Raw genomic sequence first — 72089 nt, forward strand, 5'->3', positions numbered from 1 at the left:
TATGGAAACCCTATTATTTCCTTAATAATAATTTGTTTATAAATATAATTTTAATATAAAAGATTTTCATTCACTCGAGTAGTGTGATAAAATCTAATAGATATAGAATTGATTTCTCTATTTTATTTAAATACAAGTATTGCATAGAATTGGGTAGAAAAGTATAAATGAAAGCAAGACTCGATTGAGAAGCTGTTATTTCATTTTATCATTTCATATTAGTTGATAAAATCATATATACAATTCGAGTGTAAAGGGATATGATTATAAATTGGAAGGATATATTACATTATTACACAGATAAATATAATTCTAATGATTAAAATTAATTAAACTAAGTCTATGTACTTTTTATTAATTTATTTAAATTTGAAAATAATTAAAATTAAAACTACCCATAGTAATTGTTAAGTTTTTATCTCTACTAAATTTTGGTTTATTGAGTTAGAGTGACACTATGACTCGCTCTCATATATATACATTATAGATGATAGATTATATATATTATATATAACGCATTTGATTAAATTGGTGTCACGAGTTAATTAGACACTAATTCGATCGTAAAATAATTAAAATACCTTTACTTTAAAAATAACTAATATTATTTTAATATTAATATAAAGGTATTTTATCTTTTCATACTTTTATTTAATATTCAAATAAAACAACTTAAAAATATTATTTAAGAATCAAACACAAAACCAGTTGAAATATTTTTATAAATATACTTTTAATATAAAATATTTCCGTTTGTGATAAAGTCTAGTAGATATAGAGTTTCTCTATTTTATTTAATGAAATGAACTTTATAGCTTTTATTTCATTTTGTTTGTTTTATTTTGTCAATTCATTTAAATTTATAAAATTAAGAGTGAGTAAAACTCGATTCGATTCGAAAAGATTGAATTTTAAGTTAATTGAATCGATTTAAATTTTACAATTTGAATTTTATAAAAAATCACAATTAAAATTATATATAAGAAAGAAATGGCGTTCAATTATATAAAAAATCACAATTAAAATCACAATAAAATGATCACCCACAGGGCTGAAGCTCACGGGGTTTGGTATCCCATCAAGCTCTAAGAAGCCGAGCTGAGGTAGGTGGATCACTTTCTCTTCGTCCTTACTCACATTTCCCTCATCTCCTTCAAACACCTGCGAGAGTAATTGGGAACAAACATTTCAAGTTTTCACACCTCTTGATTGTAATCTGCTTCAAATTAGGGAAGCAAATAGGATGGAGATGATGTTGTGATGGAGTTCGATGCTTCTCAATTATTTGCTCCAATTCCTCACAGTTAAATATACCCAACCTGGATAACTGTAGCAAATTTCGAGCGATAGTAGGTGAGAAGATGTATCTTAACCTTCTGTAATCTTGAACCGTCAATTGACAGAGATTTTGAAAGTATTCAACTTGGATGGGAGCACTCCATATCACCCGCAGTTCAGTTAGTTCGGACAAGTTTAAGATCTTCAGACTTACATCTAAAATCAAATAACTCTTCAAAATTGGAAATTGTTGATGTTTCTCCTCTCATTTCTGGGACTAACTTTTTTGTCATCTCCGACAACTCCAATACCTATAAACATATCATCAATCATCAATTTCAAAGTATTCAAAGCGATTAACATCTCACCTATCATTTTATTAATTCATTTTCTTATGTAACTCCTATTTTAACCTTTTTTATAAAAGAATTAAGGTTTAATTTATTTTACTTATTAGATTCTTACAGTTTGAACACCAACCAAGATTTCTTTTCAAATCTTTTATAGTCAAAGAAATCAATTTTAAAAAAAAATGAAAATCACCAAAATAATGGTGCAAAAACACAACGTAAATAATATTATGTCATACTAGATTGAGTTTGCAATATAAGATTAAAATGTCTTAACGATGTATTCTATATAAATAATATATATATATATCTCATATAGATTATAAGAGTATTCAAATGAAATTTTATTTATGTTATTAATTGGTATTGTAATTAACTAAACTACTTAAAGGTTTATTTACATTAGTTTTAAACTAAAATTCTAAAATGAAAACTATCTTTTAAAGAGTTATACAAACATCTATTTATTTTAGACAATAAATTATGAAAAGGTGAAGATTTCAATAAATTATAAAATAAAATCTACTTTCTAAACAACTACTCAAACAACAAATTATTTAAAAAAACAAACAAACAAATAAATAATATAAACCAAAAAGAAAAATCTTACTTGTATCTTAATCGAAATAATAAAATGTGTCAATTGAAAACAATTGTACACTTTTAACTTTTGCAAAGACGATTGTGAGAGTATAATGTCGTTCAAATCCCTTCCTTTCAATTGAGGCAAATCAATCAACGAAACCTGAAATGAAAAGCATAATCAAATTTCCCAATCTTTGACCACAGGACAATAAGGAAAGTAGATGTCAAGTTCTTGCAATGAGATACACATACTTCCCTTAGACTTTAGAGTAGACATTTGTATGCCAATTGTGGATCTTGGATTATATTGCGAGCAACTCTTTTATCTTCAAATTATGCAATTACCCAAGGCTATTAGCAATAGACATTGGGAAGAGATACTTCAAATTATCACAGTTTTTAACTTCTATTTCCCTTAAACTTTGGAGGCTTATGCATGGCACTTGTGAGTCTTGGATTATGCCTTCCAAGCTCCGGCAACTCTTTATCTTCAAAGTATGCAATTGCTCAAGGCTATTAGCAACAGACAGTGAGAAGAGATACTTTAAATTATCGCATTTTGGAACTTCTATTTCCCTTAAACTTTAGAGGCTTATGTATGGCAGTTGTGAGTCTTGGATTATGCCTTCCAAGCTCCGACAACTTTTTATCTTCAAAGTATGCAATTGCTCAAGGCTATTAGCAACTAGGAAGATATATATCAAATTATTGCATCTCTCTATTTCAACAATCTTCAGACTTTGGAGGCATAAATGACGGCTGGGCCCTTATTGTTCTATGCTCTTCAATTCAGCAATCGGGAATAACACTTGCATCTTATCACAATTTGAAACTATAACCTCTTCAAGCTTCTGTAAAAAACCTTGCAGCTGGGGAACATTGCACATCTCTTCCAAATGAAACATATGACTTAATGATAACTTTCTCAAATTAGAGAATACAGTGATTGGCACCTGTTGCTTTGATGCATCAATTAGGTATTGCATAGAGTCGCACCAATCAAGATCTAAAGAAGTCAACTTACTAAATCCCAAGTCCAAGCTCGGAATAAGGTTTGGGTGACCCTCCACCTCATTCAATTCAAGAGATTCTACATCTTCAAATAGTTGCTTGCATGTTGTTGGTGATTAGAACTCGAACTTTGATGGTTGATTGAGAGATTTGAAGCAGAAAGAAGAGACAAGAAGTTTTAAGATAGAAAATAATTGAAGACTTGAATAATTGATTTGCACCTCAACTATTTAAATACAAAATTTCAAGACTAAAAATAGAAAAAAAGGTTCTAAAAATCTGCTAAAAACCTGGTAACAATACACCAAACAAATAAAAAACTAAGCTCCTAAAGTCAAGTAGAATTATTGAAACTTAGTAACAGAAAAAATTAAATGGCAGCAATCTTAAACACATAATCTCAACACTCCTCCTTGTTTAGATGCTGCAAACTCCAAGTTTCTTCCTGAAGCTTTCAAACTTGCTAAGTGGCAATGGTTTGGTGAAGATATCTACAATTTGATCTTCAGATTTGCAGTAACAAAGAGACACATCACCACTCTTTTGAACTTCTCGAACAAAAAATAACTTGATGTTGAAATTCTTAGTCTTCCCATGAAAGACTGGATTGTTAGAGATTGCAATGGCAGCTTGGTTATCAACTAGAATATCTGTGCTTTGCTTTTGCTTCATGTTTAGATCAACAAAAATCTTCCTTAACCAGAGAGCTTGGTTAACTGTTGTTGTTGCAGCCACAAATTCTGCCTCAGCAGTGGATTGAGCTACAGTTTCTTGCTTCTTCGAGCTCCAAGAGAACATGCCTGATCCAAGGCAAAAATAATAACCAGAGGTACTCTTCATATCATCAGTTGAGCCACCCCAATCACTGTCAGAGAAACCAATTAACTTCAATTCCCTGTGCTTTGAAAACTTCACTCTATAACTCCAAGTCCCCTTGATGTATCTGATAACTCTTTTTGCAGCTCTCATGTGAGTCTCATTAGGACAATGCATGAATCTGGAGAGAATACTCACAGCATTCAAGATGTCGGTCAGTTCTTTATTAAGTACATTAGACAACCTACCAAACTCCTAAACTCAGCTTCAATGACTTTGGCAGAACCATCATATTTGATTAGCTTCTCTTTTTGATTCATAGGAGTACTCATTGCTTTGCAATCTTCCATATGAAATTTTCTAAGTATCTCATTTGCATACTTTCTTTGACAGATGAACACTTCATTTTGGCTTTGTTTGATCTCAATGCCAAGGAAATAAAACATCAGACCAAGGTCTATCATTTCGAAGACCTTTTTCATTTCCAATTTGAACTGATTGACTTGATTGATATTGCTCCCTGTAATCAATAAGTCATCTACATAAAGAGAAATGACTAAAGTGTTTGTACCTTCATGCTTGACATACAGTGTGAGCTCAGATTGACTTTTCTGAAAACCAAGACCCACCAAATGATCATCAATTCTGCTATACCATGCTCGTGGAGCCTGTTTTAGGCCATACAGAGCCTTCTTCAACAAGTAAAGTTTGTCTTCATTGCCTTTGCTTACAAAACCTTCAGGTTGCTCGACAAATATTTTTTCTTGCAAGACTCCATTTAGGAATGTAGATTTAACATCTAACTGAAAAACTTTCCAGTTCTTTTGTGCAGCAAGAGCAAGCAGCAACCTTACAGTGTCAAGCCTGGCAACAGGTGCAAATGTTTCTGAATAATTGACTCCAAAGACTTGTGCATATCCCTTCACAACAAGTCTTACTTTGAATTTGTTAACTGACCCATCGGGATTTAGTTTCGTTCTGAACACCCATCTCACTCCAATTATCTTTCTGTCCAGAGATCGATCAACCAACTCTCAAGTTTTGTTTTTCTCGATCATCGAAAGCTCCTCCTTCATTGCAGCCATCCAATGTTGACTGTTTTTTGCATCATGATACCCTGCAGGCTCACAAATAGCCATGTTACATCTTTGGTAAATGTCGGAGAGCAGCCTTGTACCTCTGACATGTGCGTCATTAGCTAAAACATCTTGCCCTTCATCTTCAAGCTCTTCTAATGTGCTGTCAATGGTAAAACGATTTGGTGTACTATAAGTTTGGTTCGTCTTGGTCGAGTCTTCCCAATTCCATTGCTCATTTTCAACAAAATAAACATCTCTGCTCACAATAACACGTCCAGTGTGTGGTTGAAAGACTCTGTAAGCTTTAGATACAGTGCTATACCCAAAAAAAATGTCAGCTTCTGCCTTTTAGTCAAGCTTATCACTCTTGACCTGTGGAATATAAGTGAAACACAGGCAACCAAACACTCTAAGAAACTTTAAAGAAGGTTTGTAACCATACCAAGCTTCAAATGGCGTCTGATCCTTCATAGCTTTTGTTGAAATCCAATTTTGCAAGAACACAACAGTGTTTGCAGCTTCTCCCTAAAAGTTTTTTAGAAGATTCTTCTTGTGAAGCATACATCGAGTCATCTCCATTATGAATCTGTTCCTCTTTTCACTGACTCTATTTTGTTGTGGAGTGTATGGCACTGTCAACTGATGTTTAATTCTAGCCTCTTCACAAAATCTATTAAAGGCTTCTGAAGTGTACTCCTTGCCATTATCAGATCTTAAAATCTAAATCATGCATCCACTTTCATTCTCAACTCTAGCTTTGAATTTCCAGAACACACCGGCAACTTCTGATTTTTGCTTCAATAAAAAAATCCAACACATTCTTGTTAGATCATCGATAAAGGCTATGCAATAGAGGTTACCATTTAACGAAGGCATTCTTTGAGGACCACAAAGATCAGTATGAACAAGCTGTAACTTCTTCGAGGCTCTCCAGGCTTGTTTTGGAAAGGGTTGTCTATGTTGTTTCCCAAATTTACAAGCTCGACAATGAGGTAGATCATCATCAATGTCTGTAAGTCCTTCTACTAGCTTCTTTGACTGCATTTGAAGCAATCCTCGATGGTGAAAGTGCCCAAGTCTCTTGTGCCAAGTCTCAATAGCACTAACTCTGGATTTAAAATCCATTTGCTCTTTTTCCATTGGATTAAGAGCAAAACTTTTTCCCTTCATTTTGACATTAAACAAGTCTCTGCCATTAGCATCTTTGATCAAGCACTGCTTATTCTCAAATAGCACTTTATAGCCTTTATCTAGTAACTGACCAACACTTAAGAGATTTTGATCAATTTTAGGTACAAACAAAACATCTGAAACAAATTTTGTACCTTCATAGCTTGTAATAGCTACTGAGCCTTTTCCCTTGACTTCTAAGTACTCACCATTTCCAATCCTGACTCTTTTGACTTCACTGTTTCTCAATTCCTCGAAGAGCTCCTTGTCATACGTCATGTGATTTGTGCACCCACTATCAATCAACCAGCTCTCACTTGATTCTCCTCTTGAGAAACAAGTAACCACGAACAATTGATCTTCTTCTTCTTGATCAGCTACCTGTGCATCTACTTCTTGCACCTGGCCTTTGACCTTGCAAATCACTGCTTCATGTCCAAGTTGATTGCATTTGGAGCATTTGGCGTCAGGTCTTTTCCAACATTTGAATGGTGGATGACCTTTCTTCTCACAATGGTGACAAGGTGGGTAGGATTTCTTGACACATCCTCTTTTTCTCTTTTGAGAATTTCCTGATGAATTTTCTCCACTCGTCGACTGGTTTTTAAAATTTTTCTTCTTTTTATACCTGTTGTTGTCTTGATGCTTGACAAGTAAGGCATCTTCTATCACTCCCTCTTGCCTCATGGACCTTCTTTGCTCTTGTGCTTGTAAAGCATTCAAGAGCTCTGCAAGAGAGATCTTTGAGAGGTCCTTGGTGTTTTCCAGAGTAGTAATGGTGGCTTTAAACTTCTCTAGAACAGTTACTAGTAGCTTTTCTACAATTCTAGAGTCGTTCAACTCATAACCAAGCAATCTCACGTTGTTGGCAATACTGAGAAGTCTGTCAGAATATTCTTTCACTAACTCAAACTCCTTCATCTTCTACAACTCGAAATCCCTGATTAGATTCAGGACTTTCATTCCACGAATCCTCTCATCTCCTTCATATTTAGCCTTAAGGTAATCCCAGATTTCCTTTGCTGATTTCAGAGACATTATTCGTGAGAAAATCATTTGAGACACCGCAGCAAATAAGCAAGCTTTTGCCTTTGATTTCCTTGTCTTCTTTTCCTTTCGTGCTTTAATCTGTGACACAGTAGGATTTGCTGGAAGTAGTGGGACCTCGTAATCCTCTTCTACAGCTTCCCAAAGATCTAAAGCATCCAGGTAAGTCTCCATATGAACTGCCCACATCTGGTAATTGTCTCAATCGAAGACTGGTGGTGCAGCAACTGAAAAACTAGACCCTCCTTCCATCTTAACACGCAAATAACCTCACAGATCCCTTAAGAAAACAGCTCTGGTACCAATTTGTTGGTGATTAGAACTCAAACTTTGATGGTTGATCGAGAGATTTGAAGTAGAAAGAAGAGACAGGAAGTTTTAAGATAGAAAATAATTGAAGCCTTGAATAATTGATTTGCACCTCAACTATTTAAATACCAAAGTTCAAGACTAAAAATAGAAAAAAAAGGTTCTAAAAATATGCTAAAAATCTGGTAACATTATACCAAACAAATCAAAAACTAAGCTCCTAAAGTCAAGTAGAATTATTCAAACTTAGTAACAGAAAAAATTAAATGGCAGCAATCTTAAACACATAATCTCAACACATACATCTATAGAGTTATTGATTCTCAAAGATCTTGAGATTGGATAAGTTTTCCCCTTTTGGTACCACATTTCTCTTTCTATGCCAATGCAAAAATCAAAGCTCCATAATATGCAAAACACAAAGCCATCTGGAAGATGTTTAGAAGAAATATCCAATGATATTACAACCAACTTTGGCAATAAATCCAACTCCGACAGACTGGAATAGCTTTCTCTTTGAGTTGTGTTCTTAGTCGCCCATTTTAATGAACTACACCCATGCAAGTATAGTTCTTCTAAATTGGACAATCTTCGTATTAAATTAGGAGCGATTCTTCGTAGTTCATAGCAATGCGATAAATCCAACAGCCTTAGATTATCCAAATCACCAGCTTCAGTCGGTAATTCAGTGATATCAGATCGACTTAAAGAGAGATTATGAAGTGTCTTTAGCTTCCCAAGCATTGAGATGTCAGAGAGTTCACACAATCAATCAAACAAAAAGTTCGAATGTTCATATTAAACTTAAACGCATCTAGAGATATCAATTGATCTTCCAAAGCACAAACTTGTATTGCTTTCACACCCTCAAAGAATTCGCTTGAAATTTCAAGCGAAGTTTCCACGAAATAATCACCAACAAGTAAAAGAAATTTGAGATTTGGGAAAACCACTCCTTTAAGAAGTTCATACATTTGATCAGTTTCGAAGGATTTTGCTGTGTAATGCTTGAAACTTTCATCCATCGGTAGTGCGTCAACAGTCCCAAAAGAAATCTCATTTCTTGAAGATGTTATCCACAAAGCAAATTGGCGAACCACATCATGCATTTTGACATGCCATTCTCCACAATCTAGTAACAAACCGGGGTTCTTGAGGATCTCAATCGATGCAAGAACTTCGCTTCTAACGTCTTTAATTGAGTCGACGCCTTTATACAATTCTAGTCCCCAAGCATATCTTACCAAGTCCTCCACTTAAATCTCATAATCCTCGGGGAAATAGAGAGCACAACAAGAAACTTGTCTTGGTCTCCTTATACTTCAAGTAAACGAAGCTTGCCTCAAGACATTTATAGGCATTTCTTTCATTAACATCTTCTATTTTAGTCAATCTACGACCCTCGAGTCTCGGATATGCTGCTAGCCACTCATGATAACTTTTACCTTTCAAGGCACTTACCAGTGGAACTATAGCTATTGGCAAACCACTGCATTTTTTAACAATTTGATTTGCTAGGATTTTAATAGAATCATCAGAAAAGTCATCTAGACCTGCTTTATTTTCAAATAGAGTCCAAGCTTCATCATCATTCAAACAGCCAAGTTGTACCACGTTTTGACAATCCATAGCTCGACATACTTGTTAATGACGTGTTGTTAAAAGAACTTTGCAGCCTTTATGATCATCCCCAATTGGAATTCCTATCTCCTCCTTTAAGTTGATAGATTCCCAAATATCATCAAGGATGATAAGAATCCTTGGTTTATTCTTTAGCCTTAGCCATAATTCTTGCTCGGATCTTCTTCCTTGTTCATTCTTCATATCAAAGCCTATGTATTGTGCAATTTGATCTTGAATTCTCTCAAGATTTGGCTTTTGAGACACAGTCGTAATCATAACTTTGTCAAACAAATTCAGTTTTGGAGCTTGAAATCCTACTTCACGAGCCAGAGTGGTCTTGCCCACCCCTCCCATCCCCCACAACCCAATCATGATGATATTCTCATCTTTAAAGGCTTCAATGATTTGTTTGAAAGCAGCCTTCGAAGACTCCGAAACCATAGTTCCTTAGAACATAGGAAGTCTATAGTGGGAAGGGCAGTAGGATCACAGTAACCGACTGGTCCAAGTCGATCAAATTTTTCCAAAAGCTCAGAGATATCGTGAGTTTTCTTCATTGCTTTCTTACTTAAATGATATCTCCAAATCCAATTAGGACACCAATTGAGACACCTCTTATTCAGTTGAATTTCCCCTTCCAGAGTTCCCATATCCGATACTATTTCTCTTGCCTTTGATTGCAGGTTCTGTACATCCTTTTGAATTAGTAGAAGCTGCCTTTCAGCATCCTCAATCTCATGTTTCAGACGATCTCGTGCACTTTCAAGGTCACACTTTTTTTCTCGGAGCTTTTCAACATTGTCATGAAAGCGACAGACATAATCAAGTTGACATCCTACCGACTTCACCATACAGTCCATAGTCAGTGTTCCAACGGAGTTCGAAACAAATTAAAGGAGGATTCAAAGTCTGAGAATCAATAGGCTTTTCTTCCAACTTAGTCCAGTTGAAAACATAACACAAAATGCCAATATTATTAGAAACTTAATAAAAAAACATTACTTGAAAACTAGAGAATACCAATATTATACAGACATTCACATTGATGCAAGTATTGTATAGAATTGGGTAGAAAAATATAAAGGAAAGCAAGACTTAGATGAGAAGTTTCTATTTCATTTTATCAATTCATATTAGTTGATAAAATCATATATACAATTCAAGTGTAATGCTATATAATTACACGATAAATATAATCTAATGATTAAAATTAATTAAACTAAGTCTATGTACTTTTTATTAATTTATTTAAATTTGAAAAAGTTAAAACAAAAACTACCCAATAGTAATTGTTAAGATTTTATCTCTACTAGAGTTTGGTTTCTTGAGTTGAGAGTGATACCATGACTCTCATATATATAGATTTATAGATTATAGATTATAGATGATAGATTATATATATTATATATAAGGTGTTTGATTAAGTTGGTCTCACAAATTAATTAGATACAAATTCGGTAGTAAAATAATTAAAATACCCTTAAATTAATATTATTTTAATATTAATATAAAGGTATTTCATCGTTTCATACTTTTATTTAATATTTAAATAAAACAACTTAAAAATAGTATTTAAGAATCAAACACAAAACCAGTTGAAATATTTTTATAAATATATTTTAATATAAAATATTTCCATTTGTGATAAAGTCTAGTAGATATAGACCATATAGAATTGGTTTCTCTATTTTATTTAATGAAATGAACTTTATAGCTTTTATTTCATTTTGTTTGTTTTATTTTGTCAATTCATTTAAATATATAAAATTAAGAGTGAGCAAAACTCAATTCGATTTTAAAAATTGAATTTCAAGTTAATTGAATCGATTTGATAATTGAATAATAGATTGGTGCAAACACCTCTATAATCTCTAACAATTTTGAAAATGAGCAAATTGGGTTTTTCAACAAAATTACAAAATAATTTAAAACAATTTTAAAAATTAAAATATTTATAAAAATTCCATTTTTAATAATTTTAAAAATTTCCTAAAATAAGAATTTTGAAACCTAAATAAGTTAATTAATGATTGAAGTTTATTTATTTTTCTTTAATTTTTTTAAATATATATGGTTTCAAATTTAAGTGGTTTAATATGTAATTAGTTATACGGTAATAATATTTTAATTTGACATGTTTAAATTTTTTAATTTCACTCGATTCAATTTTATTTTACTTGACTCAATTCAAAAAATTTCAAATCGAACTAAGATATTAAAATAGGACTCATCAACTCGATTAATTTAAAATTTTAGGCTCGATTTGATCCAATGTTGATCCCTAAATAAAATCATATACATGTGTGTAATGTGATATAATTATAAATAAAAAAGACTGATAATTAGATATAACAACGATGGAAACATATACACTTACCACTTCCAAAAGAAGTTGTAACTCCAAGAATTTGATCGTCAAAATAAAAAAATCCAGACACTCTTTTAGCTCTGGTTTGCTTCAAGAAAAACATAAAAAGATGAGATGAGATGAGATCAAATATATAACAAATATATAAACACAAATATAAATAGATTTACCTCACTTGGGAACTTCAAAATCAAACTACACTTGGTGTTGAGAAGATTCTTAATCACTACTTCAAATCAATCAAAAGGGATTTAAAGATTGGGTTTTTCTTTTTAAGAGCAAAAGAACTTGAAGATATTTTTTATCTTTAAGGAAAGGGAAATAGAAAAACAAGAACAAAATAGAAATAGAAATCAAGGTTGAACTAAAATAAGGAGAAACCTTCACAAAGAAATTGAAGTTGATCTGCCTGGAAATTTCAACAAACAGGGTTTTCTTGATTTAGTAGCCAAAGAATTTGTGCTATGAGATTACTGCAATATTGGGATCTAAATTAATGAAGTCGGTACTGTTTGGTTTGCTAATGGCCCCATGCATTTATTTTGCAATTAAGACCAACAAAAACATGACAGGATAGTAGATAAGTTACAAAAAGGTGAGTCTTTGGGTCATATTTTTACCCTGGTTTGCTCTATTAGAAAAGAGTTAATTACATCAAGCATCCTTAAATTATGACTATCAATTTAAATTGGTCGCTAAACTTTAGATTATTCTAATTACATTCCCAATTAATCGGTGCTATATCAACCGAATCCTTTTGCTATTATAATCGTTAAATGGCATATCAAATCTTACATAGCTAAATTTAAAATGAAATTTTAAATAAATAGAATCATGTTACATAACTTTTAAAATTAAAAATAAAAAATTAAGTAAAACTTTTTTTTTAAAGTAAACATAAAACTTCCATAAAAACTTCGAAAACCTCAAAACTAAGGTTTTTAAAATAGTTATTTTTATAATACACGCAGATCCTAGGAGGATTCAAGTCGGGAGTAATCTGTTCTGATAGGGATGAAATGAGCAGATTTGGTCAACCGATCCACGATGACCCAAACTGAATCTTTCTTAGTAGGATTTAAAGGCAACCCATTAGCAAAATTTATCATTATACGCTCCCCCTTCCACAGAGGAATCTTAACTGGCTGAAGCAATCCTGAAGGCAACTGATGTTCGTCCTTAACCTTTTAACACATCAAACAACGCGATACAAAAGCAACCACTTCTCGTTTCAAACTAGGCTACCAATAAAGTTATCGGAGGTCCCGATACATTTTATTTCCACCAGGATGCATAGCATAAGGGCTACCATACGCCTCCCATAAAATCAATCGCCTCAAATCCTTGTCATTAGGCACACAAATCCGACCCCTGAAACACAAGACATTATCATTGTTCAAAATAAAATATAAATTTTTACTCAGATCGATCTGTTGCAATTGCTGAACTAGAGACTTATTGCTCGATTGTTTAACTCGAATATGTTCGACCCACGTAGATGTAACATGCAGTTCGCCTAGCAGCCCTCCGTCTTCAAATAAACTCAGACGAGAAAACATCACTCTCAATTTAGTAATCGATTTACGGCTAAGGACATCAGCTACTACATTAACCTTACTAGGATGATACTCTATTGTACAATCATAATCCTTAAGCAACTCAACACACCTACGCTGCATAAGATTTAACTCTTTTTGAGTTAACAGATACTTGAGGCTCTTGTGATCAGTGTAAATGATACACCTCTCACCATACAGATAATGCCTCCAAATTTTTAGAGCAAACAAGACTATAGCCAGTTCAAGGTTGTGCCCTAGTAGTTACCCTTGAGTGTCTTAAGCTGTCGCGATGCCTAAGCAACCACTTTATCATCTTGCATTTAAATAGATCCTAGCCCGACGTGCAATGCATCACTGAAAACCACAAACTTCCGACCTGATTCAGGTTGAACTAGAAAAGGAGCTTGCGTCAGAACATACTTGAGCTTATTGAAGCTAGACTGCTATGCCTCAGACCATACAAACGGAGCATTCTTACGTAGTAGCTTCACCAGAGGTGACGCAATCAGGGAAAATCCCTCAGCAAACCTTCGATGGTAACTTGCTAAACCCAGTAAACTATGAAGCTCAAACACATTTCTCAGTTGTTTCCACTCCACCATAGCTTTTATTTTCTTAGGATTGACTTGGATCCTTTTAGTAGTCACCACGTGCCCTAAAAAAGAATCCTCTTGCAACCAAAACTCTCACTTGCTAAACTTAGCATACAACTACTTTTCTCGGAGTGTCTAGAGAACAATACGAAGGTGGTCGTCATACTCAAACTCAGTTTTAGAATAAATCAGTATATCATCGATAAAGACTACCACAAATTGATCCAAATATGGTTGGAACACTCGGTTTACAAAATCCATGAATGATGCTGGAGCATTCGTCAACCCAAATGGCATCATTAGGAACTCATAATGCCCATAATGAGTCTTGAAAGCGATTTTGTACACATCAGTCTCTTTAACCTTGAGCTGATGGTAACCAGAACGAAGATCAATCTTGGAGAAAATAAATGCCCCTCGAAACTAGTCAAACAAATCGTCAATCATCGGTAGCAGATACTTATTCTTGATTGTCAATTTGTTCAGCTGTCGATAATCTATACATATCATTATCGATTTGTCCTTCTTAACAAACAATATTGGTGCCCCCCATAGAGACACACTCGGTCAAATGAACCTTCTATCGAGAAGCTCTTGGAGCTGAGCTTTTAGCTCTGCAATCTTCTTCAGTGCCATGCAGTAGGGTGCCATGGACACCGGAGCAATACCCGGTAACAAATCGATGCCGAACTCAACCACTCTATCTGGAGGTATTCTGGGACATTCCTAAGGAAAGAAATTTGAGAATTTCCTCACAATACGAATATCTCTTATAGAAAGCTTTGTAGAAAAAGAATCAATTATGAAGGCAAGGTCTGTCTCGCACCTTTTTTAGATTAGCTTATCAGCTACAAGGGAGGAGATTACATTCGAGAGGTAATCTCGACACTCACCAACCATAACAACCTCGCTATTCTCATCCATCCTCAGAGTAACCCTTTTAGCAGCACAATCTACATTGACTCGATGTTCTACAAGCCTATCCATTCCCAAAATCAAATCAAATTCACAAAAGGCAGTTTCATTAGATTAGCCGGAAACACAATCCCCTGAATCTCTAAGGTTACCTCTGTTTATATACTTTATCCATTCGAAACCTAACGATCGGTAAAAGAAAAAGAAAAGAAATATGAAAAATGAAGAAAAAAAAAAGAAAGAACTTCAAGAGAGGAAGAAGAGGAAACATTTTCTTTTAAAAATTTTGTTTTAACCACCAATAAGTTTTCCAACAGTGAGCAAAAATATTCCTAATGCATACGCTAAGACTCTAACACAGGACCAAACAGTATATAAAAGATTAACCAATGAACCAGCAGGCTCATTCTTGTTACAAATTTACACAGAATTAGATTTAAATCAATGATTCAAGAGCAGAGAATAGTTAAAAATTGAATTAACACACGACCTGAATTCCCAACCTCAAACACATAAGTAAAGCACAAAATCACAAATACAGGAACTTAATTACACCAAAACCCAACACCTAAATACTTAAATTTTTGGAGCGTTACATCTTATACATAGGGTGGTGAAAGACTGAGAATCAATGGGCTTTTCTTCCAACTCAATCTAGTTGAAAACACAACATAAAACGTAAATATTACGAAAAACTTAATAAACAAATATTACTTGAAAAACTAGGGAATAAGAATATTTGTAATGATATGATACCAAACTAAAAACAATACCATACCATAGAAATTGAAGTACAAATTTATAAGTATTGTATAGAATTGGACTTATAAATTGGTGAGAGAAGTAGAAAGACTTAGTTGAGAAGCTTTTATTTCATTTTATTTACTGTTTATCAATTCATATTTGTTTGTTTTATAGATATATATCGCTTCATATTAGTTGATAAAATCATATATACAAGTGTAATGCCACGTAATTATAAATTAGAAAGATATATTTAATTACACAGATAAATATAATTCTAAACTTTTTACTTTTACATGGTAATATGCAAACTACAGAAGTATTAAAATAAAGGACTCTTCCCAAAAGATTAAAAGAAAAGTAAACGACCTAAATAATTTTAAATTTTTAAAAATAAAAGTATCTTATTTAAATAGTTAGTTTAATTATTTTATTTAAACTTAAATTAATAAATATTTAAAATAAAATTTACAAAATTATCATTCACGATCTCAATAGTTTTATTCTTGAAATTGAGTAGCTGCCTCTTATTGCAATTGTATCTATTTTATAAAAATAAGTAAATTGAATAACTATAACTTAATATCAGTACAGAATATTTTTAAACTGAAAATTAATTTGATTGGAAACCAATACATGAATCCAGATGTAAAGGAAAACTTTCACTTTTTTCAATTTTAGAAATATAATATACATATATAAAAAGTGCATATATATATATATATATACACTAGAAATCTTATCACACATATATATACGTGAAAATCACATATTTAAAACCTATAGGCCTGTTTAAAAATAATAAGAAAATGTGATTTGGAACTAATTAATAGTAATACATGACTAATATATGGTATTAAAATAAATAAATTAGATTAAATTGTGAATAAAAATTTTAAACACAAAAGCAAATTAAGAATATAAAATGAATAAAATTGTTTATTATTGTTTTGTCATAAACCTTGAGTTGATGCCGAGTTAATTTGTGGCACTAACTTAGTCAATAACATTATTAATATGCACAAATATATAAAAAATTATATAACATATATATTTATTAAACTTTCATATAAAATCAAAGTTCAAATGGTAAATAAAATGTTTTATATGCATGTTGTATGTGGTTCAAATCTTAGTATGAATAATTTTCTATTGATTTATAAAAATATAAAAGACAAAAACATACTCTAATAATCATATAACTTGTTTTGAAAATAAAATGGATTTTTGGCGATTCCCAAAGTGAGTTAGAACCTGTCAATAAAAAGTTTAATAAATATTGTAGATAAATTACATCATTAGTCTCTCAACTATGAGTAAACTTTTGTTTTGATCGCTTAACTAAAAATATTACAATTTAATTATAGACATTTTCTTTTCTTTTCTTTTTCTTTTTGCTTTCCTCTACTTTTCTTGAGCTGAAAGATTAATGGTGATACTTTTTAAATTGGTATAATAGTAATTTTAAGCTGAATTTTAACCCTATGCTTTTATACTTTCTAAGCACAATTGATTTGCTTGAAACTATAGTTTATTTATTACATAATTATCCCATGGCCATTGCACAAAAGATATCCCAAGAAAGTCTTCATATTAAAGGAGGCTTATTTGACCCATAAGAATTGACTCAATTTGAAGAACAAGTAATGAAGTCTACAAAATATTTTGATTTTAATTTATAATTTAGTATTCCATTTTTTCAATTAAGTAGTTATATTTTATTTCCATTACACATCAACATTTGAAAATTAAAAATACATAAAATTTTCATAAAACAATATAGAGTAAACTACACTCAACTCAACTAATTATGGGTGATTATTTTTATCACCCAATTATGAATTTGTTTAATTTTTATCATCTAATTATAACTTTTTTAATTTGTTCACTCAATTAATTGAGATTTTTTTGTCCATTTTCATTAATTGCACTAACAAGAGGGTGTGAAAAGAAATATAATAATAAATTTAGCCCTCAAATTTTACATATTATATCGATTTAGTCACAATTTTTTTAAAAAAAACTTCAAAATTTACAAATAGTCTTAATTTGATTCTAATTTTTTAACATCAAAGGAATATATAGAAATACATAAATATTTTCAAAAATATAATAATAAATTTAAATTTGTATAATAATATTGATATTAAATAAAATAACTATATTAATATTAAATAAAAATACATAAATATTTCAACTTATTTAATACAGAATTTTGTATTTTTAAAATATTTTTATAAAGAATTAGGTTTAAATTGACAAAAATTTAAAAGTTGAGGACTGAAATTGTTATTATACTAACTACAAAAGTGTCGCTTTTAGCCATTGAATGGTTGGGTGAAGAAAAAAATAATTTGAAAATGTTAGTGGCCAAATTGTAACTTTTTTAATTAATTGAGACATCCTTTGTTTTTAAAGATATGGATTAATTCACATTTATTTGGGTTAATGTGTTATTATAAGATTAAAATCCAAATATCGTTTTTCTTCTTTTCATTCCCGCGACTGGTTCAGCTTTTATCCTCACGCATCTTTGGTTTTTTTCTTCTTTGCTTTTCCAGTGCTTTTCATTTGATCAGTACTTCTTCAAAAGCCAATAGCAATGCCGGAAGAATCGGACACATATCATTCACGTGTCCTTACCCAAGTTGTGTCGGAATTTTTTTTATATGTTGGAAAGATCATCACATGTATTTATGTTACATACGCATCACAATCGGCAAAGAGTTTAGTGGAGTATTAAGCTTGTTAATTAATGGTACTTCCAACATTGGGTTGAGGGAGGTGATTGTAATATACAGTTGGTGTCTTTATTTTTTATGTTTTAGAGTTGCGCTAAAATGATAAGATAGAAACTTAAGGGTTATGTATACAGAGTGTAATACTTTAATAACTTTTTTTAATATTAACCATTAGAATTCATCTAATAAGAAAGAAATGGCATTCAGTTGAAGTTCACAATGAAGAATGATTATGTCAGTCTATATGGCTACCCTTTTCTTTTCTACTACTTTTCATAAAGTTTATAGTTATTTCTAGACAAGCATATCTTATACATGTGCAGAGGATAAGTTATTAAACTAAAACTATTCTTTTTTAAACTCAAATTAATCAACAGAATTCATGTAAGTTCAACATATGCTTCACTTTGCTTTTTCCTTATAACTCACTAAAATTTGTCTTCTCTCAAGGAAAAGAAAAGTAGGTGGTATATACTAACGAATAAATGACATTCAATTTAAACACTCACAATGATGAATTTTCAAATGAACTCCTTAAATAGAAATGAATTCATTTATTGCTCCATTAATTTTCTGTTGAGTCTCGACTTGATTAAGTAATGAACAAATAAAAACAGTGAAAGAAATTGAGAAATTGGACACATAAATTTAAAGTGGAAAAACTCTTCCAAAGAGGATAAAAAAATCACAGACAAATATAATTTTACTATAATGGCAAAAAAACGAAGAATACAAAAGATGAAGATAAAAACTAAACCCCGAAACTCGAAAACAAAAAACCTTCAAAACGTAAATACAAAATTCTCCAAAACTGTTATGAGATCTAATCTTTTTGAGTGTATTTTCTAAGGTTGTAAAAGAACTTATTTATAGGCTAAATTCGTAACTCAAATAACAATAAAATAATCTACACTAATCAGAGTTCGAAACTGGGAGCCAATTGTTTTACAAACACAATGGCTATGGATGGATGGAAAGTTTATGGTTAAACTATTCTCTTTAAATTAACATTAATATAAAATAAAATGTAAATTAATTTAAAATTTTAAAATAATTTTATTATAATTTTTAAATCAAGCACTTTGATATGTTAAAATTAACTATAAAATAATTTAGGAATTTATTAACCACAAAAATAATTTAAAACTTGTGTCAACAAATGAAGAGTGCTTTTAATAAAGTTGATATTTATTTCTAAACAAATGAAGATTTCTTTTAATAAAGTTGATATTTAATAAAATTTTAGTTTTATTTTTAATCTTTTTAACCTTTGATTAATGAGCAGAATTCACATACTTTGTTTTTGCTTATACCTCAATAAATTTGTCTTCAATTTAACGAATAAATGGTACATAGTAACAAATAAATGGCATTCAATTTAAACATTCACAATGCTTAATTTTCCATTAGGCCACCATTCTATATCACTACCAATTGGCCATGCAGTTTCTTGAGCTGTAGCAGATTCTTCCACTATAATTTCATCATCTGATTGGCTTGCCTGCAAAGCAAATTAAACCTTCACTTATTACTGTTTGCTTTTGATGATTGATGATGAAGAAAGCAAAGCCAGTTTTCTAAAATTGGACAAAGGATGACATATTAAGAACAAGAACTGTGAATTGACAATAATAATGCAACAAGGATATCTAGAAAGAAATATTGACAGCCACTTGATGCAAACTGATTACAGTTAATGCAATTTCATTTAGTCATGTAAAGCATTAAAAAAAAAAAGAATTTCTCTCAGGCAGCCAAAATAAAATATTGCATCAATGCATAGAAATTAAAGCTTAATATTGGGAGAATACATAGAGAAAATAATTGAATGGATGAATTTCTGTTTTAAAGCTTATTGTTGAGTTTTGAAGAGTAGTGTACTTGAGTTTTGAAGAGTAGTGTACCTGCATTTTCGCATGCACTGATTTCTCTGAACCAACACTAAATCTTGTGGTCATGTTGGGACAACCTTTTACTTGTAAATACGTCAAAAATGGGAAAACAAATTGGTAACCCACAGGACTAAAGCTCACGAGGTTTGGTAGCTCAACAAGCTTTAAGAAGCGGAGCAGAGGTAGGCGTATCACTTTCTCTTCTTCCTCATTCAGATTTGTCTCATCTCCTTCAAACACCTGCTCTAATTTGGAGACCTGTCTAAGGCATAATCCACTTAGTTTTGGAAGGCCGCCATGAACAAGAGGAATCGGGAAGAGACATTTCAAGTTTTCACAGTTAATGATTGTAATCCACCAAAAATTAGGGAAGCAAATAGGTTGGAGATGATGTTGTGACGGAGTTTGATCCTTCTCAATTATTTGCTCCAATTCCTCACAGTCAGCTATATGCAACCACGACAATTGTGGCAAATTTCGAGCGATGGTAGGTGAGAAGATGTATCTTAACCTTCTGCAATTGCGGACTTGCAATCGAGTGAGATTTTGAAAGTGTTCAACTTGAATGGGACCACTCCATATCACCCGCAATTCAGTTAGTTTGGACAACGTTAGCTTCTCCAGACTTGAAAGATTATATCTAGGATATTCAAATAACTCTTCAAAATTGGAAATTGATGTTCCTCCTCTCCTTTCAGGGACTGTCACGTTGCTTATTTGCTTCTTTTCTATCATCTTCGAAAAGTACAATACCTATAAACATATCATCAATTTAAGAATAAGCACAAGATTTCTTTTCAATCTTTTCTAGTCAAAGAATTCAAATTTTTAAAAGTTTACTGTTCAACTCAAATACATATAATTAAGATCATACATTACCAAAAAAAATCACAAAAATAAAATCTCCAAAAATATGGTGCAAAAACACAACATAAATAATATTACGTAGTACTAGATAGTGGTTGCAATATATATATATATATATATATATATATAAGAAACTAAAATGTCTTAAATGTCTCATATAGATTATAAAAGTATTCAGTTGAAATGTTATTTATGTTACTAATTGGTATTGTAATTAACTAAACTACTTAACGGTTTATTTAGATTAGTTTTAGACCAAAATTCTACAATGAAAACTATTTTTTAAAGAGTTATACAAGCATTTATTTATTTTATACAGAAAAAATCAAAAGGTGAAAATTTGAATAAATAATATATATAAGGTGGTCTTACCTGTATATTAGTTGAAACGATAATAGGTGTCAATTGAGGACAATCTCTCACTTTTAACAAGTGTAAAGATGCCGATGTCAGCACAATGTAGTTTCTCTCCCTTCCTTTCAATTGAGGCAAATTAATCAACTCAACGTTTTTCAATCGTGCAAGACCTTGAGACATTGAGATTAACACTTCATCTGGTCCTTGGATTATTTCTTGTAATTGGGAACAACTCTCTATCGTCAGAGTTTGCAATTGCCCAAGACTATTAGCAACACACATTGGGAAGAGAAATTTCAACTTATTGCATTCTGTGACTCGTACTTCCCTTAGGCATTGGAAGCTTATGGTTGATACTTGTGAGTCTTGGATTATTTCTTCCATTCCAAAGCACCTCTCTATCATCAGAGTTTGCAATTGCCCAAGACTATTAGCAACACACATTGGGAAGAGAAATTTCAACTTATTGCATTTTGTGACTTGTACTTCCCTTAGGCATTGGAAGCTTATGGTTGATACTTGTGAATCTTGGATTATTTCTTCCATTCTAAAGCACCTCTCTATCCTCAGAGTTTGCAAATTGGGCGCGTTTAGTTGTTTAGAGCTACCTTGGGCAACAATAATTGGAAAGAGAGATTTCAAGCTTTTACATTGCAAGATATCAAGTAGAATCAGATTTGGAAAGCAAAGAGGTAGGGGATGATGTTGTGATGACGTTTGATATTGCTCCAATTCCTCATATTTACATGAATGCAAATTGCTCAATTGTGCATTTGTCATCTTCCCAATCACCAATTCCTATAAACATATCATCAATTTTCAATTTCAAAATGTTCAAAGATGTCAACAGCTAACTTAACATTTCATCAATTAATTTCCTTACAAAAAAATTATTTTACCTTAAATCAATATTATACTCCAAAATGTGGTACAAAAACAGTCATAAATAATATCACATAATCTGTACATATAAATTATTTGACAGGTGTAACAACGCAATTGGGAATTACTTCAACTCATTTTCATATATTAATACAAAAATTAAAAACCACCTGTGTAAAAGGCTATATTTAAAAAAAAATTAAATATATTTTTTTCTAGTTTATTTTTTAATACAAATTCTAAAATCATCCATAATTCCTTCCCACATTTAAATAGAAAGATACACGTGCTTGAGTGCACTCGAACCTACATCCTCCTATTCAGACAACAATATTGATACCAACCAAACTAAAACTTATATATAATTTTATATAGCTTACTTTTGTTTACCCACATAATAGGTATAATATAATTTAGTATTAGATAAATAGTTTGCAACATATCTAAAACATAAAGTTTGGATAATATTTTTTTGAAAATTTTATTAATCTTATTATATGGTATTATAATAAACTAATTTGTTTAAAAGGTTATTTAGATTAGTTTTAGACCAAAATTATAAAATAAAATCTATCTTTTAAACAACTATTCAAACAACAAATTATTAAAGAAAAATAAACAAATAAATAATAAACAAAAAATCTTACTTGTATCGTAGTCAAAATAATAAAATGTGTCAATTGAGGACAATTGTGCACTTTTTAACTTCTGCAAAGACGATTGCGTGAGCATAATGTCGTTCACGTCCCTTCCTTTCAATTGAGGCAAATCAATCAACGAAACCTAAAATGAAAAGCATAATCAAATTTCCCAATCTTTGACCATAGGACGATAAGGAAAAGAAAAGTTATTGCAGTGAGATACACATACTTCCCTTAGACTTTGGAGTAGACATTTGTATGCCACTTGTCGGTCTTGGATTATATCTTCCAATTGCGAGCAACTCTCTATCTTCAAAGTATGCAATTGCCCAAGGCTATTAGCAACTGACATTGGGAAGATATATTTCAAATTATTGCTTCTCCATATTTTAACAATCTTCAGACTTTGGAGGCTTAAATAACGACTGGGCCCTTCTTGTTCTATGCTCCTCAATTCAGCAATTGGGAATAACACTTGCATCTCACTACAACCTGAAACTATAACCTCTTCAAGCTTTTGTAAAAAACCTTGCGGCTGGGGAGCATTGCACATCTCTTCCAAATGAAACATACGACTTAATGATAACTTTCTCAAATTAGAGAGTGCAGTGATTGGCACTTGCTGCTTTGATGCATCAATTAAGCATTGCATAGACTGGCACCCTCGAAGATCTAGAGAAGTCAACTTTCTAAATCCCAAGTCCAAGCTCGGAATAAGGTTTGGGTGACCCTCCACATAACCCAATTCAAGAGATTCTACATCTTCAAGTAGTTGCTTGCATGCATCTACAGACTCATCGATTCTCAACATAAATCTTATCATCTTCAGGAAATAAAGAGCACAACAAGAAACATGTCTTTGTCTCCATATTCTTCAAGTAGTCGAAGCTCGCCTCAAGACATACATAGGCATTTTCTTCATTAACATCCTCAATTTCAGTCAATCTACGATCTTTGAGTCTCCGGTATGCAGCTTGCCACTCATAATGGGTTTTACCTTTCAAGGCACTTCCCAGGGGAACTATAGCTATAGGCAAACCCCCGCATTTTTTGCCAATTTGATTTGCTCGGATTTTAATAGAATCATCAGAAAAGTCATCTAGACCTGCTTTCTTTTCAAACAGAGTCCTAGCTTCATCATCATTCAAACAGCCAAGTTGTACCAGGTTTTGACAATCCATAGCTTGACATACTTGTTGACGGCGTGTTGTTAAAAGAACTTTGCAGCCTTTATGATCATCCCCAATTGGAATTCCAATCTTCTCCTTTAAGTTGATGGATTCCCAAATATCATCAAGGATGATAAGAATCCTCGGTTCATTCTTCAGCCTTAACCATAATTCTTGCTCGGATCTTCTTCCTTGTTCATTCTTCATATCAAAGCCTATGTATTGTGCAATTTCATCTTCAATTTTCTCAAAATTTGGCTTTTGAGACACAACCGTTATCACAACTTTGTCAAACAATTTCAGTTTTTGAGCTTGACTTCCAACTTCACGAGCCAGGGTGGTCTTGCCCACCCCTCCCATCCCCCACAACCCAATCATGTTGATATTCTCATCTTTTAAGGCTTCAATGATTTGATAAAATGCAGTCTCTGAAGATTTCGAAAACACAAATTCCTTAGAACATAGGAAATCTATGGTGGGAAGGGCAGTAGGTGCAGGGTAACCGACGGGTCCAAGTTGACCAAATTTGTCCAAAAGCTCAGAGATATCCTGGATTTTCTTCATTGCTTTCTTGCTTAATTGATATCTCCAACTCCAATTAGGACACCAGTTGAGACACCTCTTATTCAGTTGGATTTCCTCCTCCAGAGTTCCCATATCCGACAGTGTTTCGTCTGCCCTTGATTGCAAGTTCTGTACATCATTTTCAATTAGTAGAAGCCGATTTTTAGCATCCTCAATCTTATGTAGTAGACGAACTCGTGCATCTGCAAGTTCACGCTTTTTCTCTCGGAGCTTTTCAACATTGTCATGAAAGCAACGGACATAATCAAGTTGACGTCCTACCGGCTTCACCACACAGTCCACAACCAGTGTTCCAACTGTGTTAGAAAGAGCAGCCTCACAAAATCCGCAACCCATGCTTGACAACCTCAAATTGAAGAATATGATGTTCCAAGTTCAAACACTGTAGTGAATCATAAGTAATTACCATAAAAAAATTTAAAGAATCAAAAAGTGTTTTGAAGATTAAGACACTACTTCTTATACATACCAAGGATGGTGAAAGACAACTCAACCTATGAGAATCAATGTGCTGTTCTTTCAACTGAGTCCAGCTGAAAACACAATGAGAACTTTAATAAACAAATAAAATCATATACGAGTGTAATGTCATATAATTAAAACTAAAAAAGACAGCTAATTACTGATAAAAATAATAATTCAAAATATTTTAACCCTCACACTAATAATATTATAGATATAATGCTGAAAAATATAATAAACATATCCACTTACCATTTCAAAATCCAAACAGTCTTTTAGCTCTTACTTGCTTCAAGAAAAACATAAAAAGATGAGATGAGATAAAAAAAAATATAGAAAAACTTCAATTTATATATAAAAAACAGAAATGAAGCATATATAAATAGGTTTACCTCACTTGGGAACTTCTAAAATCAAACTACGCTTAGTGCTCAGAAGATTGTTACTTCAAAACAATCAAAAGGGAGGGATTTGAAGGTTGGTTTTTTTTTTTCTTTAGCAAAAGTAAGTAAAACTGAATACAAAAAGAAAGGAACTTGAAGAAAGGGAGGGAAAAAAGAAGAACATAAAAAGATCAGATGAGATCAAAAATATATAACACAAATATAAATAGATTTTTCTCACTTGGGAACTTCAAAATCAAACTACGTGTTGCGTGGAAGCGTGTAAAAGAGTAAAATTATTATACTAAAAAATCACACTAAGTTCAATTCCTAGGAAAGAGAGGTGGATCACGAGGATCGCTTAAGTACCAGGTCTTTCCTAGCAAGAATATCCCTCTATCGTAATTTAATAGCACAATAAATGACTACAATCACACTCGCAAAATATGCAAAATAAACAATAAAGAACACTAGAATTTTAACGAGGTTCAGCAAATTTTGCCTACGTCCTCGGGCATTACCAAATATATTTCACTCCAAAATACAAGTGAAAATTTATAAATAAGGAGCGAGAACAATGCCTTAAGTAGAGAATGGCATTTGTGGGATGTAGAAAATGAGAAATAGCTAGGCCTATTTATAGTTGAAGCTCAAGGATCAACTTGTAAAGTCCTTATACAATTAGAGACCAAAATTGCAATTATCACAAGCCAAATTTCAACCCAAAAATCTATGCCTTAAATGCTTAGATTTTTCGGTGCCAAATTTCTGACACCATTCATCTTTGAAAAGTCAAGATGGTTGCTAATAATCTCTACCTTGAAGATTTGATTAGGATAATCTTATCTTCACACATTTCTTTCTGCCTTTGACAACAATACTTGATAGTGCCTTCTTCATCTGTTAAACTTGTAGGATATTGATCAAGTTCAAACAATGTTCGAACTTGATTGTTGTTACCACCTTGGTCATCATATCTGTGGGATTTCTACAGTCTTAATCTTCTGAAGAGAAATTTTCCCCTCATCAATAATTTCCCGCACAAAATGGAATCGTACATCGATATGCTTTGTACGTGCATGATAGACTTGATTCTTTGCTAGATGAATAGCACTTTGACTATCACAAAACACGTTAATATGCTCCTGAACCAATCCCAAGGTTTTAGCCATACCTTGTAACCAAATAGCTTCCTTTACAGCCTCTTTTACAGCCATGTATTCGGCTTCTGTGGTTGACAACGCAACTGTAGACTGCAGTGTAGACTTCTAACTTATTGGTCCTCCAGCAAGTGTAAACACATAACCAGTGGTTGATCTTCGTTTGCCCAAATCATCGGCATAGTCAGAATCAACGTACTCGATAACACCTTTACCAAGTGTAGTATCCTGCTTGAATAGTAATCCAACATCCACGGTCTTCAGAATATACCGTAGAATCCATTTCACAGCTTGCCAATGTCCTTTTCCAGGATTATGCATATACCTGCTCACTATACTAACTGCCTGTGAAATGTCGGGTCTTGTACACACCATTGCATACATCAAGCTACCCACTGTATTAGAATACGGAACTTGTAACATGTATTCTCGTTCCGTATTCGTCGAAGGAGATAGTTGTGCAGAAAGCTTGAAATGAGAAGCCAACGGGGTACTTATAGGTTTTGTCTGCTCATTCATGCCAAACTGCTGTAGTACTTTCTTCAAAAACTGCTTCTGAGACAAACTAACTCTTCCATGAGCTCTATCTCTACATATTTCCATGCCAAGAATCTTCTTAGCTTCACCTAGATCTTTCATCTCAAATTCAAGATTGAGTTGAGTCTTCAATTTCTCAATCTCAACTTTGCTCTCAGATACTATTAGCATATCATCAACATATAAGAGCAAGTATATGAAAGTTCCTACTTGTAGCTTTTGAAAATACACGCAATGATCAAATTTACTTCTTGTGTACCTTTGCCCTTTCATGAACTGATCAAATCGCTTGTACCACTGCCTCGGAGATTGTTTCAATCCATAAAGTGACTTCGTCAGTTTGCAAACCCAATTTTCTTTATCAACAACCTTGAATCCATCAGGCTGAGTCATATAGATTTTCTCTTCCAAATCTCCGTGTAAAAAAGTCATCTTCACATCAAGCTGAACTAGTTCAAGGTCATATTGCGCAACAAGGCTAGCAAAATCTGAATAGACGAATGCTTCACAACTGGAGAAAACACTTCATTGTAGTCTATTCCTTCTTTTTGAGCGTAACCCTTTGCTACCAATCTAGCCTTGTATCGAATTTCATTTTTACCAGGAAATCCTTCCTTCTTTGCATATACCCATTTGCATTAAATTGCCTTCTTTCCCTTGGGCAGTGTCACCAACTCCCAAGTCCTATTTTTATAAAGAGACTGCATTTCTTCATTCATAGCTTGCTTCCACTTTACACCATCAAGGTTACATATTGCTTCTGTGTAAGAAGAAGGAACATCATCATCTGCAATTGGAAGTGCATAGGCCACTATATCATCAAAGCGATCAGGCTTACGAATCTCTCTTCTTGGCCTCCTATATGCAATTGAATCTTGTTGCTGTAGAAGTTCTTGGGTCAAAACTTCTTCATCATTTGTTCCTTCAATATTAGCTGGATCATTATTAACCTTTTGAAGCTCCACCTGCTGCAAAGTGCCACTGGTTTTATCATCCTTTTGTGAATCCTTGTTCTTCATCATGGTTGATTCATCAAAAGTCACATCTCTAATGAAAATAATCTTCCTTGTATCAAGACACCAGAGATGGTATCCTTTTACTCCACCAGTTATACCCATGAATAATGCTTTCTTTGCTCTTGGGTCTAACTTAGATTCTTTTACATGATAATATGCAGTGGAACCAAAAACATGTAAAGAATCATAATCAGTAGTAGGTTTACCAGTCCACATCTCCATAGGAGTTTTTCCATTTATTGCAGCTGATGGCAACCGGTTAATCAGATGGCACGCATATGTAACTGCCTCAGCCCAAAATTCCTTGCCCAATCCAGCATTGGATATCATACATCGAACTTTCTCCAGTATAGTCTAATCCATACATTCTGTCACCCCATTCTGTTGTGGTGTATCCCGAACAGTGAAGTGTCGCACAATGCCCTTATCTTGACATACTTGTAGAAATGGATCATTTTTGTACTCAGTACCATTATCTAATCGAAGTCGTTTGACCTTTCGACCAGTCTGAGACTCCACCATCTTCTTCCATTTCAGAAATGCATCTAAAACTTCACTTTTTATTTTCATTAGATACACTCATACTTTTCTTGAATAATCATCAACAAAAGTAACAAAATAGTGCATACCTCCCAAAGAAGCCACTTTTGTAGGTCATCACACGTCACTGTGAACATAGTCCAAAATTCCTTCCGTATTGTGAATTGATGAACCAAATTTTACCCTCGTCTGCTTGCCCAGAACACAATGTTCACAGAACTCCAATTTGTAAGAATTTACACCTTTCAACAAGTCTTGCTTCGCCAAAGTCTGCAAAGTTTTTTCACCAGCATGTCCCAATCGCATATGCCATAACCTGGTAGCCTCTGAATCTGCATCTTTCACAGAAACTGTTGATGTTGATCCAATAACTGTACTTCCATTTAAATAGTACAAGTTATTTCTTCTAGTGCCTTTTATCACTGTCAATACCCCAGCTACTACCTTTAGTAATCCATCTCTCAAAGTGATTGTGAGCCCTTTAGATTCTAGGGCCCCTAATGAGATGAGATTTTTCTTCAAGCTAGGTATATAGCGAACATCCGTCAAGACTTGGATTGAGCCCTCGTGATTCTTTAATTTGATTGTACCTACTCCCATTGTCTTATAAGCACTGTCATTGCCCATAAAAACAACTCCACCTTCTAGTTCTTCAAGACTAGAAAACCAGTCCTTATTGGACACATATGGTAAGTACATCCCGAATCCAAGATCCACTCATCCGTATGACATGTCATTACCATGCCAACCAAGCTAAAGTCTGACTCCTCATCATACTCCATTACACATGCATCAGAAATAGCCTTGCCCTTTTGTAACTTAGGACAATTCTTTTTCCAATGCCCTTTCTCATGACAAAAAGCACATTCATCTTTGGCGGGTCTCCCTTTAGACTTGCCCCTTCTACCAGGTTTGTTGCTGTGTGAACGACCTCTTACTGTTAAGACTTCTGCAATTGTATCTCTATGATCTCTTTTATCTTTCGTTTGAGTCTCAGATCTGTACAACGCACTGCAGACTGCATCAAATGTGATTGTATCCTTTCCATGAAGCAATGTAGTGGTAATATGATCATATTCATCAGGAAGAGAATTCAAAAACAATAATGCCTTGTCTTCATCTTCAAATTTCTCATCCAAATTTAGTAAGTCTGCTAAAATTTTATTGAATGAGTTCACATGGTCATTCATCGACATACCAGGTGCATAAGTGAATCGAAAAAGTTTCTTTTTCATATAAAGCCTATTTTCAAGACTTTTTGTTAGAAACTTTTCTTCCAGTGTATCCCACAACTTCTTCGCTGATGTCTCCCTCATGACAGAGTACTTCTGCTCTTTGGCCAAACATAGGCGGACTGTACCATACGCCTGTCTATTGATCTTGGTCCACTCCTTGTCATCCATCTTGTTAGGTTTTTCTTCAAGGGCTATATCCAACTCTTGCTGACATAAGACATCCAAGATCTCACATTGCCACATACCAAAATTATTGGTATCATCAAATTTCTCTACTTCAAATTTTGCATTGGTCACGGTAGTCTTTGTTGATGACGATGTCTCTGCCATTTTTCTCCTCGATCCCAACTACTGTATATGTGAATAGTACCATCTATATGAATAGTACCGTGGATGAACAATACTGTATACGTAAATAGTATCGTAAACAGTAGTATTCCCCAAGTACGAATCTAGCTCTGATACCAATTGTTGCACGGAAGCGTGTAAAAGAGTAAAATTATTGTACTAAAAAATCACACTAAGTTCAATTCCCAGGAAAGAGAGGTGGATCACGAGGATCGCTTAAGTACCAGGTCTTTCCTAGCCAGAATATCCCTCTATCGTAATTTAATAGCACAATAAATCACTACAATCACACTCGCAAAATATGCAAAATAAACCATAAAGAACACTAGAATTTTAACGAGGTTCAGCAAATTTTGCCTACGTCCTTGGGCATTACCAAATATATTTCACTCCAAAATACAAGTGAAAATTTACAAATAAGGAGAGAGAACAATGCCTTAAGTAGAGAATGGCATTTGTGGGATGTAGAAAATGAGAAATAGCTAGGCCTATTTATAGTTGAAGCTCAAGGATCAACTTGTAAAGTCCCTATAAAATTAGGGACCAAAATTGTAATTATCCCAAGCCAAATTTCAACCCAAAAATCTATGCCTTAAATGCTTAGATTTTCGGTGTCAAATTTCTGACACCATTCATCTTTGAAAAGTCAAGATGGTTGCTAATACTACACTTAGTGTTGGGAAGATTCTTACTACTTCAATACAATCAAAAGGGATTTGAAGGTTGGGTTTTTTTTTAGCAAAAGTAAGTAAAACTGAATACAAAAAGAAAGGAACTTGAAAGAAGGGGCAACAAAGTAGAAATCAAGGTTGAACTAAAAAAAAAAAGAGAAACTTTCAGAAAGAAATTGAAATTGATCTGCCTGGAAAAGTCAACCACTTGGAAAGCATAAACTCTAACACAACTGGGTTTTCTTGGTTTAGTAGCCAAAGGATCTGTGTTATGAGATTAGTGCAGTATTGGATTTAAATTATGAGGATTTTTTTCTGATTGGTACTGATTGGTTTGCCACATGACATGAAATGGTAGAGGATGACTTAGAAAAAAGTGAAGTCTTTGTGTTAATTATTTATATGATTTTCAATACATTTAAAATATCTACTTTTCTGCAGTTTCTTTTTCTTAATTTTCATTTGTTATTAGAAATGAAAATGATTTTTCTTTATTCATTTGTATACATTTAATGTGTATTTTCTATTATTTATTTGTTTGCAAATTTTAGAGACAAACGTAAGTATACTTGTTAACATTTATTTATTTTTATTATATAGAAAACTCTTTTCCTCAAAATTAACTATAAATAACAATATAGAGTTTTTGAAATTTCGAACTCATACGAGAGACTTTCAAAAATTCCAATGTTAAAATTATGAATTTGGATTAAATTATTTAAAAATGTCGAAAAACAAAATTACCAGAATAGGCAATCTTTTGTAAAAATTATAGAAGTAGGTCAATTTTACAAAAACAGTCCTAGTTATAAACTTTTTTGGCTAATTTGCAGAAAAACACTTCCAGTTTGAAGCATTTTCAATATGTTGCCAAAAAAATGCTTCTAGCTGAAAGCGCTTTCTACCAAATCAGCCAAAAGCATTTTCCTCCAACGATAACTCCAATGACTACTTTCTCCAACGATTATTTAATTAGCCATTGGACCCTCCACCCACTCTCTACGGTCCCATTTTATTATATAACCCTTCCCCATTTCATTTTTCTTCCAATTCAATCTCAAATCTCTCTCAAATTTCTCTAAATTCCCTTTTAAATCCCACTCAAAATTTATTTCTCTCTCAACTTTATTTTTTTATTAAAATTATCTCAACATTTTCATAAATTATTTTTCCTATTACAAATTATTCGGTGTTTTTCAAAATTAGCAATGACAAAATCTCTAACTCGTTTTGATGACAACCACATTTCCGTTGACCAATTGCAAATGGTAGGAATATTTTTTATTATATTTCAATGTTGTTTAATTTTACTATTTCCTTGTTATATTTGAATTTAATCTTTTGTATATTTTTACCTAAATAGGAACAATTTCAAATTTTTGAGACGTATATTCGTAATCTATCCACTCCACCATCACCCTTGATCGAACCCTACATGAGAGATGTCGATTTTCCCATGTGGCCCTTGTAGGTAAGGGGTGTAAGTTGGACCCGACACTCGTAAGCGCGTTAGTGAAAAAGTGGAGACTCAAGACACACACATTTCATTTTCCATGCGGCGTGTGTACTATCACTTTGGAGGACATGCAACTATAGCTTAGGTTACCGGTGGATGGACTGGAAGTGACTGGGTCAGTTCAAGCAACCGATTGGAAAACTTTTAAAGAAGGTTCCAGAGATGATTTTTGGAGCCCAGATAGATATGAGTTTGTTAAGAAGAAATTTTGGTGGGCTTGAGAAGGATTCAACTGAAGTCTAAAAAAAACAACACGCTTGGGTTGTAACACTCCAAAACTCGGCCTAGAAGTTATGACTAGATACTAAGTGATTAAATCAACTCATTCAAAGCTTCGGTTCAAATCAAACTCAATGCATGCTTCGAAAACATAAAATTTTGGCAAAACACCCATTGATGGTTAGAAAAGCCGAGTTCGAAAACACTTACTTAAAATCCATAATTCACATTCAAAATCACGCGTTTTGAAAGTACTAATGTGAGCAGATCATTTCTAGTATTAAAACAATCATTCGTTACAAACCATATATTTTATTTTCAAAAAATACTTAAATGATTATTTAATCTTGTAGCGAAAAATTTTCAAAGTTTGTTTTAGTCTGAAAAGCGAAATCTAACTTATTAGCTCGTGTGATTTGCAGTTTAATGCTCAAAAATATTAAATGTTAACAAATATAACAAAAACCAAAACTAGGACCAAAAACATATTACAGTCCAAAAATAATTAAATTGTAAACCCATAAATATTTTATCTGGTAACCAATCTAAGCTCCCACATGTCGTCCGGTCCTAAGTTAGAAGTTAACCTAAAACATATTAAACAAACAAATGAGCTAGGAGCTCAGTGTGTATCTCAACCAACAAGCATAATTTTTATTTAACAAGCACATGTGTAAATGTGATCACAAAATTTTACTTTAATGTATCAATAACATATCAGAATGTTATATTACTAGAAACATATGTATTTCAGATCATAATATCATATAGCCGAAACATATTTCGATTGTGGAATATCATAATTTCATGTACAAATATATCATACCAGAATGTCATGTTTTTAGAAGTACATATGCCATACCAGACCAGAACAAATGAAGATACAAATCCTACATTCATCTGCTACACACCACCTCCGTCCAACGAATCACACCAATTAGGACTTCAAGAGTCCATCCATCCAAATCACACCGGGTCGTGGTGGCATGCCACTCATAATAGTGCACCTCAGTTGCCAAACATATATCATAGTTTAACCGCCGAAAATGCAGTAATGCTACTGTTGACACCATTTTGTGGATAAAACGAGGTCGACTTGGGTTTTGAAAAACAAAAATGAAAACTGGAGTCTCCACCAATCCTTTTTGATAAGGTGTGATCGGATCACCTTAAAAAGTGATTGTTTTTAATAAACAATTTAATTTTATTAAAACAACGATTTTGGTCCACGAAATTCAAAAAAAAGGGTTCGGGAGTCGGTTACGTACGAGGAAGGATTAGCACCCTCGTAATGCCCAAAAATTGGTACCTAGTTGATTAGTTAATGTCTTAATGTCGAAAATTAAAAACTTTAAAGAGATTTAAAATACGACCCTATATTTTAAAACTTATATGGAACGAGATACTCGTTAAGATCTTCTCATTTCGGAAAGGAAAATGTTACACCCAATGAGTTAGGACACGATATTTCGTCTCTTCGAAAATGAGCTTATCTAAGAGCTCGCACAATAAAAGTTAAAAGGATATTCAATTGTTTAAGTCGTATAAAAATTGCAACCCAATACGTTAGGGCACAATTTCTCAAAATACAAAACATTGAATATTGCCTTTATTTATTATTTAGGAAAATCCTCATCTCGAGAAAACAACGTGTCATATCCAATACGTTAGGACACAATGTGTTGAATTCCCGATGATGAGCTTTTTATTTATTTATTTTTATTAAAAGTGTTGACGCCATTTTTTGATAAAAACGGGGTCGACTTGGGTTTTGAAAAATGAAAACGGGAGTCGCCACCAATCTTTTTTTATGAGGTGTGATTGGATCACCTCGAAAAGTGGTTGTTTTTAATAAACCATTTGATTTTATTAAAACAACGGTTTTGGTCCACGAAATTTAGAAAAATAGGTTCGGGAGTCGGTTACGCACAAGGAAGGATTAGCACCCTCGATACGCCCAAAATTGGTACCTAGTTGATTACTTAATATCTTTAGTGTCGAAAATTTAAAACCTTGAAGAATTTCAAAAATACGATCCTTATTTTGAAAGAAAAGTTATAAAAAAGGATCTGCTCATTAAGACTTTAGCATTTCAGAAAGAGAAAATGTCACACCCAATACGTTAGGGTGCGATATCTTACCTCTTCAGAAATGAGCCAGTCTAAACTCGCATAGGAAAATTTAAAAGAATGTTTGATTGTTTAAGTCATAAAAAAATTGCAACCCAATCATGTTAAGATACAATTTCTTCAAATGTTAAACATTAAATATTACATTTATTTCGAAAAATTCTCGTCTCGAGGAATCAACGTATCATGTCCAATGCATTAGGACACGACGTACTGAATTCTCGATAATGAGTTTTATTTATGTCTTTTTTTAAAAAAAAAAAGTAACCTCGATTATTTAGATTCAACGAAGAAAATCAGAACCTAATACGTTAGGGCTCGATTCTTTCGAGGATCTCAAATACCGATTGTTACTTTTATTTTTGAATTTTCCGTTTTTTGATAAATCCAAGTAGAAGTAGGTGTAAAATAACAATAATAATGCAACATAAAAAATAATACAAATGAAATAAGAAAAGATAAATAAATAAGATGGCAAACATATAATAAAAAGAAATCAATAAATAGTAAATACAATTAAATGTAAAGAGATATATATAAGCATAAGTTAAAATATGTGTGTATATGTACATGTATTTACAAAGGTTAAAATGCATACATATATATATATTATAAGAAAGGTATACATAAATATTACAAAACATAAGAATATATGTATATAGATGAAAATATATGCATATGTGGAAAATAAAATAAAATAAAATGACATAATATATATAAACAATATACATATTTTAATATATATAAAAAAACATATATATACATATGCATATAAAATTGAGTAAGTATATTAAATAGGTTAGAAAAGAAAATAAATAAATACATTAGAAAAGAAAATAAATAAATACATATATATATACACACGTATATGTATACGAAAACGATTGTATAATAGTAATATATTAAAACAAATATATCTAAGAATTTCATAAGTGAATATAAGAAAACATAATACTAATAATAATGTTAATGAATATAATAATAATAATAGTAAAGATAATAATAATAATAACTGAATAATAAAATTGCTAAAATATGGACTGAATCGAAATAAAAACTAAAGTATTGGGCGAAATCGAAATAAAAACCGAAAAAAGGATTAAATTGTGACGCGCGCCGAAAGAGGGAGGACCACAATGGTAAATACTCCAAAGTCCCAAAACGCTGCGCTTCGATGGGACTAAAATAAATCAAAAATAAAATTTTAGGGCTAAATCAAAAAGAGTGAAAACAACGAAATAGGACCAGATTGTAATGTTCTGTAAAATAGGAGGGACTACGTGCATAAATAACTCATTAGGTGAAAACACGCGGATCCTCCCCTCGGGTCGGGTCACCGCGCGGGTCAGGGCCAAAACGACGTCGTTTTGGGGCTTAAGGACGCCGACCAAAACGGCGTTGTTTTTCTGAACTATAAAAGCAGCATTTTCAGGAAAAAAAATTCATTTCAAACATTTTGTAAAGAAAAAAAGAGGAGGGGGCCTTATATTCTCTGGGCAAAGTCCAGATACCGGCCAAAGGGCCGCCGTGTCTCCATCGCACCTCCGCCGGTAGCCGGCGCCATCGCCGCCATATGCGGCGGCCGGAGAGTTAAAAAAATTCCCTTCTTCGGCCGATCTAAAAGCAGGTATTTTTTTCCTTTCTTTTTTACTCTATTTGTATATATATATATATGTATATGCCGTGTATAAAAAAACTTGTAAATAGGTTAGTGTTTTCGAAATATAAAAGAAGGAAACCTTGGATCTGCTTCTGCTTTCGCTTTTTCTGCTTGAATCTATCTCTTTTTCTTTGTATTTCTAAGTGACGTTTTACAAAGGAAAATCGGGGAAGCAGAACCCCTAAAACCGATATCCAAATTCGGCTTTTATACATTTATTTGCTAGTACTGTCGTTTCTTCTTAATTGTTTGCAGGCACTCGATGGCGCCAGTGGAGAGGCGGTGGTGGCAGAGGACGTGACAGAGGCGGTGGGTTGGTGGCAGCAGTCAAGTGGAGGCCCCAGTCAAGTGGGGCACTAGGGTTTCAGAGACTGAAACCCTAGTCTGACTCCTTGTTGGGTCTGGGGAATTGGGCTTCTTGGGCCTTTTATTTGTAATGGGCCCGGGTTAAAATGGGCCTGTAACAAAAAGCGTTTTCGATTATTTAGATCCAAAGAAATTGGAACCAAATGCGTTAAGGATCAATTTTCTCGAATCTAAACATAAAATTTTACTTGTTTGAAAGTCGAAACTTATGCGTCGAGATAAATTAATCTAACTTGAAATAGTAGAAATGAAACACGAGGTTAATATGCGTACAAAGCAATACTGAATACGATAGCATAAAAGTAATACAAGTAATAAAATGAACGAATAAAAGGGACAATTTAATAACATGTAAAATAGCAAGCATAAGCAAATAAAATTAAAATGTTCTTTTAAAATAAAAATAAATAAATAAAAGATATGAATAAAATTTATAGAAATATAAAGTATATATATAGGTATCAAAATTATGAAGTACAAAATATGTATGTGGATATATATATATATATATATATACGTTTTAAAATTATACAATATAACAAAAATATGTGTATATATGTAAATTATAAAATATATGTACATATATGTATTATAAAATGTATAGATGTATGCATATATTTTAAGACTATAAAATATATGGAAGAATATATGTATGTATACGTAGTTTTAAGTTACAAAATATATGTAAGAAAAATGTAGGTGTGTATGAATTATAATATATATATGTGTATTATATTAGATTTACATAGAAAACACATAAGAAGATTTATGATGAAATTAAATATTAATATATGAAGAAACTTAATATAATAATGCATAATAAATTTATAATGCTGATAATAATACCTTATGATTTTAAAACAGAATAATAATAATATTTTGAAAATATAAATGGGTATAAATAAATAATGAAATGATATTATAAGATAATAATATTAAAATCCACATAAGTAAACAAATACCAATGCAAACGTAATTAATGTAACAATGAATAAAAGAATAATGACAGTTAATAAGCTAAGGTTTTATAATTATAAATGAAATAGATAATAAAATAAAATATATTAAAGTATTTAAATGTATGAGTAAAAGATGCAATAGAAGTGATGTAAAATTGATTAATTAGCAATGTGGAAACAATAATAAAAGGGTACAATAATAAAGATAGCAAGAATAATATGAAATCAATTAATTTAACAATAAAATAACTAAAATAACAAAAAGAAGGATTAAATTGAACTTAAGGATGAAATTTCGGGGCAAATTAGTAATAATAAATAAAAGGAAGGACTACCCTGAACGCGCGAATAACATGGAGGGACTGAAAGGGAAATTTTCCCTTCTCCTCCAAAACGACGTCGTTCGAATAGCGACTGAACTGAAATCGCAGAAAATTATGGGGTAAATTTAAAGAAATATAAAACTTGATTAAAAAATGTTAACAAAGCGGAAGGACTAGGGTAGTAATTATACCCTAGTCACAAAACACGCGGATCCTCCTGGTAATGGGTTGGGTCACGCAAAACGGTGCCATTTTGGCGCTGAGACCCCTAGGTGAAACGGTGCCGTTTTAAATGCTATAAAAACTAAAAAAAACTTAAATTTCATTCTAATCAGCTTCAAAAATAAATAAATAAAAATAGACAAACACTCTCTGCCTTTCCCCTCAGCCAATCGAATTCGACCTAGGGTTCCGCCCTCCGTCCACCGTGCAACTGCCATGGTTGCGGCCGACGAGGAAAAGAAATGGGCTTTTGGCCCTTATCTCGCAGTGCCGTTTGAGGGTCAAACCCTCTAGACGGCCAAAACAGAGGAGAACCCCGGCCTCCTTTCAAATCCGATCCTAACGGCGATGGAGACTCCCCTCTCTTCGATGATGTGATCACGAAAGTTCACCGGTGAGTCCCCTTTGCCTTTGTTATTTTCTATTTAATATAAAAAAATAAAACGAAAAAGAAACGCGAATCTGAGATAAAAAAATCACCTATTTGTTTTTTATTACTCAATCTCGTGAAAAAGAAAAGGGCCCCCCTTTTACAGTGTATTTGGCTTTTGCCGAAAGAAAAGAAGAAAAAACCTAAAAGAAAAATCCCCCCTATTTTTACAATGTATTTCAGCTTTTGTAGCCCTTGTTCTTGCTGTTGGTACTGATCTTGACTTGTTTGCAGGTGTAAGTTGCGGTGATTGAAGCAAGTAGCAAAGTTGGTGGCTGCCAGAGGAGTGATGTGATGGAAGCGTGTGAGGCGTGCGGCGCAAGGGCGGTGGCAGAAACTAGGGTTCTGAAACCCTAGTTTTCATTGGGTTTGGGCCATGTTTGGGCCTATTTTTGTAAATGGGTTTTGGGTTTATTTAATTTTTTGTAAAATGGACTGTTTAGGTTGGTTGCCAGGCCCGGGTAAAATTGGGCTTACACAGCTACTAGAAAACACTTCCTCCAGCAAATCAGAACCACCCCAATGCATATGCTAAATCACATTGACATACATATTTATCACATAAGTTGTATGCATGCATACATAAACAGATATTATACGGACCGTAACTTACACATAATTTATATATATCATAGCATATCATATTCATGGTCGAATCGGATAGCTTATCAGAACAGATAACAAAATATGTATAACACATGGTTTACAAAATAGTCATGCTTAACTCACGTACCTACTTATAGCAAATAATATTGCATTATTATATTTATCATAATTTATTTAACATACTTCCTACACTTACCCATGTTTGTTTTACTAAAATTTATGCTTTCTAGGCCTACCTAATGCCATCGGACCTAAATTCTGAGTCCTTTAATCGACCCTTAATTGGCCCAAAAGACCTACTCAGCCCAAAAAGCTAGTCGTGTGGTCCATATGGTCTATCCACACGATCAACATGGTCTCACACAGCAGTGTGTGGGAACATAGCCTGCATGACAAACCACATGGGTTGTAAAAATACACATGGTCGTGTGCCCTACATGGGCTACAAAATCACACACGGTCCTGTGTCCCTCACGGCCTATCACACGATTATGTGTCACTGGGCAGTTTTAGAAAACAACTTTGTTTTACATATTTTTTGAATTTTCGATGAGTTTTTTGAGTTAAATCACACGCTTGGTTGTTGATTTTGATGTAGATTCGCGAAAGAACACACAAGAACCTAAAATCAATATTCCAAACGTATTAGTAACAAAATGCAACACGAAATCAAGATTGACTCACTAACATAACATTAAAGAACCAACCACAAAGAAAACAACAACAATATCTAAGTCGTCGAAGGAATGCCCAACACCTATTGTTCTTTTCTTAAAAACGCTTCGAACTCGTTAAGTACAAAAAATACATATTAATACAATACTACTAAAGCTCTGAAACCCTAAACGCCCAATAAAGTAATTTTAATACATGGCTGAAAAAATAAAGGATGAAGCAACCTTACCCTTAATGACAAACTTATAGCACAAAGGACGGATGATACACAAATTAACAAAAGAATAAAAAAGAAGAAGAGAGAAAAAAAGCATGAAAAATTGGAAAACCTACCATAAAGAAAAAAACTAACGAGAAAATGAAGGGGGAGGGAGAGAGTGAGGGGATGGTAATAATAAAAAGAAAATTTGGAAGAAAATCTCTCTTCACTACTTTTAAAACTACCCAACTAACTCCTAGTCGTATCCACATAAGATTTTTCCCAAAGTTAATAATTTTTTTCCACTTTGCATATGTAAGGATTTGAACATAAGACCAAAGGGTAAGTTGATACCTTACCATCAAACCAACAGGCTCATTCTTGTCAATAAATGCACTCAAATATTTCTTAAACCAAATGCCAAAAACTAGGGATTTAGACAAAATTTGCAAAAACAGAAGCGAAAGGATTCGAACCTAAAACCTTTCTCACACAAGCACAACCCTTAACCACTTAACTAGAACAAATTACTTAACATAATTTCAAAATCTTAACTAAAAAAATCACAATATGACCTCTCTAGGTTTCACTAACCCACTTTTTGCATTTTTCCTTTTTATTTTTCAACAATTAAGGATGAAAACTAAGTTAGTATAATAAATAAATGTGGTAGGAAATAATTAAGAAATGTGTAATAGACCAATCACCAAGCATCACCCCATTCTCCTTATAGTCTTAAGTTCTATCCATGACAATACCCTTCCTTTAGTTTTAAATCTCAACAAGAAGGTTTATTTGCCAAAACAACCCCAAAATTTGCACAACTTGGCCTTTTAACTCATTTCCTAGTTATATTAGGATTTTGGTTATTTTTTCAAACCTAATTAGAATTCATTTCTCCCTCTTTTTTTAATACATTTTTTTTATTACTTCTCTTTTTCATAAAAATGTTCATCATCTTTTGTTGAAAATGTTATATTCAAATCTCGTACCCAACATCAACCTCGTTCAATCTATTCTTCATAATGATTTAGCGTAATGTCGTCAAAATCTGTTTCTAATGTGCCAATATCGGTAAGAATTCCTTTTTTTAATTTTGTAGAACTCTAAAAATCTAGTATAATATCGTTCTTGATAATTTTTCTAAAATTAATTCTAAATATTTAATGGGTTTTCATGAAATCTTGTTAAAACTTGATAAATCTTAAACATCAATAGTAATTATTACATTTTCATCGATTAAAAGACCTATTGTAAGTATCCCAGATCAATTTTGGACATAAGGATCATCATACGAGACCCCATAAGTTATATGTGTGTTCTTTTGCTAGAAAATTTAGGCAAAATCGAACCCAACCCAGACCACACGACCATGTGGCCCACATGGCCTAGACCCTCCCACATGATTGTGTGTCCCTATAACACAGACTTTACAATTTTAACCTAAAATTTTAGAAACTACACAAATTAGTCCCTAATTGGTTCCCAAATTCTAGTGTTTGGATGAATCATGTAAAATATTTTTGTTGTTTGATAGATTTCCTGAAAATATTTTCCAGAAAAATTGTTTTTACATATATTAATATATTTATATATATATTAAATTGTTTTTACATATATTGTAATGATTTATTTATAAATAAATAAATCTAATTAAATCTATAATAATACTTAATTATTAAGTTAGAATATTAACCATCATAAATTGAAAACAACCAAAGTCAAATAAATTATTTGTAATATTTGTGCTAAAATATTTAGACAGATAATTTTGGAAGAGTGAAAAATATTTGAAAATATATATAAAATTATACAAATTAAACTAAGTTTAACCATCAAAACTCCGATGTTTTGAGTTTAAAATTCATTATTTTAGATTTAAATTACTTTATTAAAAAGATTTATCATGTTGCAATTGAAACCCATCTACCTCTGGCTGCAATTTTTTAAGGATTAAAGACTTAACTATTTGATTAGTAGGGTGGTTAGGAATTTGATATATGATATATGACAGATAGAATAGAAGACAATGACACATTCAGTAATCTTAAAGCATGGTGTTGATGAATACAAAGGAATTTTAATGAATATGAAATCTCAGCATTGGTGCGTGTAGCCTACGACTATGGAACAATTTCATCATTTACTGTGTTCAAATCAAAATGCAAGGGATCATTATTTCCAATTTCAACTCAATAAACCTGATTTTTCATTGTTAAAACCAGCTTTGAACCTAAGCTTTACCATCCCTTGCCTATGAGCCATAACCAGTCAAGTGTGACCCTTGCAAAGATACCTCCTAGGAGAAACAAAACAAGCAAATTCCCTAGGAGAAACAATTGTCGAGATAATAATGGAGGGCTGATTTGAGGGCTTTGGAATGTTTGGCTGAAATTGGTGGATTTTTAAGGGGTAATTAAGAAATGGCCCTAATTTGTCATTTTGGTACAACCGCAAGGGACTCTTTGCAGTTATAGCTGCAGTTTTTCTTTCACCACCTGCAAGAATTTGCTGAATGTTATATTTTTAATAAACTGTATGAACTAGATAAATGAATCATTGAATCGTAAATTGACAGCAAACTTTATTCAAAAACATTGAAATTCAATTTTATCGTTCAAGATTTTGATGTTTGTATATAATACTGTCAATGTACACTTCTTAATTTGAACATCTATGGAACTGTCAGGATCTGCCTGCTGAACTTTTTGTGTATGAAGAAAGGGTTGGAACTTGGAAGTTGCGAGTCGCTACAAAGATGGAAGGAGCCAAAGATTGAAGAGAGTTGAAGCAAAGGATAGAAACCACGACATGAAAGCCATAGCTGCAGACAACTGATATCTACTGCATATCTTTGACGAGCAATATGTCGAGCTGACATTGACCAAGAGACTTGTCACACTAGCAGTTGAGCAAGCCATGGCTAGTGAGAGAAATGACAAGGCCTGCAATCAGATAAAACACATGTTTTTACATCAAATTATGATAAGGGATAACACCATGGTGATGATATGCATAATAAGCCTCGTAACATACCCAGTCTCCAACAATGACAACTAACAGTACCCTTGGTTGTCGTGGTAAGCCTTTAACGAACACGAAATATGCATCAACCAATGCTAATGACACACTCCATGGAGTCACTAAACCCATGACTGTCACCAAGTAGCTACGAAAAAATTTAAAGGAAAATTGGAGATTGATTTATCACCCAACAATTGGTGAGCAACAATGAAAACACAAACATTATCTTCTATATCATTATATCTAATGAGCAATTGAAAATTATAGTTTGTACCTGCAATTGATCGAACAACACCATAGACAAGGCAAGTTTAGACAATAGAAGACCTTATCCTATGGCAATTTTTTATCATTCAATAGCTTCTGTTACTAGTGAAAGGGCTTTGAAATTGCAAGAACAGATAAGGTAAGACGGCCATGCCAGTCATAGCAGATTGGTACTTATGGTCTTATGTCCTAAGCACATAGCATCTCCATCGAAGAAAATTGGAGATAAGAAGTTTCAAATAACAATTTTTCTGAAGTACAGAATAAAGTGGTTATATTCATTGTCTTAAGATTGATCCAGATGGTTTGTGCTAATCTATAGAAGTTAGATAGCAGATACAGACAGTGCCTCATTATCTAGTTTCATCTTTCCAGAAACATGCAAAACAGGAGGACCCAAGTCAAGGAATAAAGTTCAAATGCAAAAGCCATACAAGACCACTATCTACTTTTACAATTCACCTTGTTAACTATCTTGATTCCCTTGACATCTAGCTTAATCATCCTTGATATTAGCACTTGATGAGCTACTTGACTCTGGCCATTTTGTTAATTGCTTAAATTAAGGCCTTTTACTTGTACAAATGCTCCCAACATTGTGCATTTTATACACAAAAAAAGACGCATTTTTTCCATTTCCATTCACCTGGTGAAAACTTTTAACAGAGGAAGAAAAATAACAAATAATTTCAATCTGAACAGAATCGAAAATAAGAAGTCTGGAAATCCAGCCTTGGATAACAAATATCATCAGCAAATAAGTTATATTCTATGGTCTAGTTCAACAACTAGCCAAGTAACAGGTCATGTACATTGAGAATGGTTTTGATAACTCTAATTGTTGAAAGTCCAAATTCAGTCATCCATAAAAAAAAAAAAAAAAAGCAATTGATCTTTGCATATCCCTGAATCAAAATAGACTCTCAGATAACTTTACCCTTTCAATCATTAAATGGCAGCTTTCCCTGCAGTCATCCGTAAGCAAGAAGCAAGATTTCCTAAAAATGGCTTTTTTTTAAAACCTTAAATCCTTTTGTTTTCATAAAAAAAATTCACCTAATTCACTTTCTGCCCAAGCCCAAAGCCCATCCCTTCAAACAATTTCCATGAAGATACCAGTAGGAACCAGAATTACTTTTGCTCTCTCCAACATGGTAAAGCTGCTATTTTACATGGCAAAAAGACACACGAAGCATCCAATTCCTTAAAAACCAATCACTAAAATGATCACGATTGTGATAGTTTTTCCCTGGAGGTTCCCAAAGAAACATCAGAACCAGCTTTTAAAAGTTGACAACGAATTGAATTCCGAGCAAATATCAGAAACAAAGAGGCATGGGTATTGAAGATTAAAAGCCAAAGAGAGGAAGAAAGATAAAATATGACCAAATAAATGGAAGAATCTTAAAACGTTTTCAGTTACCTGAAAGAAGTATAGCTATAGAATTCAACATCCAAACACATAAAGAGAAGTGAAGCAGCGGAGAAAACAGTTTGTCCCAAACGAAGAGCCAAGCTGGCGCTTGTTCCCAACGCCCCTGGCACTGCTTCCATCGTCCCTCATGTCATCTTATCTTTCTGTTTCTTCTTCTTTAGTGTATTCCCCTAAAACCCAATAAAAAAGCAGAGGCCAAACACTAGGAGAAGGGATTGAAACAATAGAATTCATGGCAGATTTGCCTGAGAAAGAGAGAAAGAGAGGAAACGAAACAGAATATGCTGAGAAGAGAAGATATACGACGAACTTTTACCTGGAAGAGAAGATGAAGAACGGAAGAAGGAAAATGAACGAAGAACGGAAGAACGAGAAAGAACCTTACCTGAATGAAGGAGGAACCGGAAAATGTCTTACAGAAATGAAATCCATAAGACATTTTCCCCTAAAACCCATTTATTTTACTCGTGTCTTGGAAAATCTGGAAAACATTTTGCTGCAAACAAACAGACCCTTAATTTAAAAACTCGCAATGATGAATTTTGAAATCAACTCTTTAAATAGAAATGACTTCATTTATTGCTCTATTCATTTTCTGTTGGGGATCAACTCAATTAAGGGCTTATTTAGTATTACTTAAAAAAAGTATTTTTGATTCTAAAAGTATTTTTGAAAAAAAACTGTGCTAAACAAATTGTTTATGGTTGAAATTTGTGTTGCATAGTCATCGACAATACTTTGCTGCATCGTTTTTCATTCTGTTTCTCTTCGCTTCGCTTTCTCCAGTAAAACCACCTGCCATTTAGTTTCTCATCATTCCTCTCTTTCTTCTTCTTCCTTCTTCCTTCTTTTTTTTTTTTTTTTGCATACATAAATTTATCCCTGCGCCAGACTGCTCTATTATGCTGCAACTGCTTTGACGTCTTTGCCTTGTACAATATAGTTTAAGTTTGATCTTGTTTCTATTTTTATCTCTTCCTTTTCATGTTCTTTGTACTTGTAATAACCATTTACCCTAGATTCAAAAAAAAAAACTTTGCTTATTTTCTTTTATATATGTGGGCTAGAAGACTTCATTAATTGAAGGAAGAGGGAGACTCCATTTGAGATTGAGGTGAGTTTTCTTGGCTTTTTTCGAAGCGTTCTGTCTTAGAAACTAATGGAGCTGCAGTTGGCTTTAAAGGGTTTGGAATTTGCCCAGAAGAAGAAGAAATGGGTTGCTTTAATGGCGGCTTTTGGTTTAAGCAGTTATAAACCAGTTATGGTTTCTATAGATTTTATCACTTTCCTATTATAGCTCAAAAGCGAAACAGAGTTTTAAAGCTTTTACGAGCTTTGGTTTCCATTACTGAAGCCGTCTCTGATCGTCCTAAAGCAATAAGAGTTGTTTCTAGTGATTTGAATGGTTTTCTCCAATCAGAATTAGACCAAATTCCTAATAGTTTGAAACAGGTTTCGAAAATCACCAGGTCCAATGAGTTTTCACAGTCCATAGCAATGTAAAGAACTGCAACCTGAAGGAGTTTTGAAGCCAAATTCGACTCCGAGCTGGCTGAATTGGGTGTGTGGTGATGAGTTTAGGGAGCTGATTGGTGATTGTATTCTAGTTTCTGTAGTAAAATTTTAAAGAAGAATCAATATGTTGAATTCTGAATCTAAGGGTTTTAACTTTGGATTTGAACTCCATAAATCTCACTGTTTTTAATCTCAATTATAAAAGTGAGTACTTTTGGATTGGGCTGTACTTAGCACAGAACTTGTGCTCCTTATACTTCAATTCCTTGATTTCGAGGAGAAATTTAAAGATACTGTTTATATTTAGGGTAAACTATCAAAATAGTCACTTTTGTTTGCCTTAGGTTACATTTTAGTCACTTATGTTTGAAATGTTACGTTTTAGTCACTTACGTTATCGTTTTGTAACATTTTAGTCACTAAGCCATTAATTTCCGTTAACAATGTAACAGTAAGCTGATGTGGCACATTAAATCATCATTTCAAATAAAAATTTTAGGTTAAATTATAAAATTGGTCCCTATATTTTTTCATTTTGAGCAATTTAATTCTTTTCTTTTATATTCTTTTAACTTTTTTTTCCTTTTTTTTTTCCATTCTTTTCTACTTCTCCTTTTGTTTTCCTCGCTTCTCCATTTCTTTTAATGTAGTTTTTTATATTTTCTATTTGTTAAAACTAGTCCCTATACTTTTATTTTTTTGAACAATTTAAATTTTTTATTTCTTTATTTGTTAAAGAAAATTATCTTTGATTAGACACTCATCTTTGATTACATACTCTGTGTGTAAACCCAAAGACCATTTTTGATCATTGCAAGATGAATAAAATCGATTTTATTGAATTAATCAACATCGATTCTTCTTCAATATATAATAGAACACCTAGCTCAATTCTACCAAAGAAATTAATTTGTTTACCAAATTGGTGCCAAAAACTAGAAATCAAGTTAACTCTAATGGGATCAGAAGGGTTAACCAGTATCATGAGAATCTTCATTGAAAACTCAGGTCCAAGCAATTCTATAAAATCACCATAACAATCCATTTTTGGATCCTTTGTATAGCATCGACAATAAGTGTAAAATATCAAAAACCCCAATTCACAGTTGTTTACAATAAGCAAAAAAATTTTAAAAATCTTTATTCTGAGTTTTCATTGAAGATCAATACAAAATTGTTACCCTAAGTTCAAAAATATTAAAACTAATCAAAAGGAAGATTAAACAGAACGCATAGAAATACCCAATACCAAAATAAAAGTATAGAGACTAGTTTTAACAAACGAAAAATATAGAAAAACTATGTTAAAACAAACAGAGAAGGGAGGAAAACATAGGGAGAAAGAAGAGAATGGAAAATAAAGAAAAAAAAGGAAAGTTAAAAATTTTGTATTGATCTTCAATGAAAACACAGAATAAAGATTTTTTAATTTTTGCTTATTATAGACAATTGTGAATAAAAATAAAAGGAAAAATTAAATTGTTCAAAAAAATAAAAGTATAGGGACTAGTTTTAACAAATGAAAAACATAAAAAAGTTACGTTGAAAAAATGGAAAAGGGAGGAAAATAGAGGGAGAAACAAAAGAGAACGGAAAATAAGGAAGAAAAAAAAAGTTTAAAAACATAAAAGAAAAAATTAAAGTGCTCAAAATGAAAAAAATATAGGGATCAATTGTATAATTTAACCTAAAATTTTCATTTAAAATGATGATTTAACATGCCACGTCAGCTTACTGTTATCCTGTTAACAACAATTAACGGCTCAGTGACTAAAATGTAACCTGAGGTAAACAAAAGTGACTATTTTAGTAGTTTACCCTCATATTTATGCTCTTATCTCTGTACTCTTTGTTTTTGTTGTTTTCTTTTATTCTATCTTTTAATAAATGCATTTTTTGCGTATTTATTGATTAATATATTTAAATTTAATAGATTGGAGCAAGAGGTGGGGTTCTAATTCTAAATATCTCACCTAGAGGAGGACTACAAGTAGCTCAGTTTCATTTTGGTATTCATTCTCCTACAAAGCATTTTTAACTAATTAAATTTTCATATACAGATTAATTCTCATTGTAGACCCTGTACAAGGTATAGTTTTGTGTTGAGGTTAAATTTAAAATAGGATCATGGTTGATTAGATTTATGGGTGTTTAAGTTGATTTAATGTAACTAGTCAAGGCATAGTTTTTGTGTCGAGGAGTTGGTATTGGCAAATGATGAACACTTGTGCTGGTCTTCTTAGGAAATTTGTTTAAGATCTGATGGCCTTCCTTATTAAGTATTGTTTTTCTTTGGCGAGGGGGCCTTCTCTAAAGTTACAAATCAATATTGTTCCATTAGTACGTAAATCTCGTTTTATTGGGAGACTAATGCTTCCATATATAAAGTGCTTCCAGAAATCATTCTTCTATTTTCACAAATTTTGAGATTTGTTTCCGTAATTGGAAAAAAAATAAAGGTTAAATACTTTTTTTAAAATTATTATTTTATCAAAATTTGTTAAATATTTTGTTTGTCCGAAAAATTGCTTAATATATACCATATGTTTATTAAACTTATAATAATTTGCTTCTAAAATAGAGATGGTTGAGGTTTAATTAGTATTAACGATGGAATGAAGTATTAATATAATAAGTATAACCATTTATATCTTTTAAGTATAAAATTAAAATCCCTAAAGTATGAACCTTTTAATGCATTTTTTATTTATTAATATTACATAATCTCATGACAATGTATAACCTTTGAATAAAAGAAATCAAGGAATACAAATTAACTATTACATAATCACACAATGGCACTGTATTCAAAGTGTTTCTCAAACTAACCATCTCAACTTTTAATATAATATCAGATTTAATTATTTATATTTATATTCTCTTATCAATTTCACCTTTCTTTTTAAAAACTAAATTTAGCTATTAATTTAAAAAAAGACTTAAATTATTTTTAAGCTCCATGTATACTTTATGTTAATATGACAATATTTATTTTATATATCACGTCAATAAATAATTTAAAATTTTAAAAATAACATAAAATGCACGTAGATAAATACAATAATTTATCTTATCATTTATTTATTATGTTTTTTTATTGAAATAGTAAAATGGATCCCTACAAAAGAAGTATTCGATAGGCTCATTTGAATTGTTACTCAAACAACTCCATTTTAAGCTCTCCTTAATTGCATTTGTATTACTTACATGTTTTAATTTAATACAACATTTTTTTGAGATAAAATTCATGTTAGTGATTTGAATTAAGGCATAATATCTGACATATCTCATTGTGATATTACTATTTTAGGTTAAATGTATTCATTTAATTATATAAGTAACATGTTTCTTATTTCTTTAAGATATAAATAAACATATATAAATAGCAATAAACAGATTATAAATAAATAAAAGAAACACATAAACAATAATAGTATTAATTATATAATTAAACAATAGTTTATTTTAATTGATTTACTAAACCAGTTTTAAACTAGCATGAAGGTAATTAGTTTGGATATGTTTCATTTATATTCGGTTAATTTAATAAATAAATTTTAAATCTTTATTAATGTTGATTTTTTAACTTAACGAACGAATATAATAAACAAAGATCCAACTCATAAACTATTTAGTTACAGCTTTAAACTTGACTTATATTTATTTAGAATACTTAAGTAAAGGTAATTTATTGTCAACTTTAGACTTCAAGAACTACTGAAATAGATAAGAGTTGGATGGATTTGTCAACGGTAAGCAACGAATATTAAAATAGAGTACAAACTTTTCTAAATTAGTTTGCATTTAAATTCTTATATTTAAATAATTTATTTGAAGTGATTGATCTACAAGTTAACTCATGCATTAACTTATATTTATACTTTATCTGAGAATATTTTAATTTTTATAATTAATAAATTTTAATTTACAATTAATTTTTACATTAACTAACTAAACTTTTATAAAGAAAATTAGAAACCCCATCGGTTAAAAACTAGCTATTTTTCCTTTTAAAAATCTAGTTATTTTTTTAAAAAAAAGTAATGTTTTATTATTTTATATATTTAATATAAAATTATATAAATATTTTATTTTATTTTCCGTTATTCTCTACATCCGTTTTATGTTCATGTTCGGTTTATTAAACTAATATTAAAATATGCATTTTAATATTTATATTAATATATTAATTTAAAATAAAAACATATATTTTAATTTTTTATTTATATACATTAATATATAAATATTTTATTTTATTATTTTAAAAATTAATAATATTAATATATTTTTAAAAAAATTTTATTTTATTTTAATATTTTATAAAAATTAAATGTTATAATATTTTTATTTTGTTATTTTATTATATTTTAATGTAAATACTTTGTAATTAATAATATTTTATATTTTATTTTAAACTATATAAAAAAAGATGTTAAGGGTAAGATGATAAATTAATAAATAACACTTATGTTTTAACTCATAGAAAATACATGATAGGAAGATTAACTGTTTGGCACATGTGTAAGCCGTGTTACCCTATCCCCTGCCCCTAATATTGTATCGAAAAACGGTTGGTAAGAAGAGTGATATATATCCAATTTTCAACAACCAAACAATTTGATGTAGTAGCGTCTATCTTTTATCCATCATTTGAAAGTTGAGTGTTATTTAACATAACACTCCTCTTTTACATCAAGCCTACCAAATGTGACCAGACTATCAATTTGGCTATGATTCTATATAAAACGATAAAAAAATTGAGTTTTTTTTTAAATTAGAAAATCTTGAAATTACATAAATTTGAAAATTAAATAAAATAGATAAAATTTAAAAAAATATATAGATAAGTGAGAGAAAATTAGGGAAAATTATTTTTCATTATGAGAAAAGAATGAGAAAAAAAGATTAGATTTGTTTTTTTCAGTTTGGATTTTGAATAATGTTGAAAATTTTGAAGTTGTCGTAGGGTGTTATGGGAATTGCCCACTACCCCAACCACTATGACAAAACAACTTGCCATATTTGGAAGATTGGCAATTTATTGGTCTGTATCTTTGGGTTGAGCTGATATTGTAGAGTGAATCAAGCTCATCAATAAAGATCATATCACTTGGAGAAACTTATTTAGAAGATTGGATCGGGTTGGATTGGATTGCTTATATCAAATCCTACGGATAAAGGAAGTTGAATCGGATCGAAAAAGTGAAGAGTTAGCTGCCAATTGTCAATGTTTATTGTGGTTGTTAATATTATATTGTATTTAGCTATTTTAGTTGTTGTTTAGTAAGGATTGTGATAGATCTTCATTATGTTAGCAAGTCTCGAAATCTCTATGTAATTAAGAGACTTGTATAGGTTGATGCACAAATTATTAAGAGCATTTATATGTTCAAGTGAGGAACATTACTTTGCAAGAGTGCATTTGTGATTGTAAAATTCTGTATTGTGTTGTGCATTTGTGAGGAACATTATTTGTGATTGTATTATTTAGTGGTGAGTGATCTAGTCTTCAAAGGTATAAGAGTGAGGAATCATCATTGAGGTGTGGTACATTTAGGTTCACTAGTTGTAATTGTTTAAATATAGTGATTCTTCTCATTGACCAAGGCTTCACAAATGTATGGAAACTGAACTACATAAACAAACTTTAATGTTTCCTATTTTGTTTTTGCTTATCACGGTGCTTGCAGAAGTACACACTTTTGTAGTCACTACTGCTCATACATTGCTTGTTACTTAGCAACTATTTTAGATCAACAAAAAAATCATTTAAATGAATTAAATTTTATTAATGGAGTTTGAAAAAGAATATTTTCTTGTATATTTTGTATTTTATTTTATTTTACTAAAGAATGGGATCAAATTCAATTTCACAATTCTTAGTGAGATTAGTTTGAAAGAAGTTCTTCAATAGCATGGAACTTGACTGGAAGGTGTTACTAAATTTGTCCTATTTTGTTTTAAATTTGTTATTTGATTCTATTGAATAATCTTTTTCTTTCTTATGTCTCAGTATTGAACAATCTAGAGCTTTATTGCAATATAATATTAAGTTTTCTTTTATGAACATTAGTTTCTAATCACATTTAAGCTTTGTGCAAAATGAATATTATATTAAGATATTGAAATTGATCTATTTCTTTTATCCATTTTCATGATTTATGGCAATGTTGAATATTTTGGTGTTGCAGAAATCATTATTTTATATAGAATTTTCTATTTTTAAAAATAATATTGAGTTTTTAAAATTAATTTTATATAGAATTAGGGTTAAATGGAGAGAAAGTATAAAAGTTAAGGGTTAAAATTGTCATTATACTAATTAAAAAGTGTGGTTGTTAGCTATTTAATAGTTGGGTAAAAATAATTTCAAAAACGTTAGTGGCCAAATTGTAACTCTTTTAATTAAATGACATATAATTGAGGGATTAATAGTGTAATTTAACCTTATCTTTTTAAACATATGGAGTAATTCACATTTTTTGGAATGTGTTATTAATTCACATATGGATTGGATTTAAGTAGTGGTGGAGCTAGAAAATATTTTGGGGCCAAAATTAAATTGTATATTTTTATGATAGCAAAATACAATTTCACTATTTTATAGTCTATACCTTTATAATTTTAAAGGATTAAATTAATTTTATCATTTTTAGATTAAAGTGTAATTTTACTATTATTAATTTAAAATTTTATAAATTATAAAAGAGATAAGTAAAAATTTTCCATTAATCAACACTCTTGGCTCTACCACTTGATCGAACACATATCATGAGTCCTTTCCGGCGTGTGTCAATTTTTTTTATATGGTTGAAATATCATCACATGTATTTATGTTTGAATACACATCACAAAACCTTGAGTTGTTTCGGCATGACCCAGAGAAAGAAAAATGGAGAAACATGAAGGTAGCTTAGAAGAATCCAAAAGCAATAAACGAAAGCTAGACCAAAGGTTGAAATCATCATTAACCAAGCCTTTACTTTTCTAACGCCGGGAAGAGTCTATGTTCGTTGAGAAAATCGGCAAAGACTTTGGGTCTGTTTGATTGCAAGTAAAATATTTTCCGTAAAATGATTTCAGGAAAATGTTTTACTTTTCTGTAAAATAATTTACTGGAAAATATTTTCGGTGTTTGATTGAATCTGTAAAATATTTTCATTGTTTGGCGATTTCGAAATATTTTTCAAAAATTGTTTTTACTTGATATATATTAATAAATTTTTATATTTTAAATTATTTTTACATATATTGCAATGATTTATTTATAATAATACTCAATTATTAAGCCACAATATTAATCGTTATAAATTGAAAAAAATTAATATCAAATAAATTATTTGTAATTGTGTTAAAAAAACAAGTATTGAATAATTAAAAAAATAAGTTACTGAAAAATCGATAAATAAAAGCAATTTTCTACCGGAAATGAAGGAAGGAATGAAGGAGGCGATAGAGAGGAGAGCACGGAAAATGTCTTACGGAAATTGAAAGGGTAAGACATTTTTCCTAAAATGTAACCCATTTTCTTTTGTTTTGGAGTTCATTTTCCAAATGGAAAATGTTTTCCGCCAATCAAACGCTGGAAAAGTTGGAAATGATTTTCCGGAAAATCAATTCCTTCAATCAAACAGACCCTTTGTTATCTTTTGGAAGGACCTGTAAAGAAACAATTTTATTATATTTACGTTCTGTAATGTTTTTCATATTAACATTATTGATGTTTCTAAATTTACCTTCTGTAATGTTAGAATTAGTTGAAGAGTCGTCAGATTCTGGAGAGGAATCAAATTTTAGTCATCAGCATAGGATGGAAGATGAGAAGTTGCTGTCAGCAGTGTTGGGAGAGCAAAGGAGAAGGTAAGAAGACTGCAACTCAAGAGGATGAAGGCAAATCAGAAATGGGTAGATGACAGAATTGTGAATAGGACTCTCAGATTCTGGGTCCAAACTTAAGCAATACTTCTATGATCTGGGAAGCGTGTAGAGATCGACAAATGAGTTTGCAGTGATTGCTGCGGTCCTCTCCAACAAGGAGCCAATTGTTTTGTAGACACAATGGCTATGGATGGGAAGGAAAGTTTATGGTTAAACTATTCCCCTTAAATTCACGTCAGTATAAAATTTTAAAATAATTTTACTTTAATTTTTAAGTCAAGAATTTTGATGAGTTAAAATTATAAGATAAAGGCTTATTTAACCTACAAAAATAATAAAGTGTAATAATTTAACGGAATTTTTAATATGTTAGCCAAAGAAATTCATCTAAGTAAGAAATGAGATTCAATTGAAGTTAACAATGAAGAATGCTTTTAATCTGCCCAACATTAGACCAATACAAATAATTGTAAGTTTTGTAAAAAATCTTAGTTTTATTTTTAATCTTTTTGTAATAGTTAGTCCATTCTTTTTTAATCTTTGATTTTGTTTATAGCTCAGTAAATCTGTCTTCAATTTAAAGAATAAACGGTACATAATAACGAATAAATGGCATTCAATTTAAACGTTCACAATGCTTAATTTTTAAATAGAAATTACTTCATTTACTGCCAATTGGCCATTCTATATGCTTAATTTTCAAAAAGAAATTACTAAAATCAAAATGTATGTCATCTTCCTCTTTGGTCCATTCTATATTACTACCAATTGGCAAAATAAGGAAATAAAGTGACAAGAAGGGAAATTTTGAGTTATGGCAACATTGGGAATTATATTATGACATATTAAATCAAGAAAGGATTAAATCGCAAAAGTGAGAAAAATTTTGTTGCCCAATAGTGTAAATATTTTTTGAAGGTGGAATAATCTAGAAACTAAGGAAAATGGATGAATTAGGACCAAATTGAATAGGTGAAGAATTATGAGGGACTAAATCGTAATTTTACCAAATTAAGTAATGACTCAAGGATGGAATTTTAAAAGATCATAAAGGCCAAAATGGTCATTTAGAAGAGAGAGAAATCTAGAAGATAACGATGATGTTGGAGATATTTTAGATTAAATAAATAAATAAATATTAGTTTATTAATATTGAACCTAAAACGTGCAAATTAGTCATTTTAATGAAAACTCATGCTAGTTGAATAATCATATCTTTTAAGGGTAAATTTGTAAAATGTCAAAAAGTGACCAAATTGCATGAAATGAATTGTTTTATTATTTAAATTAATAAATTGAATGAAATATTAATTTATATCAAGATTGGGTGGAAATTGAGGAAAATAGAAAATTACCAAAATGTCCCTAAATTTTGTTATTTCGCAATTTAGCCTTGATAAGTTCGTGTAACTTGAATTATATTCTTATATGATTGAAATACATATATTGGATTGAGAAATTGAATTGAATTGTGAACATGAGAAATTGTGAATTGAATGAAATGGAAACAAAGCTTTGAATTACATGAGTAAATATCGGGTATCGTAGGCCCTATTTGTTATGAATATAATATTTCGAGGATATGTTGTAAAGAATTATAAAAGCGCGTTAATAATTTAAAAGATTTAATTTAGATGTAATTTTTTAACTCAGTTTAATACGTATGCAAATATATGTCTTCTAGTAATGCCTCGTACCCTATTCCGGCGTCGAATACGGGTAAGGGGTGTTACAATGTGACATAACCAGATTCGGTCATAACGTTTAGACCGGGTTTAGGGTGTTACAATGTATGCTTAAAGGTAGGTGGTTGTAATATATTAACCATTGGAATTCATCTAATAAGATAGAAATGGCATTCGGTTGAAGTTCACAATGAACAATGATTATGTCAGTCTAAATGGCTACCACTTTTCTTTTCTACTGCTTTGAATAAAGCTCATATTCATTTCTAGACAAGCATATCTTATACATGTGCAGAGGATAAGTTACTAAACTAAAAACTATTCTTTTTTTTAAACTCAGATTAATCAATAGAATTCACATTAGTTCAACATATGGTTCACTTTGTTTTTTTCCTTATAACTCACTAAAATTTGTCTTCTCTCTCAAGGAAAAGAAAAAGTAGGCAGTATATACTAACGAATAAATGACATTCAATTTAAACACTCGCAACGATGAATTTTCAAAATGAACTCCTTAAATAGAAATGAAATCATTTATTGCTCCATTCATTCATTTTCTGTTGGTTACCAAACTGATTAAGTAATGAACAAGTAAAAATAGTGAAAGAAATGTGAAAAATTGGACACATAAATTTAACGTGGAAAAACTCTTCCAAAGAGGATAAAAAATCACGGACAAAGATAATTTTACTATAATGGCAAAAGAACGAAGAGTACAAAAGATGGAGATAAAAACTAAACCCCGAAACTCGAAAACAAAGAACCATCAAAATGTAAATAAAAATTTCTTCAAAAGTGTTATGAGATCAAATCTTTTTGGGTGTATTTTCTAAGTTTGTAAAAGAACTTATTTATAAGATAAATTCGTAGGTCAAATAATAATAAAATAATCTAGACTAATCAGGGTTCGAATGAAATGAATAAATAGAGTTTAATTATCTCTCAAATTTGACTGAAATCTGAGGCATACTCAACAAGTCTCCACCTTAACTCAATTTTCCACAATGTCATCATTTCCAAAACCTACCACAAGCCTATTTTGAATTATGCAGGGAATTAATTGAGTCGAATCTGTGCTTAGAAGCTGCAAGACTTCTAGTCTTCGATGTAACACCCCAAACCCGTCCTAGACATTATGGGCGAATCTGGAGATGTTACAAAAAAGGGTTTTAAAAATAGTGATATTTCGACCATCCATGTTTATTGTGGTTGTTAATACTATATTGTTTTTAACTATTTTAGTTGTTTAGTAAGGATTGTAATAAATCTTCATTATGTTAGCAAGTCTCGAAATCTCTATGTAATTAAGAGACTTGTATAAGTTGATGCACAAATTATTAAGAGCATTTATATGTTCAAGTGAAGAACATTATTTTGCAAGAGTGCATTTGTGATTGTAAAATTTTGTATTGTGGTTTTGCAAACTAAGTTCTCTGATGGAGAATTTAGTGGTGAGTGATCTAGTCTTCGAAGGTACAAGAGTGAGGAATCGTCATTGGGGAATGATACATTTAGGTTCATTGGTTGTAATTGTTTAAATATAGTAATTCTTCTCACTAAGCAAGGCTTCACAAACGTAGGGAAACTAAACTGCATAAACAAACTTTGATGCTTCCTATTTTGTTTTTGCTTATCACAGTGCTTGTAGAAGTACACACTTTTGCAGTCACTTTCAACACGGAGCCAATTGTTTTGCAGACACAATGGCTATGACTGGATGGAAAGTTTATTGTTAAACTATTCTCTTTAAATTCACATTAGTATAAAATAAAATAAAAATTAATTTAAAATTTTAAAATGATTTTATTTTAATTTTTAAATTAAGCAATTTGATAGGTTAAAATTAACAATAAAATAATTTAACTCTTTTAATTAAATGACACATAATTGAGGGATTAATAGTGTAATTTAACCTTATCTTTTTAACATTATGGATTAATTCACATTTATTTGGAATGTGTTATTAATTCACATATGGATTTAACTAGTGGTGGAGCTAGAAAATATTTTGGGGTCCAAAATTAAATTGTATATTTTTATGATAGCAAGAATACAATTTTACCATTTTAATAGTCCATATCTTTATAATTTTTAAAGGATCTGATAATTTTTTTATTATTTTTAGGATTAAAGTGTAATTTTACTATTATTAATTTTAAATTTTATAAATTATAAACGACCTAAGTAAAAAAATTTTCCATTAATCAACACCCTTGGCTCTACCACTTGATCGAACACATATCATGAGTCCTTTCCCACGTGTATGGCTGAAATAACATCACATGTATTTATGTTTGAATACACATCACAAAACCTTGAGTTGTTTCGGCATGACCTAGAGAAAAAAAAAATGGAGAAACATGAAGGTAGCTTAGAAGAATCCAAAAGCAATAAACGAAAGCTAGACAAAAGGTTGAAATCATCACTAACCAAGCCTTTGCTTTTTCTAACTCCAGGAAGAGTCCATAATCGTTGAGAAAATCAGCAAAGACTTTGGTATCTTTTGGAAGGACTTGTAAAGAAACAATTTTTTATATTTACGTTCTGTAATGTTTTTCATATTAACATTATTGATGTTTCTAAATTTACCTTCTGTAATGTTAGAGATAGTTGAAGAGTCGTCAGATTCTGGAGAGGAATCAATTTTTAGTCATCAGCATAGGATGGAAGATGAGAAGTTGCTGTCGGCAGTGTTGGGAGAGCAAAGGAGAAGGTAATAAGGCTGCAACTGAAGAGGATGAAGGCAAATCAGAAATTGGTAGATGACAGAATTGTGAATAGGACTCTCAGATTCTGGGTCCAACTTATGCAATAATTCTATGATCTCGGAAGCGTGTAGAGATCGACAAATGAGTTTGCGGTGATTGCTGCGGTCCTGTCTAACAAGGAGCCAATTGTTTTGCAGACACAATGGCTATGGATGGGATGGAAAGTTTATGGTTAAACTATTCCCCTTAAATTCACGTCAGTATAAAATAAAATGCAAATTAATTTAAAATTTTAAAATAATTTTATTTTAATTTTTAAGTCAAGAATTTTGATGAGTTAAAATTATAGGCTAAGGGCTTATTTAATTACAAATATAATTTAAAAATTGTTTAAACAAAGTATAATAATTTAACGAAAATTTTAATATATTAGCCAAAAAATTCATCTAAGTAACAATGAAGAATGCTTTTAATGTGCCCAACATTAGACCAATACAATAATTGTAAGTTTTTGTAAAAATCTTAGTTTTATTTTTAATCTTTTTCTAATAGTTAATACATTCTTTTTTAATCTTTGATTAATGAGCAGAATTCACATACTTTGTTTTTGGTTATAGCTCAGTAAATCTATCTTCAATTTAACGGATAAATGGTACATAATAACGAATAAATGACCTTCAATTTAAACGTTGACAATGCTTAATTTTCAAATAGAAATTACTTCATTTACTGCTCCATTCATTTTAAAATTCAAAATGTCTTTCATCTTCCTCTTCGGTCCAACATATATCACTACCAATTGGCCATGCAGTTTCTTGAGCTGTAGCAGATTCTTCCACTATAATTTCATCAACTGATTGGCTTGCCTGCAAAGCAAATTAAACCTTCACTTATTACTGTTTGCTTTTAATCATTGATGCTGAAGAAAGCAAAGCCAGTTTTCCAAAATTGGACAAAGGATGACATATTGAAAATAATAATGCAACAAGGATATCTAGAAAGAAATATTGACAGCCAGCAGAAACTAATTACTGCTGATGCAATTTCATTTAGTCATTTAAAGCATTAAAAGAAAAAAAAAAAGAATTTCTCTGAGGCAACCAAAATAAAAACATTGCATTAATGCATAGAAATTAAAGCTTAGTAAATATAGAGTTTGGGAGAATACATAAAGAAAATAATTCAATGGATGAAATTTGTTTTAAAGCTTATAATAGAGTTTGGAAGGATAGTATACCTGTGTTTTGGCATGCACTGATCGCTTTGAATCAACACTAAATCTTGTGGTTATGTTGGGACAACCTCTTACTCGTAAACCCCTCAAAGATGGGAAAACAAAATGATAACCCACAGGGCTGAAGCTCACAAGGTTTGGTAGGTTACCAAGCACTAAGCTGGTTAATCGAGGTAGGCGTATCACTTTCTCTTCGTCCTTACTCACATTTGGCTCATCTCCTTCAAACACCTGCTCTAATTTGGAGACACTTCTAAGGTATAATTCATCTAGGTTTGGAAGGCCGCCATGAGCAAGAGTAATGGGGAAGAGACGTTTCAAGTTTTCACAGTTAATGATTGTAATCGAACTCAAACTAGGGAAGCAAATAGGGTGGAGATGATGTTGTGATGAAGTTTGATCCTTCTCTATTATTTGCTCCAATTCCTCACACTCATATATATACAAAGTCGACAATTGTGGAAAATTTCGAGCGATGGTAAGTGAGAAGATGTATCTTAACCTTCTGCAATCATTGACTAGCAATTGAGTGAGGTTTTGAAAGTGTTCAACTTGGATGGGACCACTCCATATCATCCGCAATTCAGTTAGTTTGGACAACATTAGGATCTTTAGAGTTGAAAGATTATATCCAGAATATTCAAATAACTCTTCAAAATTGAAAATTGTTAAATATTCCGTACATGTTGATGTTCTTCCTCTCCTTTCAGGGACTGTCATCTCCGAGAAGTACAATTCCTATAAACATATCATCAATTTAAGAATAAGCACAAGATTTCTTTTTCAATCTTTTATAGTCAAAGAATTCAAATTTTAAAAATTCTACTGTTCAACTCAAATAATCATAAATTACAATAAAAAATCTCCAAAATGTGGTGCAAAAACACAACATAAGTAATATTACGCAGTACTAGCTAGTGTTTGCAATATATATATATATATATAAGAAACATAAATAATATATATATTTCTCATATAGATTATAAAAGTATTCAGTTGAAATGTTATTTATGTTACTAATTGGCATTGTAACTAACTAAACTACTTAAAGGTTTATTTAGATTAGTTTTAGACCAAAATTCTACAATGGAAACTATTTTTAAAGAGTTATACAAGCATTTATTTATTTTATAAAAGAAAATCAAAATGTGAAAATTTTAATAAATAATATATATATATATATAAGGTGGTCTTACTTGTATATTAGTTGGAACGATAAAAAGTGTCAATTGAGGACAATCTCTCACTTTTAACACGTGTAAAGATGGCGATATCAGCACGATGTCGTTTCTATCCCTTCCTTTCAATTGAGGCAAATTAATTAACTCAACTTCATTCAATCGTTCAAGACCTTGAGACATTGAGATTAACACGTCTGGTCTTTGGACTATTTCTTGCAATTGGAAACAACTCTCTATCCTCAAAGTTTGCAATTGCCCAAGACTATTAGCAACACACATTGGGAAGAGAAATTTCAACTGATTGCATTCTCTGACTTGTACTTCCCTTAGGCATTGGAAGCTTATGGTTGATACTTGTGAGTCTTGGATTATTTCTTCCATTCCAAAGCACCTCTCTATCTTCAGAGTTTGCAATTTCCCAAGACTATTAGCAACACACATTGGGAAGAGAAATTTCAACTTATTGCATTCTGTGACTTGTACTTCCCTTAGGCATTGGAAGCTTATGGTTGGTAGTTGTGAGTCTTGGATTATTTCTTCCATTCCAAGGCACCTCTCTATCTTCAGAGTTTGCAAATTGGGCACATTTAGTGTTTTAGAGCTACCTTGAGCAACAATAATTGGAAAGAGAGATTTCAAGCTTTCACATTCCAAGATATAAATTCGAATCAGATTTGGAAAGCAAAGAGGTAGGGGATGATGTTGTGATGACGTTTGATCTTGCTCCAATTCCTCATATTTACATGAATGCAAATTGCTCAATTGTTCATTTGTCATCTTCCCAATCACCAATTCCTATAAACATATCATCAATTCTCAATTTCAAAATGTTCAAAGATGTCAACAACTAACTTAACATTTCATCAATTAATTTCCTTACAAAAAAATTATTTTACATTAAATCAATATTATACTCAAAAATGTGGTACAAAACAGTCATAAATAATATCACATAATCAATATCAAACAACAATATAATTTTATACAGCTTGTTTTTGTTTACCCATATAATTGGTATAATATAATTTAGTATTAGATAACAACATATCTAAAACATAAAGTTAGGATAATTTTTTTGAAAATTTTATTAATCATATTATATGATATTATAATTAACTAATTTGTTTAAAAGGTTATTTAGATTAGTTTTAGACCAAAATCATAAAATAAAATCTATCTTTTAAACAACTATTCAAACAACGAATTATTAAAGAAAAAATAGAAACAAATAAATAAATAATATAAAACAAAAAAAAATCTTACTTGTATCGTAGTTGAAATAATAAAATGTGTCAATTGAAGACAATTGTGTACTATTAACTTCTGCAAAGACGATTGTGTGAGCAAAATGCCGTTCACATCCGTTTTTTTCAATTGAGGCAAGTCAATCAACGAAACCTGAAATGAAAAGCATAATCAAATTTCCCAATCTTTGACCATAGGACAATAAGGAAAAGAAATGTCAAGTTATTGCAGTCAGATACACATACTTCCCTTAGACTTTGGAGTAGACACTTGTATGCCACTTGTTGGTCTTGGATTATATCTTCCAATTGCGAGCAACTCTTTATCTTCAAAGTATGCAATTGCCCAAGGCTATTAGCAACTGACATTGGGAAGATATATTTCAAATTATTGCACCCCTCTATTTCAACAATCTTCAGACTTTGGAGGCTTAAATGACGACTGGGCCCTTCTTGTTCTATGCTCCTCAATTCAGCAATTGGGAATAACACTTGCATCTCACCACAATCTGAAACTATAACCTCTTCAAGCTTTTGTAAAAAACCTTGCGGCTGGGGAGCATTGCATATCTCTTCCAAATGAAACATATGACTTAATGATAACTTTCTCAAATTTGAGAGTGCAGTGATTGGCACTTGCTGCTTTGATGCATCAATTAGGCATTGCATAGAGTGGCACTGTCGAAGATCTAGAGAAGTCAACTTTCTAAATCCCAAGTCCAAGCTCGGAATAAGGTTTGGGTGACCCTCCACCTTATTCAATTGAAGAGATTCTACATCTTCAAGTAGTTGCTTGCATGCATCTACAGACTTATCGATTCTCAAAGATCTTGAGATTGGACAAGTTTCAAGGTCCCTCTTTCGGTACAGCAGTTCTCTTTTTATGCCAATGCAAACATCAAAGCTCCATAGTCTACGAAACACAAAGCCATCTAGAAAATGTTCAGAAGAAATATCCAATGATATTACAACCAACTTTGGCAATAAATTCAACTCTGATAGGCTGGAATAGCTGTCCCTTTTAGTTGAATTCTCAGTCGCCCATTTTAATGAACTACAACCATGCAAATATAGTTCTTCTAAATTGGACAATCTTCGTATTAAATTAGGAGTGATTCTTCGTAGTTCATAGCAATACGATAAATCCAACAGTCTTAGATTTTCCAAATCACCAGCTTCAGTCGGCAATTCAGTGATATCAGATAGACTTAAAGAGAGAATATGAAGTGTCTTCAGCTTCCCAAGCATTGAGATGTCAGAGAGTTTACAATTAATCAAATACAAAGTCTGAAGGTTCATATGAAACTGAAATGTAGACAGAGATATCAATTGATCTTTCAAAGCACAAACTTGTAATGCCTTCATACCCTCAAAGAATTCGCTTGAAGTTTCCATGAAACGATTGCCACCATGTAAAAGAAGTTTGAGGTATGGAAAACCCACTCCTTTAGGAAGTTCATCCGTTTGATCAGTTTCGAAGGAGATTGCTGTGTAATGCTTGAAACTTTCACCCATCGGGAGTGTTTCAACAGTCCCAAAAGAAATCTCCTTTCTTGAAGATGCTATCCACAAAGCAAATTGGCGAACGACGTCATGCATTTTGACATGCCTTTCTCCGCAATCTAGCAACAAACCGGAGTTCTTGAGGGTCTTAATTGATGCAAGCACTTCACTTCTAACATCTTTAATTGAGTCCATGCCTTTATACAACTCCAGTCCCCATGCATATCCTACCAAGTTCTCCACATAAATCTCATCATCTTCAGGAAATAAAGAGCACAACAAGAAACATGTCTTGGTCTCCATATTCTTCAAGTAGTCGAAGCTCGCCTCAAGACATACATAGGCATTTTCTTCATTAACATCCTCAATTTCAGTCAATCTACGATCTTTGAGTCTCCGGTATGCAGCTTGCCACTCATGATGGGTTTTACCTTTCAAGGCACTTCCCAGCGGAACTATAGCTATAGGCAAACCCCCGCATTTTTTGACAATTTGATTTGCTAGGATTTTAATAGAATCATCAGAAAAGTCATCTAGACCTGCTTTCTTTTCAAACAGAGTCCAGGCTTCATCATCATTCAAACAGCCAAGTTGTACCACGTTTTGACAATCCATAGCTTGACATACTTGTTGACGGCGTGTTGTTAAAAGAACTTTGCAGCCTTTATGATCATCCCCAATTGGAATTCCCATCTTCTCCTTTAAGTTGATGGATTCCCAAATATCATCAACAATGATAAGAATCCTCGGTTCATTCTTCAGCCTTACCCATAATTCTTGCTCGGATCTTCTTCCTTGTTCATTCTTCATATCAAAGCCTATGTATTGTGCAATCTGATCTTGAATTCTCTCAAGATTTGGCTTTTGAGACACAGTTGTAATCACAACTTTGTCAAACAAATTCAGTTTTTGAGCTTGGCTTCCAACTTCACGAGCCAGGGTGGTCTTGCCCACCCCTCCCATCCCCCACAACCCAATCATGTTGATATTCTCATTTTTTAAGGCTTCAATGATTTGATAGAATGCAGTCTCTGAAGATTTCGAAAACACAAATTCCTTGGAACATAGGAAATCTATAGTGGGAAGGGCAGTAGGAGCAGGGTAACCGACTGGTCCAAGTTGACCAAATTTGTTCAAAATCTCAGAGATATCCTGGATTTTCTTCATTGCTTTCTTGCTTAATTGATATCTCCAACTCCAATTAGGACACCAATTGAGACACCTCTTATTCAGTTGGATTTCCTCCTCCAGAGTTCCCATATCCGATAGTGTTTCGTCTACCCTTGATTGCAAGTTCTGTACATCATCTTCAATTAGTAGAAGCCGGTTTTTAGCTTCCTCAATCTTAAGTAGTAGACGCTTTCGTGCATCTGCAAGTTCACGCTTTTTCTCTCGGAGCTTTTCAACATTTTCATGAAAGCGACAGGCATAATCAAGTTGACGTCCTACCGGCTTCACCACACAGTTCACAACCAGTGTTCCAACTGTGTTAGAAAGAGCAGCCTCGCAAAATCCGCAGCCCATGCTTGACAAGCTCAAATTGAAGAATATAAACACTGCAGTGAATCATAAGTAATTACCATAAAAAAAAATTAAAGAATCAAAAAGTGTTTTGAAGGTTAAGACACTACTTCTTATACATACCAAGGAAGGGGAAAGACAACTCAAACTATGAGAATCAATGGGTGAAAACACAACACAAAACGCGAATATTATGAGAAATTAAATAAACAAATAAAATCATATACGAGTGTAGTGTCATATAATTATAACTAAAAAAGACAGTTAATTACTTATAAAATAATAATTCAAAATATTTTACCCTCACACTAATAATAAACATGGCCACTTACCATTTCAAAATCCAAACAGTCTTTTAGTTCTTACTTGGTTCAAGAAAAACATAAAGAACAACTTCAATTAGGTTGGGTCTTTTTTTTTCTTTTTTTGAGCAAAAGTAGGTAAAACTTAATACAAAAAGAAAGGAACTTGAAGAAAGGGAAAAAAAAAAGAAGAAGAAGAAGAAGAAAATAGAAATCAAGGTTGAACTAAAATAAGGAGAAACTTTCAGAAAGAAATTGAAGTTGATCTGCCTGGAAGATTCAACCACTCGGAAATCATAAACTCTAGCACAACTGGGTTTTCTTGGTTTAGTAGCCAAAGGATTTGGGTTTTCCTTTGCAACAAGTTGGTGCCAATTGGTTTGCCAATGACCCATACATTTGTTTGGGAATTAACAGCCACATGACATGAAATATCTACTTTTAAAATATCGACTTAGAAAAAAGTGAAAGTCTTTGGGTCATATATTTTGTTTTAATTATTTATATGACTTTCAGTACATTTAAAATATCTACTTTTCTTCAGTTTCTTTTTCTTAATTTTCATTTGTTATTAGAAATGAAAATGGTTTTCTTTATTCATTTTTATACATTTAAGCTGTATTTTCTATTATTTATTTGTTTTCAAATTTTAGAGACAAACGTAAGTATACTTGTTAAATTTTATTTATTTTTATTATATATAAAGCGCTTTTCCTCAAAATTAACTATAAATAATAATAGAGTTTTGAAATTTCAAACTCATACGAGAGATTTTCAAAAATTCCAATGTTAAAATTATGGATTTGGATTAAATTATCCAAAAATGCCGAAAAATAAAATTTACCAGAATAGGTAGTCTTTTGTAAAAATTATAAGAGTAGGCCAATTTTACAAAAACACTCCTAGTTATAAGTGTTATAGCTAATTTGCAGAAAAACCCTTCTAGTTGGAAGCGTTTTTAATGTGTTGCCAAAAAAACGCTTCCAGCTGAAAGCGCTATCTACCAAATCAACTGAAAACGCTTCTAGCTAAAAGCGTTTTTCCCCAACGATAACTCCAATGACTACTTTCTCTAATGACTATTTAATTAGCCATTGGACTTGGACCCCCACCCACCCTCTACTGTTCCATTTTATTTCCTATATAACCCTTTCCCATTTCATTTTTCTTCTAATTCAATTTCAAATCTCTCTCAAATTTCTCTAAATTCCCTCTTAAATTCCCACTCAAAATTTATTTCTCTCTCAACTTTATTTTTTTATTAAAATTATCTCAACATTTTTATAAATTATTTTTTATTACAAATTATTCGGCGTTTTTCAAAATTAGCAATGACAAAATCTCTAATTCGTTTTGATGACAAGTACATTTCCGTTGACCAATTGCAAATGGTAAGAATATTTTTTATTATATTTCAATGTTGTTTAATTTTTACTATTTTCTTGTTATATTTGAATTTAATAGTTTGTATATTTTTTTATCTAAATAGGAAGAATATCAATTTTTGGAAACGTATATTCATAATCTATTCACTCCTCCATCACCCTTGATCGAACCCACTTGAGAGATGTCGGTTTTCGCATTTGACTCTTGTAGGTAAGGGGTGTAAGTTGGACTCGACACTCGTAAACGCGTTAGTGGAAAAGTGGAAACCCGAGACGCACACATTTCATCTTCCATGAGGCGTGTGTACTATCACTTTGGAGGACATGCAACTATAGCTTAGGTTACCGATGGATGTACTGGAAGTGACTGGGTCAGGTCAAGCAGCCGATTGGAGAGACGTATGCAAGGAACTTTTAAGGAGGGTTCTAGAGATGGTTTTTGGGGCCCAGATAGATATGAGTTGGTTAAGAAGAAATTTTGGTGGGCTTGATGAGGATTCAACTGAAGTCTAAAAGAATAACACGCTTGGGTTGTAACACCCCAAAACCCGGCCTAGAAGTTATGACTAGATACTCAGGGATCAAATCAACTCGTTCAAAGCTTCGATTCAAATCAAACTCAATGTATGCTTCGAAAACATAAAATTTTGGCAAAACACCCATAGATGGTTAGAAAAGCTGAGTTTGAAAACACTTATTTAAAACCCATAATTCACATTCAAAATCACGCGTTTTGAAAGTACTAACGTAAGTAGATCATTTCCAGTATTAAAACAATCATTCATTACAAACCATAAATTTTATTTTCAAAAAATACTTAAATGATTACTTAACCTTGTAGCGAAAAATTTTTAAAGTTTGTTTTAGTTTGAAAACAGAAATCTAACTTGTTAGCTCGTGTGATTTGCAGTTTAATGCTCAAAAATATTAAATGCCTACGAATAAAACAAAAACCAAAACTAGGACAAAAAACATATTACAGTCCAAAAATAATTAAATCATAAACCCACAAAAATTTTATTTGGTAACCAATCCGAGCTCTCGCACGTCGTTCGATCCTAAGTCAGAAGTTAACCTAAAACGAATTAAACAAACAAAAGAGCTAGAAGCCCAGTGTGTGTCTCAACCCACAAGCATAATTTTTATTTAACAAGCACATACGTAAATGTGATCACAAAATTTTACTTTAATGTATCAATAACATATCAGAATGTTGTATTACCATAAACATATATATTTCAGATCATAATATCATAAAACTGGAACATATTTTGGTTTGGAATATCATAATTTCATATACAAATATATCATACCAGAATGTCATGTTTACAGAAGTGCATATGTCATACCAGACCAGAACAAATGCAGAGACAAATCCTACCTTCATCTGCTACACACCAACTCCGTCCAACGAATCACACCAATTAGGACTTCAAGAGTCTATTCATCCAAATCACACCGGATCGTGGTGGTATGCCACTCATAATAGTGCAGCTCAGCTTCCAAACATATATCGTGGTTTAACCGCCGAAAATGCAATAATGCTACTAGAAAACACTTCTTTCAACAAATCAGAACCACCCTAATGCATATGCTAAATCACATTGGCATACATATCACATAGTTTGTATGCACGCATACATAAACAGATATTATACAGAACGTAACATACATATAATTCATATAGATCATAGCATATCATATTCATGGTCGAATCGGATAGCTTATCAAAACAGATAAAAAAATATGTATAACACACATGGTTTACAAAATAGTCATGCTTAATCACATACCTACTTATAGCAGATAGTATCGCATTATTATATTTATCAAAATTTATTTAACATACTTCCTACACTTACCCGTGTTTGTTTTACTAAAATTTATGCTTTCTAGGCTTACATAATGCCCCTAGATCCAAATTCTGAGCCCTTTAATCGACCCCTAATTGGCCTAAAAGACCCACTCAGCCTAAAAAGCTAGCCCGTGTGGTCCACATGGTTTATCCACGTGATTTGCATAATCTCACACGGCAGTGTGAGAATACGACCTGCATGACAAGCCATATGGGTTGTAAAAACACACGTGGTCGTGTGCCCCACATGGGCTACAAAATCACTCACGATCGTATGTCCCTCACGACCTACCACACGGTTATGTGTCACTAGGCAGTTTCAGAAAACAACTTTGTTTTACATATTTTTTGAATTTTTGATGAGTTTTTTGAGTTAGATCACACGCCTGATTGCTGATTTTGATGTAGATTCACGAAAGAACACACCAGAACCTAAAATCAATATTCCAAACGTATCAAATTAGTAACAAAATGCAACACTAAATCAAGATTGACTCACTAACATAACATTAAAGCACCTAGCACAAAGAAAACAACAACAATATCTAAGTCGTCGAAGGAGTGCCCAACACCTCTCGTTCTTCTCCTAAAAATGCATCGAACTCATTAAGTACACAAAATACACATTAATACCACACTATTAAAGCTCTGAAACCCTAAATGCCCATTGAAGTAATTTTAATACATGGCTAGAAAAATGGAGGATGAAGCAACCTTCTCCTTAATGACTAAAACTGATAGCACAAAGGACGAATGATACACAAATTAACAAAAGAATAAAAAAATAGAAAAAAAGCATGAAAAATTGAAAAACCAACCATAAAGAAATAAACTAACGAGAAAGTGAAGAGGGAGGGAGAGAGTGAGGGGATGGTATCTTTGTGGAAGAAAGTTCTACAGTTTGGACATAAAGGCAAGTTGACAATGAAGAATGCTTAAGAAATGAGATTCAATTGAAGTTAACAATGAAGAATGCTTTTAATGTGCCCAACATTAGACCAAGACAAATAATTGTAAGTTTTGTCAAAAATTTTAATTTTCTTTTTTAATCTTTGATTAATGAGCAGAATTCTCATACTTTGTTTTTTTCTTATAGCTCAATAAATCTTTCTTCGCTCACAAGAAAAACAAAAAGTAAGTGGTACATAATAACTTCATTTACTGCTCTATTCATTTTAAAATTCCTCTTTGGCCCACCATTCTATATCACTACCAATTGGCCATGCAATTTCTTGAGCTGTAGCAGATTCTTCCACTATGACCGATTTCGTTGCTCATTATCTGACGTGCCAGGAAGTTAAGATTCCCTTATAGAAATGGGTGTGTGTAATGATCGGCTTCATTAGTGGGTTGCCTTCAACACTTACTAAGAAGGATTCTGTATAGGTCATCATGGATCGATTAACCAAGTCTGCCCATTTTATTCTAGTTTGGATAGATTATTCTTTGTAGAAGTTAGCCAAGCTCTATATTTCTAAGATTGTGAGACTTCATGGGGTTCTAGTTTGATAATTTCAGATAGAGATTCTTGATTCACGTCTCGATTTTGAAAAAAACTTCATGAGACTCTGGTTTCGAGATTGAACTTCAGTACTACATTTCATCCTTAGGCCGATGGTCAATCTAGGTGGGTGATTCAGATACTGGAGGATATGCTTTGGAGTTGTGTAATTGATTTTCGAGGTAGTTAAGAGGATTTCCTGCCTTTGGCTGAGTTCGCCTACAACAACAGTTTTCAGTCTAGCATCCAGATGGCATCTTACGAAGCTCTGTATGGTCGTAAGTGTCGTACTCCACTATGTTGGACTGAGCAGAGGGAGCGACGTGTTTTGGGTCCTAAGTTGGTTTTCGAGACTGAGGGCAATGTCAAATTAATTCGGGATCATCTTAAGACAACTTTTGATAGATAAAAGTCATATGCAGATCTGAAAAGGAGGGATATCATTACTCTAGGGGTGACTCCATTTTTCGTAAGGTATCTTTGTGGAAGAAAGTTCTAGGTTTATACGTAAGGGCAAGTTGAGCCCTAAGTTCATTGGGCTGTATCGAATTCTGAAGCTTGTAAGACTGGTCGCTTATCAGTTAGAGTTACATTCGAAGTTAGACCGTATCCTTAACGTATTTCACGTCTCTATGTTGAGGAGGTATTGGTCTGACCCATATCATGTTGTTTCTGTTGAGGAGATTAAGGTTAGACCGGATTTGACATTTAAGAACGAGCCAGTTTAAATTTTAGATCGACATGTAAAGGTTTTGAGGAGGAAGTCTATTCCGTTAGTTAAGGTTTTATGGCGGAATCATGGCATTGAGGAAGCCACGTGGGAACTTGAGGACTCGATGCGTCAGTAGTATCCTCATCTGTTCGGATCAGATAAATTTCGAGGCTGAAATTTTTTTTAGGGGGTAGAGTTGTAATTCCCTGACTAATTTTACTTTGTTTTTGTGAATTTTATCATAAATGCGTATCTACTTTAGTGGCTAACTATTTTGGGTGTGTGTTTGAGGTCTTGGGTTTAAGCCCTACTTTTGGGAAAATAAGTTATTTTTTATCCTAGCCTATTCCTTGGCGATTGGGTTTATATCTTATCTTCACTAAACTCATATCAGAATGAGCTTGCTGGTTTGAGTGGTAAGGTGTTAGCTTACCTTAAGGTCTTGTGTTTGAGTCTCTGTGTGAATTGAAATGATAATTTTTGCTTCGGTTGTCAGATAAAGGTTCGGTGAAACTGAAACTTTAAGGTAGTTGGATGTGGTTAGTTGGTAGGATTCTAAGAGATAAGGTAGGTAGTGGGGGGAGTTAGGATTTTCTGTTACCTTTGATTTAGTTTTTATTTTTTAAATTTTATTTTTTATTTTTCCCAAAACTCCTCCCCCTTTTCTCAATTTTTTCCTTTCCTTTTTTCTCTCTATTTTTTTCTCTTTCTCTAAAAAAATTCCTCCCTTTCCACTCTACAGTCTTTCGTTCCAACTAAACCATGTGCCATTGTTATTTGACCGGTATTGTGGTTCACTCATCACTCTCTTTTGTCTTAAATTTCAATTGTAATTCGATTTAGTAAGTTTGGGTAGGTGTAGTTATTGCTTTTGGTTGGTGTTTCTTTATTGACAGTGTTTT

The 72089-nt window shown here is 32.1% G+C and overlaps 5 protein-coding genes and 1 long non-coding RNA gene across 8 annotated transcripts; 2 read left to right on the forward strand and 4 right to left on the reverse strand.

Annotated features, from left to right (window-relative positions):
* Positions 1-19481: 19481 nt before the first annotated feature.
* On the reverse strand, positions 19482-22051 carry LOC128040955 (uncharacterized). Of its 2 annotated transcripts, XM_052630052.1 has the most exons (4): positions 21699-22051; positions 21320-21536; positions 20093-20833; positions 19482-19689 (listed from the first exon to the last, which is right to left on the reverse strand). In XM_052630052.1, exons 1-4 carry the CDS (start codon positions 21848-21850, stop codon positions 19567-19569), a joined length of 1233 nt encoding a protein of 410 aa, XP_052486012.1. In that variant the 5' UTR covers positions 21851-22051; the 3' UTR covers positions 19482-19566. The 2 variants fall into 2 exon arrangements, with proteins under 2 accessions (XP_052486012.1, XP_052486011.1); XM_052630051.1 differs by having other exon boundaries at positions 21320-22051.
* Positions 22052-23064: 1013 nt separating this feature from the next.
* On the reverse strand, positions 23065-25345 carry LOC128040956 (disease resistance protein At4g27190-like). Its single transcript, XM_052630054.1, has 3 exons — positions 25296-25345; positions 25051-25114; positions 23065-24963 (listed from the first exon to the last, which is right to left on the reverse strand). Exon 3 carries the CDS (start codon positions 24915-24917, stop codon positions 23622-23624), a length of 1296 nt encoding a protein of 431 aa, XP_052486014.1. The 5' UTR covers positions 24918-24963; positions 25051-25114; positions 25296-25345; the 3' UTR covers positions 23065-23621.
* A 10901-nt stretch (positions 25346-36246) lies between these two features.
* On the forward strand, positions 36247-37028 carry LOC105766398 (uncharacterized). The gene is made up of 2 exons (XR_001125215.2): positions 36247-36424; positions 36713-37028. It is a non-coding gene; the product is annotated as an uncharacterized LOC105766398 (long non-coding RNA).
* Positions 37029-42848: 5820 nt separating this feature from the next.
* Positions 42849-45410, reverse strand: LOC128040958 (CASP-like protein ARALYDRAFT_485429). Its single transcript, XM_052630058.1, has 3 exons — positions 44952-45410; positions 43274-43406; positions 42849-43182 (listed from the first exon to the last, which is right to left on the reverse strand). The coding sequence occupies exons 1-3, from the start codon at positions 45080-45082 to the stop codon at positions 42988-42990; spliced, it is 459 nt and encodes a 152-aa protein (XP_052486018.1). The 5' UTR covers positions 45083-45410; the 3' UTR covers positions 42849-42987.
* LOC105767161 (protein PHLOEM PROTEIN 2-LIKE A10-like) lies at positions 45196-46466 on the forward strand. The gene is made up of 2 exons (XM_012586669.1): positions 45196-45373; positions 46261-46466. The coding sequence occupies exons 1-2, from the start codon at positions 45196-45198 to the stop codon at positions 46464-46466; spliced, it is 384 nt and encodes a 127-aa protein (XP_012442123.1).
* A 12883-nt stretch (positions 46467-59349) lies between these two features.
* Positions 59350-66171, reverse strand: LOC105767162 (probable disease resistance protein At4g27220). 2 transcript variants are annotated; one of them, XM_052630036.1, is made up of 6 exons: positions 65765-66171; positions 62655-65467; positions 62428-62562; positions 61231-61959; positions 59987-60721; positions 59350-59615 (listed from the first exon to the last, which is right to left on the reverse strand). In XM_052630036.1, exons 2-6 carry the CDS (start codon positions 65433-65435, stop codon positions 59493-59495), a joined length of 4503 nt encoding a protein of 1500 aa, XP_052485996.1. In that variant the 5' UTR covers positions 65436-65467; positions 65765-66171; the 3' UTR covers positions 59350-59492. The 2 variants fall into 2 exon arrangements, with proteins under 2 accessions (XP_052485996.1, XP_012442124.2); XM_012586670.2 differs by having other exon boundaries at positions 61180-61959.
* Positions 66172-72089: the final 5918 nt, after the last annotated feature.

This window comes from Gossypium raimondii, chromosome 5 (assembly GCF_025698545.1).
Source record: "Gossypium raimondii isolate GPD5lz chromosome 5, ASM2569854v1, whole genome shotgun sequence".
Lineage (NCBI taxonomy): Eukaryota > Viridiplantae > Streptophyta > Magnoliopsida > Malvales > Malvaceae > Gossypium > Gossypium raimondii.

Excerpts from the sequence above, each read along its gene's own strand:
- LOC105767162 (XM_012586670.2), bottom strand. The coding sequence starts at position 65,435 with ATGGGCTGCGGATTTTGCGAGGCTGCTCTTTCTAACACAGTTGGAACA. Across the intron at positions 62,563-62,654 it reads TACTCCAAAGTCTAAGGGAA|GTTTCGTTGATTGACTTGCC; the intron begins GTATGTGTATCT and ends TTTTCATTTCAG. Across the intron at positions 61,960-62,427 it reads TTATTTCAACTACGATACAA|GAATTGGTGATTGGGAAGAT; the intron begins GTAAGATTTTTT and ends ATATGTTTATAG.
- LOC128040955 (XM_052630051.1), bottom strand. The coding sequence starts at position 21,850 with ATGGAAGAAATAATCCAAGATTCACAAGTATCAACCATAAGCTTCCAA. Across the intron at positions 20,834-21,319 it reads TCGTTTCAACTAATATACAG|GTATTGTACTTTTCGAAGAT; the intron begins GTAAGACCACCT and ends ATATGTTTATAG. Across the intron at positions 19,690-20,092 it reads CAGTGCATGCGAAAATGCAG|GCAAGCCAATCAGATGATGA; the intron begins GTACACTACTCT and ends TTTGCTTTGCAG.
- LOC105767161 (XM_012586669.1), top strand. The coding sequence starts at position 45,196 with ATGGCAGATTTGCCTGAGAAAGAGAGAAAGAGAGGAAACGAAACAGAA. Across the intron at positions 45,374-46,260 it reads TGAAGGAGGAACCGGAAAAT|CTCAAAAGCGAAACAGAGTT; the intron begins GTCTTACAGAAA and ends TTCCTATTATAG.
- LOC128040958 (XM_052630058.1), bottom strand. The coding sequence starts at position 45,082 with ATGGAAGCAGTGCCAGGGGCGTTGGGAACAAGCGCCAGCTTGGCTCTT. Across the intron at positions 43,407-44,951 it reads TATAGCTATACTTCTTTCAG|CTACTTGGTGACAGTCATGG; the intron begins GTAACTGAAAAC and ends ATTTTTTCGTAG. Across the intron at positions 43,183-43,273 it reads TTGTCATTGTTGGAGACTGG|GCCTTGTCATTTCTCTCACT; the intron begins GTATGTTACGAG and ends ATCTGATTGCAG.
- LOC128040956 (XM_052630054.1), bottom strand. The coding sequence starts at position 24,917 with ATGGGTTGCGGATTTTGTGAGGCTGCTCTTTCTAACACAGTTGGAACA.